Source organism: Homo sapiens, chromosome X (assembly GCF_000001405.40).
Source record: "Homo sapiens chromosome X, GRCh38.p14 Primary Assembly".
Taxonomy (NCBI): domain Eukaryota; kingdom Metazoa; phylum Chordata; class Mammalia; order Primates; family Hominidae; genus Homo; species Homo sapiens.
The window spans coordinates 34,305,918-34,378,006 of NC_000023.11; the positions used below are offsets into that span (position 1 = coordinate 34,305,918).

At 36.0% G+C, this 72,089-nt stretch overlaps 1 long non-coding RNA gene across 1 annotated transcript; it reads left to right on the forward strand.

Moving 5' to 3' along the window:
• Positions 1 to 31,775: 31,775 nt before the first annotated feature.
• LOC107985674 (uncharacterized) lies at positions 31,776 to 39,812 on the forward strand. The gene is made up of 3 exons (XR_001755823.2): positions 31,776 to 31,869; positions 33,025 to 33,116; positions 38,043 to 39,812. It is a non-coding gene; the product is annotated as an uncharacterized LOC107985674 (long non-coding RNA).
• The last annotated feature ends 32,277 nt before the right edge of the window (positions 39,813 to 72,089 follow it).

Here is a 72,089-nt window from a genome sequence, read left to right on the forward strand (position 1 = left end):
ATCATAGTTTTGTTTCGTTTTGTTTTCACTTTTTGTAGAGACAGGGTCTCACTATGTTGCCCAGGATGGTCTTGAATTCATGGCCTCAAGCGATCCTCCCACCTTGGCCTCTCAAAGTACTGGATTACAGGCATGAGCCACTACGCCCGGCTTGCCCTCCTTCCTTGAGGGGCATAGACATCTACATCTGAGGCTTTGTCTCCTTCATGGGTACAATTCCTGTTAGAGATTTTCTCCCTCTATATTACCAGAATCACCAGCACCCATTCCAATTTTGCTTAGGGAATTCCCTCTTGCCAAACTCTGAGTAGCCTCCTTATCCCCATTTTGACTCTTTCGCTTTGCCAATCTTTGAAAAGAAAAGGTTATTGTATTAAAATGTGCTTTCTAAACTTCCTGAAGCAGACCATCCGTCCTTCCTGAACTCTAATTGATTAGTCCCAGGAAACAAACCTTCAAAATAAGACTACAGAATTGTTGTTTATCTCTTTGAGCTTGAATGTAGTAATGACCTCAGTACCAATGTAAAGAAAACAAGCACTTCTTCCAACCAGTGGAAGCATGATTATTTAAGTTACCACCAGTGTTTGTTTTGGATAAATTGCCAGTCAAATAAAATCCTTTTGGAGGTCAAGTGTCTACTGTGTTCATTGTGGTAATAATATCTATAAGCACTGTGGGGTACATTAGCTGCTTCTGACAACACCAGAGAGCTTACAAGATGCAAATGATAAGTTGAGTGTTAAACCTCTCAGATCAACGCATGGGAAGAGACATAGACAGCCCCTATGAGGGACTTAAATGTTTCTCAGGTTTTGTAGCCATAGAGCAGACATGGCTGAGGATCAAGCTTCAAATCTAAATTTGTGGGTTGCAGAATTAAAATAAAAGCTCAATGCCCATCTTTGTATTGAGTCTCATAGATTAACATCAGGACATCGATCAAGAAAAAATTCAGTATTAAAGATTTAAGGTAAGGACAGGCAGGCAGACTAAGATTAATATGAAAACTTTTACCTTAAAACTTCCTGACGTTTCCTTGACAGTGAAAACAAACCTTCATCTCCCAACCCCAGTCTGAGGAAATTCAGCAATGTCTTTTGCTAAACATACTTCTAAAGACCTTTTCTGGAGTACTTAATTTTCAAAGAGTGTCTACTTTTCTCAAGACCCACTCACATTAGCACTTATTTTTTCCCAGCCTGTAACTATTCAGAGAGGAGAAAGAAAAAGAAATCTGTCAAGCAGACAGTTGGGATGGGTCCTTGGTAAAACTCCTTCAAACAGAAAAACACCCAGAAAAATCAAAGCTACAGGCACAGATAGAGCAGCCTGGGGAAAAATCAAGTTACAGTTGCACTAATAAGGGAGCAAGGCCCAACATAGAAACGTCTCTGTTCTTTGTGTAATCAGTGGGATCCCAGGAAAAAGTTTCCTCCCTTTTTCAGGCATGTACATGGTGGGCTCCATGGGAACTTGCACAGGGGGGTGGGGGCTTACCTAAAACACACAGTTGCATAAACAAGAGAAGCTGCATTTTGTACTTGCCTAAGAGATGCCCGCAGCTGCACAGATAAAGAGAGTTACAGACAGCTACACAGATAATGGAAGTTACACAAACAGCTACAAAGATGAGGGGAGTTTCTCATACAAGCTTTTGGATTCAACTGTAAAAACGACAACCCTCTTTCAGGCCCCCTCTCCGCTGTGGAGAGCTTTCTTCTTTCACTTATTAAACTTTCGCTCTGGCTGGGCGCGATGGCTCACACCTGTAATCCCAGCACTTTGGGAGGCCGAGGCGGGCAGATCATGAGGTCAGGAGTTCAAGACCAGCCTGGCCAAGATGGTGAAACCCCATCTCTACTAAAAATACAAAAATTAGCCGGGCATGGTGGTAGGCGCCTGTAATCTCAGCTACTCAGGAGGCTGAGGCAGGGAATTGCTTGAACTCGGGAGGCAGAGGTTGCAGTGAGCCGAGATTGTGCCACTGCAATCCAGCCTGGGTGACAGAGCGAGACTCTGTCTCAAAAGTAAAAATGAATAAAATAAAATAGAGCATATAATGTGAATTTTTCTCCAAGTCCTCCTCAAAGTGGTTTGTAACAATTTTCTAGGGGGATTGTTTAACAAGAAAAGGGGGAAACTCAGAATTTTTCAGAGATTATTAAGCTAATTTCACATATCTGAGGTTCAAAAACATCACTGTGATCTTCAGGTCATAGTGGGGTTTATGGAGGTCATATGATAATTGGAGACTTGATATAAATTCACCTCACTATAACGTCTGTGGATTCAGTAAGCTACACTATATTTCCCCATGCCTGAATGCATTGTTGGAGACATACTTAGAAAAAAGAAAACAAAATTCTCATCCATAGCAAGAGCTATTAAGATGGAAAGGGCCATCACTTCACATCAATTAGAATGTCGATGATTTAAAAAAGAAACAGAATACAATAATAAAAATAACAAGTAGTGATGAGCATGTGGAAACATTGTAACTCTTGTGCATTACTAGCAGGAATGTAAAATGGTACAACCTTTGTGTAAAACATTCGGAAACTTCCTCAAAAAAAATGAAAGACAGAATTACCATATGATCTAAAAATTCCTTTCCAGGGCATGTACCCAAAATAATTGAAAGGAAGGACTCTTGACAGGTATTTATAGACATCCATATTCACAGCTTCATTATTCACAATACCAAAAAGGTGAAAATGACACAAAAGTCCATCAACAGATTAATGCATCAACAAAATGTGGTATATGCATACAATGGAGTATGATTCAGCCTTAAAAAGGAAGAACATTCTGACACATGCTATGGCATGGATAAACCTTAAAGACATTATGTTAAATGAAATAAGCCAGAGACAATAGGACAGGTATTGTAGGATCCCACTTACAGGAAGTGTCTAGAGAAGTCAAATTCATAGAGACACGAAGTAGAATGGTGGCTGCCAGGATCTTGGGATGGGGAGAATACAGTGTATTGTTTAATGGGTATGGAATTTCAGTCGGAGAAGATAAAAAAAAGCCTGGGGATGGACTGCAGTGATGATTGCTCAACATCGTGAATGTACTTAGTGCCAGTAAACTGTATATCTAAAAGTAGTTAAATAGTAAATTTTATGTAATGTATATTTTACCACAATAAATAAAGATAGGGCCAAGTGGGAGCCGCTGTAACTGCCCATCCAATTCAAAATAATACATATTATTTTAAAATGTAACACCACCTCTCTGGGGAATTTGCAGAGACTAAAATAACCATGCAGATGGTAAGCTCTGTTGCCTGGCCCATTTAAGTAATCTGCTTGGCTTATAAAGAAAGTTAAATGGATTAAGGACAATGAAATGATGATCATAAAGTAATGAGGTGGCTTTTCTAAAAAAAAAAACTATTGGGTTTTATGTTTTTTGGAGGCATTTTTTATTTTGGGGGGCAACTTAAGACAGTGCTAGCTGCTGCTATACAGCTATTGACCTGGAAAATGCTCTTTGTCTCCATATCAATTAGTAATCATGATGAGAGGTAGTTTATGTTAACCTGACAAAGATAGAAGTACACTTAAACTTTGTTTGGCTTTCTCACGGGCTGTGCCAACTCTCCTCATCTCTATAGCACTATAGTCCCTGGGGAGATTAATCACCTGGATGTCACGAAAATATTATGGTAGTTCATTATATTGATAATATTATTATGACTGGATGTGATGAGAAGAGATAGAAACTGCCTGAGATATGTCAGTAAGACACATACATGTCAAAATGTTGTAAATAAACAACATGAAATTTCAGAGTGTCGAATATATCACAACCTCAGTATGATAATGCATGCAGAAACAAACTCCAGAAAGCACTGAAGATCAGTGCGGATTTTGTCTTTTGGGGGGAGGCATCACACAGCACACAGCTAGGCTTCCAAAATATTCTTTTTATATATCCCCAAAGTCCCATTCGTGCTAATTGCTGCTCTTTACTTTTAACTCCTCTTTAATGTACTCACTTGCCCTTTGTTGTTCCCCATTCTTCTTATTCATCTGCCCTCTTTCATCATTTCTCATTGAGAATAGCCTGGGCCATTCTTTATATCAGCCTCTCTCTCTCTTACCCATAGCCCGTCCCCCAAAAAGGCTCTGTGCTACTTAAGTAAGTGGATACCTCTTTTCCTCAGAAGATTGCAGAGGGAAAGGGTGCGGGTATATAAGAAAGCCTGATAATTTAAATCTCTATTGGTTCCCATAAATATATTACATCTTAAATAAATTCATACATGCAGTAACCACACAAATCAAAAATGTTCACAAGCTACCAGACTGTCAAATTATATATGATATGCAAAATCACATACACATACTATCTGATTTACAGGTTTTTTTTTTTTTTTGGAAGGACCCCGGGGGTTTTGGGCAGCAGCAGGAACCATGTAAATGAGAGCTCTATAATTCTATAATATCTAATTAGCACTGACAGTCTCCCCAGCATCAGCCATATCCTCACTCCACAGGCTCTGCCATGGTGAGAGGGCATCAGTCTAGTGAACTGCTGGTCGGCCTCAACCCAACCAAGCCCTTCACTCTGAGATGTCACTAGAGCTCCTGGTTACTTTTTTTCCCCCTAGATTATTGGGGAACAGGGGTTGTTTGGTTACATGAGAACTTACTCATGATTTACAGTTTCTTTCTTTCTTTCTTATTTTTTTATTTTTTATTTTGAAACGAAGTTTTGCTCCTGTTGCCCACGCTGGAGTGCAGTGGTGCGATCTCGGCTCAACACAACCTCCACCTCCCGGGTTCAAGCGATTCTCCTGCCTTAGCCTCCCTAATAGCTGAGATTACAAGCATACACCGCCATGCCTGGCTAATTTTGTATTTTTTTTTTTTTAGTAGAGACGGGGTTTCTCCATGTTGGTCAGGCTGGTCTCAAACTCCCAACCTCAGGTGATCCGCCTGCCTCTGCCTTCCAAAGTGCTGGGATTGTAGGCATGAGCCACCGTGCCTGGCCTATGATTTACAGTTTCTAATTAAAAAAAAATGTGTTATCACACCATTTAAAAATTTGATTTAAATAACCAAAAAACAATAATTGATAAACTATCAGAATTGTAAATGTCTACTTTTATAAAGGTACCATTAAAAATGTAAAGGCAAGCCACAAACTGGAGAAAATATTCATGAAACACGTATATTTGACAAAGGATTTGTATCCAGGATATTTTAAAAGCTCATAAAACTCAATAATACAACAGTATTTGGGAGAAAGTGTACTGATAATCCTCAATTCACTTTGAAATATATCTAAAACATAAGATGGATTGATAGAAGGGCAGAGAAATGGATAGATAGGTAAATATGTAATAAATTCAGAAAAAAATGTTAATATAAGCATGTAAGTGATAAGTATATGAGTGTTCACTATTAAATTATTTCAAACTTTGCTATATGTTTGAAATGTTCATAATAGCTTGTTGGAAAAAGTTTTCATCTGACTCACATAACTAATTTTTATGCTGTACCTCATAAAGCTAAATTTGAAGCAACAAGATGTTGCTATATCCTTTTTAAAAAATGGAGGAATAACGTCTAGATTTTCCAAAATATGTAATAATTCATCCAGCATCTGCAGTTAGAGTATATGCTCCTAAAACCTCTAGATGATAAATTCTGTTTGACAGTTTGCTCCTCTTTTCATCCTTGAAATATCTCTGGGGGAGAATTTTGCCAGTGGTGCATCTTTCATTCACATGTTAAAACAAGCAAACAAAAAAAAAATCATCTATCTGGCCACCTCCTTTGGAAGAGCTCCAAGGCAAGTTTCAGATAGCATGAAGCAAACATTCCTACAGAGTATATATCTTCTTTTTCGTAGGCCACAATAAGATGAAATTTTAAGAGATCAACATGTGAATGCACCCTTGCTTCCAAAAGTAACATTTACTCTTATATTTTGCAACCCAGATCAAAAAGAGTGGGGATTTTAAAGGGCAAATATTTTTCCTATCAAATTTTCCTTCTTCAGAAATGAAAAAAGCAAGATTTGAACTGTGAGTAATGTATTTTTATGTTTGTGTTGAAACTCCATATTTTCAAAGTCTATTGAATGTCTCAGTTCAACTAAATTCTTATAAAAGTAATAAGAAAAGATGAAGAAAGAAGTAAGCAGTGTAAAGTAGAACCAGGGGAAAATATAAATGCAAGAGATTGACTAAATGAACCAGAGGGAAAAAGGATGGAGTTCTAGAATGACACTGTATATATATGGCCAGAGTCAGATCAGTGGCCCCTATAAGAGAATAAAGGAGAGTTGTTTTAATCCTTCATCCATAGTTGAGGCTGTTTGACAGAAAAGTAATCTACTATGACCTTTAAAACCTTTCTATTATATGTTAGCAATGTAGGTGTTAACCCATTGCAAGAAGAGTGATATTTCCAACAGAGCTGCAAACCACTAGCTTAGAAAGCCACATGGAAAAAGAAATACATTTCCCGTTGTGAGAGCATTGTGGTTATGTACAGTGCAGTGCCCGGTGCTTATGCCTAGCTATTGGATGCTGAGGATGTTGACCACACTTGCTATCCCGTCCATATTCATAGGTGCGAAAGCTGGTTAAATTAAACCTCAGGGGTAGTCCTGCTGGGAAATAGCAATTCATAAAGGGCCAGTATGTGCTCTGAGACCTGTGAGTCCAACTGGAAAAAAAGAAACTCTGCCAGTTTTCTTTAACGATAGAGGTAGAGCTTATCTTACTAATAAAATTATGCAAATTATTATATTGCTTTAAAAAATTCCTGCCGTGTAACATCCTTGTGGAGACTATTTAAATTATGGAAAGGGGAAAAAGAAATAGCTGGCAGAAGCAGCTTCCCTTACCATGAATCTTCATAGTCTGCTCTAGTGCAGATCACTAGGTCAGACTTAAACTTGGTCTAAATCACTCTACTACAGACCCCCAGAATGAATTAAAACATTCAGAATTGCTTTTAACTAATTATTACATGTCGAGCACTGTTCTAAGCAGCACTCAAAAATAATTGAACATGCGTTCAAGTCATAGTCAAGGTTTATGTTCACTCTTGTGTCACCATCTATGTCAGTGGTGACCTTTAAATTGTGTTGTGCACAAATATACAGTCACGAATGGTGGTTTTTTGGGGGTATTAAGAATAGAACAATGAACAATATAGACGAGATCTCTGTTCTCATGGAATTTAATATGTACTGTCTAGTTTGGGAAAAAGGAGAATAAATGAGTAAAATAAACAAAAGTTTCAGGTAGTAATGAGTCACAAGCAATAATACAACACGTTATGCAGTACAGAGTGGCACGAGTCACAGTAAGGGAATAGTTACATTACAGATAATATGATTAAGAAAGACCTCTCCCAAGAGTATATCTTTTGGTTGAAGCTGAGTAAGTAAGAGCCAGCCATATGGAAATCTATATGAAGAACAATCCAGCCAGGAGAAATAGCAACCACAAAGGCCCTAACATGGGAATGAGGTTAGAGTATTCATGTTCCAGAAGTTGACAGAAAATAAATATGGCTAGAGTGGAATAAATAGGAGGAAAGTTGCACAAACTGTGAGTGGAGTATTTGGGAGATGCTATATCATGTAGGCCCTGTAATCCATTGAGTGTGATTTTCATTCAATAATAATAGGAAAACATTATGGAGTGTTGAAGTGCAAAACTTAAGCATGAGAGATATATGATTGAATTTATGTTTTTTGTAGATTACTTATGGGGAATTTCCTAGAAACCAACAAGAATTCAAGAACAGTTAGAAGTCCATTTTAATAGTTCATGTAAGGGATTCTAGCGGCTTAAAGTGATAGAAGTAGAGATGAACAAATCACCAACTAATAAATAAGTTTTCAAGAACTAACAAATTTTCAAGAACATTTAGATAATTCATCTGAAATACACTGTGTGTGTGTGTGTGTGTGTGTGTGTGTGTGTGTGTATGCACGTGCGCACATGCATAAAACTTAAGATGCGTCAGGTCCCTGAAGAAAACACCAAAATATCAATGGGTTAATAATTCAAGACACAAAATTGACTGAGTGGTGTGTGTGTGTGTGTGTGTGTGTGTGTGTGTGTGTGTGTAGTCTTCAACTATCTTAGATTCAAAGAAACAAAAAAATCTTTTGTTGGAATACTGTCCTACAGAGACTAGAAGTATCATGCTCTTTTCGATTATGTCTATTTAAAGGGAACAATATGGCCGGGCGCAGTGGCTCACGCCTGTAATTCCAGCACTTTGGGAGGCCGAGGTGGGCAGATCACGAGGTCAGGAGATTGAGACCACGGTGAAACCCCGTCTCTACTAAAAATACAAAAAATTAGACAAGCGTGGTGGCGGGCGCCTGTAGTCCCAGCTACTCGGGAGGCTGAGGCAGGAGAATGGCGTGAACCCGGGAGGCGGAGCTTGCAGTGAGCCCAGATCGTGCCACTGCACTCCAGCCTGGGTGACAGAGCTAGACTCCATCTCAAAAAAAAAAAAAAAAAAAAAAAAAAAAAGAAAATGAAAAAAGAAAAAAAAAGAGAACAATATATTGGGGATAATCAACTAGTCCTGCAACCAAGAGACCTGACTTTGGATCTCAGCTTAGAATACTAGAACATTAATGCTTAGGATACTAGAATATTTTTATTTTTGAGACAGAGTCTCGCTCTGTTGCCCAGGCTGGAGTGCAATGGTGCGATCTCAGCTCTAGAATATTAAATGTGGGCAAGTTGCCCACATTTGATGAATTTCGGGTTTCTTATTTACAAAATAGTAGACTGGATTCAGTGATTTATATGATCCCTTTCTGCATTAGATTTCAATTCTACAGAACCATGTTGGTACTCTCGGTAAACTTAGATAAATCTTAAATGTTTGGGTAAATGTGTTTGGCCCAAATGCATTTACCCAAACATTTAAAGTTCATCTTAGTTTACTGAGAGTACCAACATGGTAAACCCCCATCCCATCGTGCTAAGAATAAATTCTACATTTGTTTGTCATAATTTTGAAATCTATCTTTTTTCTCAAGTCGCGTGCACATTCTGGAGGCTTAAAGTAGCCCTAGAAAACATGGTAGAGGCTCTGTACCCAGTCCTTAAGCACAGATTTCATCTCTGTTGAACTTTCATGGTCAATTTAAATATGCTGACTCTACTGCTTCACTGATAAACTTGGACCACAGGAAAGTACGTGTCTGGGCCCATTTTACCTGCATGCCCTGCATAAGTATTCTTACTAAAATGCCGCTGTCTCTCTGGAGATATGCCGTATCTACCTATTGCCACAGTGAACTGCTAAGTTTTCTGCTATATAAAGATATTCCACCTCTTTACAGCCTCAAGGACAGTTGTCCTTCTTCCTTTGGATGATCTCAAAGGGTTACCTATTTTTCCCTTCTTCCCTTCTGTATCTAGGAAATCTTGTAGCTTTCAAAGCATTTCAAATACAGAGGAAAATCTTTTAATCCCAGAAAGTAGCAACTTTTTACGGTAACACAAATCTCCCCTGAAGTAAATAGGAACAAATGTTGACTATCATCTTGAAGTAGTGGTAGTAGAGTCACTGGAGAAAACAAACACAAATTAACGTTTCAATAAATTATACTGCCACAACTACAAATAGTTAGCTCTTCAAAAAAATTTATTCATATGTCAACAAAATCCTTGTGCTGGAGACTCCAGTCTCTAATAGCTTTAGTGTCTTTAAGGGAACAATCACCTGACATCTATCCCTCACCATGCAAACTCTGGAAAGTTTGCTATACTGTACAACCTATTAGATCTTACTTGCAATAAATCTTAATAAACTTAGAGATAAAAATGTTGATTTTAAATGGTAAATTCTAAATATATATATTTACTTGGAGGCTGACTGTATTTCCAAAGATGTTATTTCTGAATGTTACTTCAGATCATTCCCAATCACCAAAGAGACGACCACTATCCTGAAGTTGTGTGAATCATCTGTGTTCATGTTACCATACTTAACACAAATGTATTCTAAAATAAAACACACACACCTTCAGTGTATATACTTTTTAAACTTATATACTTTTTGAGACTGATTTTTTAAAAGACACATTATATTATAATCCACCCATGGTATCGCACACACAAATATTTAATTCAATTTAGCAACTGAATAATATCATTTTTGAGAATGTGCCATAATTTATTTCTCAAATTCCTTTAAGATGGCCATTTAAGTAATGTCTACTTTTTTATGATAAATAATGCTATATCAAAGTTATTGAAAGAGAAAAAATAAAATAGGAAAAACAATATAAACAATGCTACATTAAGATTCCAATGTGCATAGTTTCTAGTGTGCATGCGAAACAATTTCTTTGATGATAGAGAGGTTGAATTTTCTAAGGTTCTTGGCCCATTAAACTTTTTTTTTTATGGGGTTTGTTGCTCATTTGTCTACTCCATTGCGGAAGTTTTTTTTTTTCAAACACAATCTATTCATGTTTTTCTTTACTGTTTGTGGTTTTTAATGTTGTGTTTAAGAAAACCTTCTCTAACCTAATGTTGTAAAGCTATTTTCATATTTTCTTCTAAAATGTTAATATTTTACCCTTAATATTTACATTTTCTTTCAATCTGGAAAGATTTTGTGTGCTTTATAGTAGGTTCTGATTCGTCTTTGTTCATATGGCTTTCCTATGCTCTCAACATCATTTATTAAAGGGTTCATCCTTTCTCTACAAGTTTGTAATTTCACAACAATATTTTTCTTAAATCTATCCAATCTACATAATTTTCTGGGCTCCATGTTCAGTTCAGTTCTCTGTCTGCACCTTTTTTCTGCCAATACCACGTGGTTTTCATTACTATGACTATTTAAATATTTATATTAGGTTGAATAGTTTTTTTCCTTCATAATTATTCTTAAATTCTTCATATCTTCCTCAAAAGTTTTTTGCCAGTTTTGACTTCCTACTTGTAATTATCGACTTGGCTGGGCCACAGTACCCATATAGTTGGTCAAATATCATTCTAGGTGTTTCTGTGAAGTTAATTTTTAAGATGAGATTAACGTTTAAATCAGCAGACTCTGAGTAAAGCTGATTACCCTCCATAATGTGGGAGGGCCTCATCCAATCAGTTGAAGGTATTAATAGAAGAAAACTAATCTCCCCCTCAAAAAAAAAAAAAAAATTCTGCCCACAGACTGCCATTGGACTCTAATTGTAACATAAATTCTTCTCTGAGTTTCTAGCCTGTCTGTGGCTCTCTAGTTGTTCCAGAACCATTTGTTGTAAAAGCTATTCTTTCCACCACTGAATGGTTTTGACACCTTGTCAAAAATCAGTTTACCATAGACATATGGTTTTATTTCTGGACTTTTGATTCTGTTCTATAAATCTATATATCTATCCTTGTGTGAGCATACCACTGCCTTGATAATTGCCTTGTAGTACGTTTTGAAATTAAAAAGTGCGAGTCCTCCTACAAGCTAGAATCTGTTAGTATAATTTATTATTTATTTATTTCCTGTTTGTTCTATTTGTTTTACTAATTAGTTTATCTTCCCAGCCCAATTCATTTAATTCTTCTGTTGCAAATGTAGTTCATTAATTTTTAAAATGATTTCTTTCAAATATTCATACATAGGTATACAGAAAGCTAGATAGATACAGATTACAAGTATTGATTTAAAGGTTTCCTGGAAGGTTTTCTTTTTCTTTTCTAAATAATATACTTAATAAATTCTAATACTAATTCTTCATTAAATAATGAAAACAAAGTTCACAATATAAAATATCAATGCAGTAAAACTAAACCACTATAAATATCCAATAACTCCAAAAGAAGGAAAATAAAAATGAAAGAGTGTTGACAAGACAAATAAAAAGAAAAATAGTTTAAACAATAAAAAAAATCAGTAATTACACTTAATGGAAATGAATTAGTTGCTTCAAATAAAAAGAAAGTGGCAGGCTATATAAAATTACATGTAACTATATGTTACCTTCAAAAGCCATACCCAAAGAAAGTGGAAGAAATAAATAATTAATAAAAGAACAGAAAGTAATGACACAGAGAACAAAAAATAGAGATTAAAAAGCCAACACTTGCCTCCTATAAACGACTAATAAAATCAACAATGTACTTGAGAGACTATATATTAAACAAATAAAAAGCAATAAGGGGTAAAACAACCAATATCAGAAATATAATGATGTCATAAACATATATATTACCATGTTTACAAAAACAAAAATGGAGATACGTTTACGAATACACTTTAAAACTTTTAAATATCACAATTCACTAGAAACATACAACATCAAAATACATTTAAAAAGAAATAGAAAATTATATATACATTTATACATTATAGAAATTGAGTCAACACGCAATCCTCTTTCTACGACAAACGCTTAAATCCCAAAGAGTTTCACCAGTGTGCTCTAATAAACATTCAAAGATGAAATAATTCCAATCCTACACAGACTCTTCTGAGAATAGAAAAGGAACACTCTCCACTTTTTCACTTCGTATTTTCTTAATTTCAGGAAGAGGAAGAACAGTACAAGAAAAGACAATTACAAGCATTGCCATCCAAGGGAATAAATGGTAAACATAATATAAGCCAGTTGAATCCATCATTATATTAAAAGTTAAATTCACATCAGAAAGAAAAAGTTATTTTATACTACAAAATTAAGGGAAGTTACTATGTAATAAACAAATTACATAAAAAGTATCTTATTGCTTCAACAGCAGATACTTGCACACACGTTTAAAGCAGCACAATTCACGATTGCAAAAATATGGACCCAGCCCAAATGCCCATCAATCAATGAGTGGATAAAGAAAATTATGTGTATATATATATATATATATATATATATATATATATATTACACTGCTTGAGTTATGGGTGCATCAAAATCTCAGAAATCCCTGCTAAAGAACTTGTGCGTGTAACAAAACACCACCTGTTCCCCAAAAACCTATTGAAATAAAAATTAAAAATTGAAAAACATAAATACAATTTTCCAAATCAGTGGACAAAAGATAAAAAGGCACACAAACACAAAAACAAAACCCTTAGAAAATCTTACCAAAGTATAATAGAAATAGAAACCTTCTTAATGGAAAAAACACCATCAAACAATAACATCACAGTTAATGTTAAGATGATTTAAGATTCATTTTGAAATCAGAAACAAGACAAGAATGCCTTCTATCAGCATTTCTATTTAGTGTTGTACTGGATATCCTAGCCAGGGCAGAAAGTCAAGAAATAGAACCAAAATGCCCAAAGATTGGAAAGGAAAAAACACAACTGGTGCTATTCCTATACAACATTGGTAAGTACTGAGAAAATACAGAATAATCTACAAGAAATTGCTAGTATTTATAAGAGAATTTAATAAGATTTCTGGATAAAAATCAATAAAAATAAATTGTAGTTTTATATAACTGCAACTAACAGAAAGTAAAATTAAAAATAAATAAATCTTTTCTGATGGCACAAAAAGTTGAAGCGGTAATAAATCTAACAAGATGTGTAAAGTCTCTACAGACAATATTATAATACTTTTTCAATTTGTACTTGTCAATTAAGGAATGAATTTTTAAAAAGGACGGGTATAGAGACACAGCAAACAGACAAGAATATGTATAAGCACTTGTATGGTGGAGTCATCGCTGCAGCTTACTAAAGAAATCAACGATTTGATTAAGAAGTGGTGAGCGATAGGGTATCCATAAGGAAAACATTTATAATTAAAATTTGACACTTACTTCACACCATAAATAAAGTTATTTCCAGGTAACGACCTAAATCTGAAAGATTCACAAATATATTTTAAAAGACAATTTAGAAGGTTAGCTTCATGCCACACAGTAAAAAGTTATTTTCCTAAGATAGGAAAAGTACAATATTTTTTTTAAATAATATATTTAACTACATTAAATTAAGAAATATTTTCCACTAGAGAAAACCCCAGGTAGTTAAAAGGCAAGCTATGCAACAGAGCGTGAAAAAATCATTGTAACTGATAATACCAATAAAGACCAGCTATTCATAATATAAAAGTACTCTTATACAGCCTGAAGAAAAAGACAACCTAATTTAAAAATGGAAAAAATTTCAACAGATTTTTTTACAATGACAAATTTCAAAAGTCAATTGTTAATGAGATGGGCATTCATCCTTCCCATTGTCAATAGATAAGTATATTTAAATATCACAATCTCTTTAATAGACATGAAAACTAAAATTCAAACCATAATGAAGTGCCATTACATAACCATTAGATAGGAGGCATTAACCCATTTATGCCTGAGGTTGCAATGTTTTGAATTTTTCCAATCAGACCTTGGTGATGACTTGAGCAGTAGGATATAAATAGCTCCCACATGGTTAGCCTTCCAATAATGGAACACTAGGCATAAATGGGCTAATAAGTGAAAATAACTAATGTTGTCAAATAATTTAAATATGAGAAACTTCCACTGTTGTTCGAAGTGAAAATTGATTTGACCCCTTGTGAAATACCTTGACATTATCTTGAGGTTAAGGATATATTTTTTTCTGTGACTCATTCGATTCCCGAAACTTCCCTGTGATGCTGCGTTCCACTACCAAGGGAAATGTGTTCTCATAGGCACCACGACACATATACAAAAATGGGCCGGGCGCAGTGGCTCACGCCTGTAATCCCAGCATGTTGAGAGGCCGAGGCGGGTGGATCATCTGAGGCCAGGAGTTCGAGACAAGCCTGACCAATATGGTGAATCCCCGTCTCTACTAAAATTACAAAAATTAGCCGGGCGTGGTGGCGTGTGCCTGTTGTCCCAGCTACTTGGGAGCCTGAGGCAGGAGAATCACTTGAACCCGGGAGGTGAAGGTTGCAGTGAGCCGAGATCAGCCACTGCACTCCAGCCTGGGCGACAGAGCGAGATTCCATCTCAAAAAAAAAAAAAAAAAAAATGTGCATAGCAGCATTGTTCATGACAGCCACAAATTGGAAGCAATACACATACCCATCAATAGTATTATAGGAATGCATGTATAAGTGGTAAATTTACAAAGAAAAGCAGTGAATTGATTAACACACAAGTTAAGTGAGTGGCTATAGATTTTATTAAGGGAGGATTTTGAGATGATGCAAGGCAGAGGGAATTCCGAGGTGTTGGCAACTTCTTATTTCTTGACCTGTATAATGGTGATGTTTGTTTTTACTTCATAATTACTCATTAAATGTACATATATTTTATTTAGTTTCTATATACTATCACTAAACAAAACAAATATTGTACCTAGGGTTCTAAGTACATGGGAATGCTGCTACAGAAAAATACTTGTCTCCACAGTGATGCTGGCTGGGGCAACACCCAGGGCAACAGGATAATTGCCTTTCCTAACAATCTCATGTGAATGCATAGTTTGTTGAATCTTTTTCACATCAAGATCCCAAATCAAAAGAGAGCCTGGGAATTATTTTTAAGTTTACTAGAGCCGGCAATTTAGAAAGGCGCACTAGAAAGTAGACAAACTAGACCCTGAATGTCAATTATAATACCATCTGAACTCTTCAAATATCATTGGTTCTTTAAGTTGGCTTGTTAATGAGATGGGCATTCATCCTTCCCATTGTCAATAAACAATATAGTGCATATATTCACTGAACTGTGTCACAACTCACACCTGCTAAGTGACATTTTCAAACTGACTTCGTTAATTTGGTCTAGCATGTAGAGAAATAATTTCTCTTGCTTTACCAGAGCCCTTAAAACTCCCGAACCCAATTTCATTATTTACATACAACTACACTTCCAAATCCTCCTATAAATAGCCATTCTGTCCATTAAATACAGGAAGGAGTTTGGTTCAAAGGTTGCTCTGAAGCATTTTCTTAATGGAAAAAATATTTCATCAGAAAAATAAATTTTCATTCTCCTCAGGTTTAGTCTTTCAATGGGCATCAAGTAATATTCACTCTTGCCTCAAATCTAAAACACACACATAAACAACACACAAATCATCCCTGACTACACAGGCCATGCCACTCTCTGAATCTCGGTTTTGGCACATGGTGAATTAATGAATCATGGTTTGTTTCCTCAAACTGCTATAGTGCACACAACACACACACTCGCACAGACCGATTTTCTAAGTCTTTTAAAATATCATCACACACAAATAAATGGAAAAACTATTCCATGCTCATGGATTGGAAAAATCAATATAATAAAAATGGCCATACTGCCCAAAGCAATTTACAAATTTAGTGCTATTCCCTATCAAACTACTAATGTCACTTTTCACAGAATTAGAAGAAAGTTATTTTAAAATTCATATGGAACCAAAAAGGAGCTCAAGTAGCCAAAGCAATCCTAAGCAAAAAGAACCAAGCCAGAAGCATCACACTACCCAACTTCAAACTATACAATAAAGCCACGGTAAGCAAAACAGCTTGATACTGGTACAAAAACAGACACCTAGACTAAAATAACAGATTAGAAAACTCAGAAATAAAGTTGAACACCAACAACCATCTGATGGTCAACAAGGCTGACAAAAACAACCAATGGGAAAAGGACTCCCTATTCAATAAATGGTGCTGGGATAACTGCCTAGTCATATGCAGAAGATTGAAGCCTCCCTTTTACCATCTACAAAAATTAACTCAAAATGGATTAAAGATTTAAATATGATAACTCAAACTAAAAAATCCCAGAAGATAACCTTGGAAATACTCTTCTTGACATTGGCCTTGGCAAAGAATTTTTGGCTAAGTCCCCAAAAGCAATTGCAACAAAACAAAAATAGACAAGTGGGGCCTAATTAAAGAGCTTCTGCACAGCAAAAGAATCAACAGATCAAAGAGGCAACCTACAGAATTGGAGAAGTTATTCACAAACTATGCATCTGACAAAGAACTAACATCCAGAGTCTATAGGGAACTTAAATCAACAAGCAGAAAACAACCCCATTAAAAAATGGGCAAAGGACATTAACAGACACTTTTCAGAAGACATAAAAGTGGCCAAAAAACATAAAAAAAATTTTCAGCATCACTAATCATCAGAGAAGTGCAAATCAAAACCATAAGGAGATAGATATCATCTCACACCGGTCAGAATGGCTATTATTAAAAAGTCAAAAAATAACAGATGCTGGCAAGGCTGTGGAGAAAAGGGAACACTTATACACTGTTCATGGGAATGTAAATTAGTTCAGCCACTGTGGAAAGCATTCTGGGGATTTCTCAAAGAAATGAAAACAGTGCTACTATTAGATCAGCAATCCCATTACTGGGTTTATACCTAAAAGGAAATAAACCATTTAACCAAAAAGACACATGCACTCATATGTTCATCACTGTGCTATTCACAATAGCGAAGGCATGGAATCAACCCAGGTACCCATCAATGGTAGACTGGATGAAGAAAATGTGGTACATATACACCATGGAATACTTTGCATCCACAAAAACAATAAAATCATGTCCTTTGCAGCAACGTGGATGGAGCTGGAGGCCATAATCCCAAGCAAATTAATGCAGGAACAGAAAGTCAAATACCACATGTTCTCACTTAAAAGTGGGAGCTGTGCATTGAGCACACATAAACATAAATAGTGGAATAGACACTGTGGACTACTAGACTGTCTAGGACAGGGGATTGGGCTAAAAACTACCTATCAGGTACGATACTCACTACTAGGGTGATGGGATCTGTACTCCAAACCTCAGCGTCACACAATATTCCCATGTAACAAATCTGCGCAGGTACTGCCTGTATCTACAATAAAAGTTGATAGCACAACAGGAGGACTATAGTGAATAGTAATTTAATTGTACATTATGAAATAACTAAAAGAGTATAATTAGATTATTGTAACACAAAGAATAAATGCTTGAGGGGACGAATACCTCATTTTTCATGATGGTATTATTACACATTGTATGCCTGTATCAAAACACCTCATGTACCCCAAAATATATATACCTACTAAGTGCCAACAAATATTAAAAATAAAAAATAAATAAGTGATAAAAGTTGAAATTCAAATAAGTAAATAAATAAATTGTAATTACAATTAAAAGGGAACACTTTTACACTGCTGACTGAAATGTGAATTAGGACAACCATTAGGGAAAACAGTATGGAGATTCCTTAGAGAACTAAAGGCAGAACTACCATTCGCCAGCAATCCCACCACTGGGTATCTACCCAATGGTAAAAAAGCCATTACATAAAAAGACACATACACACACATGTTTATAGCAGCAAAATTCATAATTGCAAAGATATGGAACCAACCTAAATGCCCATCGAGGGATAATGAGAGGATCAATAAAATCCGCTGTATATACACCATAGAATACTACTCAGCCATAAAAAGGAACAAAATAGTGTCATTTGCAGCAACTTGGATGAAGCTGGAGGCCATTCTTCTAAGTGAAATAACTCAGGAATGAAAACCAAATATTGTATGTTTTTACTTATAAGTGAGAGCTGAGCTATGAGGAGGCAAAGGCATAAAACCGATAAAATGCGCTTTGGGGCCTCAGGAGGGAAGGTTGGAAGGAGGGTGAGGGATAAAAGACTACACATTGAATACCGTGTACACTGCTCAGGTGACAGGTGCACTAAAATCTCAGAAATTGCCACTAACAAAATTAATCCATGTAACTGAAAACCACCTGTACTCCAAAAGCTAATTTAAAAAAAACCTCTAAATACAAAAAAAATCAAAAAATGAAATGAAATGAAATATCATCGTAATTGAATAAGCTTACAATCTTGTTATAACTAAGATGTCATGACAAGATTTCCTAGTATGGTACCATAAACCATCAATCTCAGATGACTCAATCATTCTGAAAATCTCTACAAAATATAGCATTCTACAGTCGTAGTTCCCCTTTTGCACAGCTCCTACCCGGCTCATAGAGAAGAGAATTTTTTGTGAATAAGTTATAACTTCTCTTTAAACATCCTTTCCATTTTTAGGCTACTTGAGATTTCATAAATTTAAAGCTGTTAATACAATGAAGTCAAATCTTACCTTGATATCTGATTATGTGCTAGCAAAGATTATTGATTATTTTTAATATGGGATAAATTCATAATTACCCTTGAAAACCTCTTAAATCAATCATAATATACAATGTCAACTAAATCATTTTTATCAGTTTCTCTAAAGCTTCTTTAGTCAATTTCCTTTACCCATGGCTCCCAATTAGCTCTTTAATTAATTATTTGAAGCTGGCAGGGAATCACAAACCCCTAAACAATGTATTTTTCTTCTTCTCATTGGTACCTAATAGGTTTTCTTTTCACTAGTTTCAAGCCAGGTTTCAAATGAAGCTGGAATTAAATACTGTATCAAATACAGTGGCCCCTCCAATTTTGCCATATCATTCAGGGATCTTTCCTCCCTTTTCATAGACAATCTAATTTTCCTTTTAGAATCCACCTTGAATGATGCAGACACAAAAACCACCTTCTTTAAATTTCTTTCCACTATTCATACTTTGCCCAATAACACCTAGTGAAAAATTCCTATAGAAATGAATAACCTCATGAAAATTATTAACTTGTGCATTCAGGTTAAGCCATGCATTCTCAAACTCGACAGTCAGTGCTTCCATGTCAAGATTACTGCTTTTCTCATGTTACCCTCCTGCTGAAAGAGTGTTCATTACATCAATCTGCAGAAACTGTGTGCACTCCCCTTCCTCAGTAACAATCTGGTAAGTAGTTTAGATGAATGATGGAGTGTTTCTTGGCTGATTTCTATGCTATTCTTTGATGGAGGCACGGCCATATGTTATGTCACAGTAGAATAATCTCAGACAAGCCCACAAATACATAAATCCTTAGTTACATAGATTTTAATGTCTGGAAGAGCATGAAATTGTTTCTGTTACTAGAAGAAAACACTACTTTACAAATACAAGACACATAGAGATTAGCAGTTGACACAGACAATTCTTTCTTTTTTATCCGTTTAAAATCCATACAGTTTATCTTTAATGGCATCTCTGAAGGTTTATGCTAATTTTCCACTTCTTCCACAGTGACCTTATTTTCTTTGTCACTCTTCTCTCTCTTCAAGGTCATTGTTATCAGAAAATAGGCTCCATTCTTCTTTATTTTCAGCCGTCTAGGTATGTGGGTAAGCATATTGTGGGAGACCCTACAAACTGCTTCCCCTGAAGACCCTATGAAATAATCTTTAGATCTTTCAGCTAAACATCTATAATCAAAATTTCTCTTGGAAACATCAAAAGCCATTAGTTGATGTTATGATAATAGACATTTTTCTCTCTTTTCTTATGTTAGCTGAAGCTCTCTTCTAGGAAGGGGAATGAGGAAAGAGTAGTTAAAGTAGGGAGCAATCTTACCTTACTGCATAAAATTGGGGAGATAGACGAGCACTATGTGGCACTTTTCTATTTTTTTATTTTTATTTATTTTATTATTTTTTTTTTTTTTTTGAGACGGGGTCTTGCTCTGTCACCAGGTTGGAGTGCAGTGGCATGATCTCGGCTCACTGCAGACTCCGCCTCCTGGGTTCAAGCTATTTTCCTGCCTCAGCCTCCTGAATAGCTGGGACTACAGACACGTGCCACCACGCCCAGCAAATTTTTGTATTTTTAGTAGAGACAGGGTTTTATCATGTTGGCCAGGATAGTCTCGATCTCCTGACTTCGTGATCCACCCTCCTCGGCCTCCCAAAGTTCTGGGATTAAAGGCGTGAGCCACCATGCTCGGCCCGGCACTTTTTCTGTAGGAGGTGATGGCACAACAATTTAGTATTCTTATAAGAGAAGTGGAATTTTTAAAATATTATTACTTTTTTAAGGTAGAGAGAATGTACCTCCATAATAATGCTTTCTGACTTTTTACTTTATTTCTTAACTTCTGAACCCTAAAGCTATTCAGGCACTGTTTTTATGGTAGTTCTGGAACTATCAGATAGTAGGAGAAATTATAGATCTTTCTCCAAAGTCAAAAGTCAGTTTACTAACCAGAGGCACAATTTAAAGACTTTTTCCTTCAAATAAATCAAATCCCTGTAGTCTTTAACTCAAAAAATCCCTTACCTCCATTGTTAATTTGCGAAGATAAAATTTTAAAGTTCACTGAGCTATATTTTCCACCTAAATTATGTACAGGTTGAGCATCCTTAATCTGAATGAAAATCTAAAATTCAAAATGCTCCAAAATTTAAAGCTTTTTGAGCATCAACATGACACCTCAAGTAAAAAGTTCCACACCTGACCTCATACGATGGGTCACAGTTAATACACAGGTACACAACACACGGTTTATTCAGCTTCCCCAAGGGAAAAATGATTCTGCCAGCCATTTAAAAAAGACATTCAATAGAATGCCTCTTCCTGCCTAGATGCTTCTGGGGCCCCACTACTGCTTCTGAGGTTTCTTCTCACCTAGAAAAATAAGATAGAGTGTACAGTAACTTTTTAGTAAAAACACAGCATTGTATGTGGAGACTGAAAACTTGCCATTGTTTGTTGTTGCTGTTGTTGAACAGTTGATACAGGTATTCTGGTAATGCTACTGTGCTGCTTAGTTATCCCCAAAACATTATGTTTTTACCGTATTAATAGTATATCATTTTGTATTGTCAAGTATTTATATGTGAATAATTGTAAAGAAATGAATGCTTATGAGTAGCATATAAATTCAGAGTCAGGAATGATGGTAATGCCAAAAAAACAGATTTTCCACATGGGTGACTGCAATAATGACACCTTTGCTTCCAGATGCTTCAACATATACAAACTTTGTTTCATGCACAAAATTATTAAAAGTATAAAACTATCATCAGGATATGTTTATGTCTACATGGAACATAAGTAAATTTAATCTTTAGACTTGAGTCTCATCCCAAGATATCTCATTATGTATATGCAAATGTTTCCCAATCTGGAAAAATCCAAAACCTGAAACACTTCTGGTCTCAAGCATTTTGGAAATTGGATACTCAATCTGTATTCCATTAAAATAAAAGGATAAGGGATACTAAATAGGCCAAGATCCTCTCATGTCATGTAATGTCTTCCAACAAAAGTAATTGTGATAACTACAATGCCATATTTGTTATCAACTATGTGTCTGTTACAAAATATACTATTGGAAGACCAGGTTAATGATACATACTTTGAGAAATTCCAAGCTAAAGAATTTATTTAAGTAAACATGCAAACACTTCATTTATTTTTATTATGTTATTATAGTTTTTAGACAGCTTTTCAAGCCAACATCTCCAAGAAGCTACAAAGTTTCGCACATGTTCTCCTCTAAGTACCTGTTCTGATTGATTATAAACCTCAGTGCTGATGAATAAAAGGAAAGACTGTATTCCTATGACTTCAGTCTGCCCATTGGTGATTGAGACAGGACCCTTGTCCTGTCACTCCAGTGTCAGTGGTCTCTGCTAATGTGGGATGAGTTCCCTGTGTGACCTCAGCATGGGAAGGGGCCATGGTTAATTCATATCTTTGCCTCTTTTACCATGGAAAACCTTCAAAATAGAAGCCACATCTTCAACCACTGCCAGCAGTAACCCCATTCAACTCATTTTCTGGGTTATGATCACAGTAACTCAGAGAAAGAGTCGGACTCAGATAATGAGTCAGAGAGGGTTACTGCTAGCAGTGGCTGAGGATGCGACTTCAGTCCTCTTTTAAGCTGAGTTTGAAAGTGACCTGAAGGTTTGGTACTACTATTATCTCTTACCCAGAAAAATCATTTCTTCTACCATGTCTTATCTGCTATTAAGCACATTCAGTGATTTTTTTAAAATCTCAGACACTTAAAATTTGGCTAATAGCAACTCTATTGGGTCTTTTTTCTGTATTTTCCAGATTTCTGCTTAAATTTTTTAACATATGGAGTACAATTATGATAGCTATTTTAATTTCCTTATCTTCTACTTCTAACATCTGTGTCAGATATGGGTTTCTTTTGAGTGATTGATTGTTCTCCTCATTATAGCTCATATTTTCTGGTCTTTTTATACCTGGTATTCTTTGGTTTGACACCATAAATTATGAATTTCACCTTGTGGTGGTGCTGAATGTTTTTTATTCCAATAAATATTATTGAGTTTTGTTTCAGGACATATTTAAGTCATTTGGAAAAGTTTTAATCTTTTGGAATCTTGCCTTTAAGATTTGTTTTGCTCTCAAAAACTCTGTCAGCTAAGTGTTTTAATATTTACTTTATAGATTATAAAAATTAAATGTATAGAGATTATGTAAAAGTCATATACTTGTATGTGATAGGTTCTCAAAAATTGTCATTAAAGAAATAGAATTCAAATCCCTATGATTCTAAAGACACCATGCTGTCACTCTTACTATTTTCCATCTGTTTTTAATGAATTCACTTATTAATCAGATGAAAAGTCCCTTAAAGATATCTTAAATACAAAATGTGAATACCACGCTAAACAATAACATATAACAGTTTTCTTACCACTGACTCTGTAACAATTCAGTATTCTAATCTGGTCTTTCTATTTAACACTAACTATATATTGTTATAATATGTAAAAAATATACAGCTAAAATTTATATTGAAAATAATCTTTGTTTTTATATTTTGATATTATAAAAATGTTTCACTATGTTGCAAATAGCCAGACTATTCTAAAATACTTATTTTCAGTGATGTCTTAAATCCTTATTTTCCATTAATAATAAATAAGGCAAACAGCTGACTACACCACTGATCCAAAAGGATGATTTGGCAGTTCCTGCCTCAGAGATTATGTTCATTTTCATGTTTATATTTTATTTAATTTACTTTGGAAGAAATGCTTTCATTTTCCTCTTTGTAACTAGAATAATCCCCATTATGAATTCAAAACAGTAGCAGTAAAAAACAAAGGCTTATTTTATTTAAAGCCAGAAATAATCAAGTTATAACAATGCACTCATTCACTCACCCCTGCACACACACATGCATGCGTATCTACATACATAGACACACACACACACGTGTGTATGTGTGTGCACGTATGCATATATGCATGTGTGTGGTGCATATATATGTGTGTAGTGTGTGGGTGTATGGGTGTATGTGTGTAAAAATGTAAAATTCTGACTTATGTGGTATATATTCATTAATAAACTCTAATGGATAGTCCTTACTCTTTGTTTTGGTCACCCAATCTATGAACCAATACAACACTTATGGAAAACCTCACTTTATGAGACAGAACCTGTCTGTCCTTATAGAGGCTGAAAATGCCAGCTACTTGATTTCTGAGCATCCCTGAAAGCTATGGTCTAGCATGTGACTGTGGCTCTGTCAATCAATTTTTTTTTCCCCTCTGGAGAGTGGACTAGAAGCTATTAATAAGAATAAAAAACTGCTCAGAATCTATTCTAGCGATAGAAAGCAGAAGCTACTTTCAGTATGCAGAAGAAGCCTATCAGTGATTCAAATGATGGTATTTAGTGACCCATTTAATTATTATTTGTAGTTCCAGCTATAGTGTGTCTGCCCAGGGATTCTAGCAGTAAGTTGTTTCCTGGAACAATTCCACAGTGTGATTACTGGGCATAATTTTAAGCTGTTCAACTCCAGTCCTGATTCTTGAACCTTTCAGATATTTTAGATATTCTAGAAACTGCCCAATATCGTTTTAGTAAGTTTAATTTCTGTGTGACTAAGCCACAGTAAGTCATGATTATTCTGACTGACATAAAACTTGATACTAGAAGAGATCAAAGACAATAGATCCTTAAGGAAAGGGGGGAAATCACCTCTTTCCCTAAAAAAGAAAATTGTTATATAGCCAGGTTGGCACTGAAGGAAGTAAATCTCCACTTAATAATAAAGAATGAGACTCTAGCATTCTGTACCACAGAATGAGAAACAAATTCATGAAATTATCCTTGGTGTCTCTTGGAATTGAGTGTTTGTTAATGATTTGACTAAAGAAATCCAAGTAGTGGCTGTCCTATAAAAGTATAAAGGTCACGAGTATTCCAAATCTGTAGGATAGCATAGTTGCTTGAAAAGGCATTGAGATTTGTAAATACAATGAGAATGTCATGCTCACGTCATAATTTCCTTTCAAGGCAGTATTGAAATATAATTGACTTTCTTTTAAAATTTTTTAATTTTTTATTTCTGTGGGTACATAATAGGTGTATATATTTGTGCGGTACATGAGATATTTTGATATAGGCATGTTATGTGAAATAATCACATCATGGAGAATGGAGTATCCTTCCCTTCAAGCATTTATCCTTTGAGTTAAAAACAATCCAATTACACTCTTTAAGTTATTTTTAAATGTACAATTAAGAACATGTGAAGTTTGTATTTCTCTTCCAGGCTTATTTCACTTAACATAATGATCTCCAGCTCCATCCATGTTGTTGTAAATTGCTAGATCTCATTGTTTTTATGGCTGAATAGTACTCCATTGTGTATATTCACCATACTTTCTTTATCCATTCATCTGTTGATGGAAACTTAGGTTTCTTCCAAATCTCAAACGTCTCCCTGGTTAACACTCTCAGAAGAAGGCCTCCTGGTTTCTAACACCCAGATTTCATGGAGAGCACAATCTCTCACAAAAATTTTATTCAATATTTATGAAGAAAAAATATATTTATACTCTCAAAATGCAATATATTATTAACAAACAAGATGCCATTTTACAATATTTATAGAAATGCCTTAAGCATTTAATGGTTAACATAATATTTGTTACTTACATGTAGTTTTTTATGGCACTTTGGTAATAAATTATTTAGGAATTTGAGTTGACATGAAACACAAAACACTTTTTATTTAAAAAAAATAAAATAGGCCCCTCATTATTTTCAGGCAAAATATCTGATTTTAAGGAACAGATTACTAATGCTAAATGAGAGATGACTTAAGTGGCTTTTCCTCTTTTCTTCCTTTATACTTTCTCTCTATTTTTATGGAGATACTTAATGATAGTTAAAATTTAAATTTTGTACATAGGTTATAGAATATCAAAAATATATATCTGGGTCAGGTGCAGTGGCTCATGCCTGTAATCCCAGCACTTTGAGAGGCTGAGGCAGGTGGATCACCTGAGGTCAGGAGTTTGAGACCAGCCTGGCCAACATGGTGAAACCCCATCTCCACTAAACACACACAGACACACACACACACAGACACACACACACACACACACACACACACACACACACTCACACACACACACACACACAAAATAGCCAGGAGTGGTGGCAGGTGCCTGTAATCCCAGCCACTCGGGAGGCTGAGGCTAGAGAGTTGCTTGAACCCAGGAAGCGAAGGTTGCAGTGAGCTGAGATCGGACAACTGCCCTCCAGCTTGGGCAACGAGCGAAACTCCATCTCAAAAAAAAAAAAAAAAAAGATATATGACAGAAATACAGTAGAGTAGATGTACTTTTCATCTAAAGAACCTGGGCGTGAAGCTGGATACAGTAAATAATGAGCATTTTGCGTACAGTCCAGTTGTTCTCAAGCAGAGACAGTTTTAACCCCCAGAGATATCTGGCAATGTTTGGAGATATTTTTGATTGTAACAACTGGGGAAGAGGTGCTACTGACATCTAGTGGGTAGATGAGAGGGATACTGCTAAACATCCTACACTGCAGGACAGCCCCTCACAGCAAAGAATTATCTGGACCAAATGTCAATAGTGCTGTGGTGAGAAACCCTGATCTGATCTTGTATGAAGATAGACCATTTACATTTCAGAAGGATACCTACAAATAATATTATTTCTCTTTAATAGAGGTGAAGAAATAGAAAACAAAAGCTGCGTGTTTATGTGCTAGTGCAAGAGGTAAACTCTAAAGAATGTTTGCTACTATTTTGGCCACTCAGCATAACCATTCTCTATGTTTTAGGAATCTCCCAATTTATTAGGCAAATTGTCCTTCCACTATAGAAGCTAAAGATCCCAAATACTTGTTTTCTCCGCCTCTTTTGAACCTAGGGCCAAAGCACCAGAATTGGGTTCTATCAATTTCATGCACGTTCTTCAGATTTGGAATTAGAAGCTGCCAGTGATGTGGAAAAGTACAATTGTAAAATCTGTTCTGGTCACACAAAAAAGGAATAGTGGAAACAATATCCACTTTCCAAAAGCAGCAGCATCTAATGCCCAGTGTTTGCAAGTTCAGCATTACACTCTGCAGAGTAATCAAGTACAGTCATGCCCTGCGTAACAACTTTTCAGTCAGCGATGGAACACAGATACGACTTTGCTCCCATAAGGTTTCCATCACCTAGTAACGTGTTGATGCTGACACTGTGCATGCCTGGGCTAATGTGTTTGTTTGTATCTTAGTTTTTTAACAAAAGTTTAAAAAGTTAAATAAAAAAAAAAAACTTAACTAGAAAAGAGGAGACAGCAGGGAGGTGTGCCCATAATCCCAGCTACTTGGGAGGCTGAGGCAAAAGGATTGCTTGAGCCCAGGAGATAGAGACAAATCTGGCAACATAGCAAGACTCCCATCTCTAAAAAATATGTATAATAAAGAAGAAAGTTTTAAAGGAAAAAAATAAAATAGAAAAGAGCATATGGAATAATAATATAAAAATATTTTTGTGCAACTGTACAATAGTTGGATTTTAAGCTAAGTATTACTACGTAAGAACCACAAAGTTAAAATATTTAAAAGTTTATAAAGTAAAAATGTTACAGTAAGCTAAGGTTAATTTATGATGAGAAAATAAACCTTTCTATAAGTCATGAGTAGCCTAAGTGTACAGTGTTTACAAAGTCTACAGTAGTATACAATAATGTCCTAGGCCTTTTCATTCACTCACCACTCAATGTCTCACTCAGTGCAACTTCCAGTCCTGCAAGCTCTATTCATGGTAAGTGCATATAGGTGTAGCATTTTTAATCATTTATACTGCATTTTTACTGTACATTTTCTATATTTACATATGCAAATATTTAGCATTGTTTTCTAATTGCCTGAAGTATTCTGTACAGTAACATGTGTATAGAGTTATAGCCTGGGAGCAATAGGCTAGACCATATAGCTTAGGTGTGCAGTAGGCTATGCTGTCTAGGTGTGTATAAGTACACTATGTTGTTCGTAAAATGATGATATTCTCTAACGATGCATTTCTCAGAACGTATCCTCATCATTAAGCAATGCACGACTGTATTTATTTCCTTCTTAATGCTGTCAAAGTCAAATCACGTTGCTTAAAACTAAGAGTTCTTTCTGTTAAAATCAATTATCACTTAGTGAGCTCCATCCATTGGCGTTGTCAAAATGTAGAGGAGGCTATATAAATAAGACACAGGCTCTGTTAGTGACCTTGCTTGTAGGGGAAATGTACTGGGTGTTATAGTACATACATGTTCAAGGAGCTATTGGGATACAGCTGGAATTTTTTCTTGTGCTCATTTTGATTTCTTCTTTAATTTGTGGATTATTTAAGTAAATTGCCTAATTCTTAAACATTTGGAGATGTTTTAGTTATTCTTGTTACTAATTTCTAATTCAATATCTCAACAGTCAAAATATGTTTAATGCTAATCTTTAAAACATGTTGAGGCATGCTTAAATTACAGTCATATAATGAATTTTGGGCCATGGTCTATATGTACTTGAAAAGTGATTTCTATCTTTGTTGAGCAGAGTGTTTTGTATATTTCCATTTGATCAAACTTGATATTTGTGTTAAAAATCTTCTATGGGCTTTTGACTAATTTTTCTTCCTATTACTGAGAAAATTGCGTTAAAATTTTTCACTATGACTGTGGATTTATCTATTTGTTTCTTATTTTCTGTCAGTTTTTGCTGTATGAGCTTTTGAAGAACATTACTATTTGTATGAAAATTTAGAATTATTACATTGTTTTAGAAGACTGATCCTTTAATCATTATGATATGTGAAATATATTCTGCTGGTACGCCATTAGAATTAATAACATAATTTAACAAGGTTGCTAAATACCAAGTCAATAAGAAAAAAAATCACTTTTACTTGTATACATCAATAGCAAACAGGAAATTACATTTTTTTAAATGATGCTCTTGGCAGTAACATCTAAAAAAATGAAATGGATCAGAAAATATCTAATGAGACCCCCTACATTAAAAACCATAAAACATTACTGAGAAAAATTAAAGAATACTGTATTAGTCTGTTTTCAGTCAGCTGATAAAGACTTATCCAAGACTGGGAAATTTACAAAAGAAAGAGGTGTGCTGACAGTTCCACGTGGCTGGAGAAACCTCACAATCATGGTGGAAGGTGAAAGGCATGTCTCACATGGCAGCAGACAAGAGAAGAGATCTTGTGCAGAGAATCTCCCATTTTTAAAACCATCAGATCTTGTGAGACTTATTCACTATCACGAGAACAGCATAGGAAAGACCAGCTCCCATGATTCAATTACCTCCAACCAGATTCCTTCCACGACACATGGGAATTGTGCAAGTTACAATTCAAGATGAGATTTGGGTGGGAACACAGCCAAACCATATCATTCTGCCCCTGGCCCCTCCCAAATATCTTGTCCTCACATTTCAAAATCAATCATGCCTTCCCAACAAACCCCCAAAGTCTCAACTCATTTCAGCATTTCAAAAGTCCACATTTCAAAAGTCCACAGTCCAAAGGCTCATCTGAGACAAGCCAAGTCCCTTCTACCTATGAGCCAGTAAAATAAAAAACAAGTTAGTTACTTCCTAGATACAACGGAGTACAGGCATTGGGTAAATACAGCCATTCCAAATGGGAGAAATTCGCCAAAACAAAGGGGCTACAGGCCCCATGCAAGTCCAAAATCCAGTGAGGCAGTCAAATCTTAAAGCTCTAAAGTGATCTCTTTGACTTAATGTCTCACATCCAGGTCATGCTGATGCAAGAGGTAGGCTCCCACAGCCTTGGGAAGCTCCCCTGTGGTTTTGCAGGGTATAGCCCCCCTCCTGGCTGCTTTTATGGGCTGGCATTGACTGTCTGTGGCTTTTCCAGGCACATGGTGCAATCTACCATTCTGGGGTCTGGAGGATAGTAGCTCTCTTCTCATAGCTCCACTAAGCAGTGCCCCTGTGGGGACTCTGCGTAGGGGATCCCACCCCTGCGTTTCCCTTCTGCACTGCCCTAGCAAAGGTCCTCCATGAGCACCTCGCCCCTGCAGCAAACTTCTGCCTGGACATTCAGGTGTTTCCATACATCCTCTGAAATCTAGGCAGAGGTTCCCAAACCCCAATTCTTGACTCCATGCACTTGCAAGCTCAACACCATATGGAAGCCACCAAGGCTTGGGACTTGCATCCTCTGAAGCCACAGCCCAAGCTCTATGTTGGCCCCTTTCAGGCACAGCTGGAGTGGCTGGGTCCCAGGGCACCAAGTCCCTTGGCTGCACACAGCATGGGAACCCTAGGTCCAGCCCGCAAAACCACTTTTTCTTCCTAGGCCTAGGGGCCTGTGATGGGAGGGGCTGTCGTGAAGACCTCTGACATGCCCTGGAGACATTTTCCCCATTACTTTGGGGATTAACATTAGGCTTCTCTTTACTTATGCAAATTTCTGCAACTGGCTTGAATTTCTCTTCACAAAATGGATTTTTCTTTTCTATTGCATTGTCAGGCTGCAAATTTTCTGATCTTTTATGCTCTACTTCCCTTTTAAAACTGAATGCTTTTACAGCACCCAAGACACCTCTTGAATGCTTTGCTTCTTAGAAATTTTTTCCACCAGATATTCTAAATCAACTCCCACAAATTCAAAGTTCCACAAATCTCCAGGCCAGGGGCAAAATGCCACAAGTCTCTTTGCTAAAAGTAAGAAGAGTCACCTTATCTCTAGTTTCCAACAAATTCCTCATCTCTATCTGAGACCACCTCAGCCTAAATTCATTGTCTATATCATTATCAGTATTTTGGTCAAAGCCATTCAACAACTCTGGGAGTTCTAAACTTTCCCACGTTTTCCTGTTTTCTTCTGAGCCCTCCAAACTGTTCCAACCTCTGCCTGTTACCCAGTCCCAATTCGCTTCCACATATTCGGTTATCTTTTCAGCAGTGCCACACTCTACTGGTACAAATTTACTGTATTAGTCCATTTTCATGCTGCTGATAAAGACTTACTTGAGACTGGGCAATTTACAAGAGAAAGAGGTTTATTGAACTTACAGTTCCACGTGGCTGGGGAGACTGCACAATCATGGCGGAAGGTAAAAGGCATGTCTCACATGGTAGGAGACAAGAGAAGAGAGCTCGTGCAGGGAAATTCTCAGTTATAAAACCATCAGATCTCCTGAGACTTATTCACTATCATAAGAACAGCACAGGAAAGAGCCCCCCGCCCGTGATTCAATTACCTCCCACCAGGTTCCCTCCACAACACATGGGAATTGTGGGAGTTACAATTCAAGATGAGATTTGGGTGGGGACACAGCCAAACCATATCAAATACCTTAGTAAATTAAGGAATATACAATGTTCATGAAATGAGGAACTCAGTTTATTAAAGAGATCAATATCCCACAGATTAGCCTAAGTTACAATGTAATCAACCAAATTTCATTTTTTTCTTTTAAGTTTTGTGTTTTGCTGTTGTATTTTTTGTCTTTTTGCTTATTTATTTTTTGTTTCTTTGTGGACATTTACAATGGTTTTAGAAGCACGGGAAAGTCTGCCCTCCTACAATAGAAAATTGCCACTTTCTCTCTCATTGATGTTGAAATCCCACATTTAAATATTCACTGTACAATTTTACTTTCCTTTGCTCCTCTTTTAGTGGCACTCCTCCATCTCTCTGGGAGATCCAACACTTGAGGGCTTATGAGCCGTTTCAGTATGAATGAAAGGGAGAAGAACAGAACAGAGGTAAGAGGCATCGAGAAGGGTAAAGAAAAATGAGATCAATAAAGACAACCACAGGCTATACAGAGACAGGCCTTTTTCTATTTCTCAGTCCTACTTGGAGAAGCTCTGTTTAACAAAATTTAGAAAAGCCAATGGGCAAAGTATTTCTGCTTACTGCTTTATTGTCTATCCCAGTGTAAGCCAGAAAATGAATTAGTCACCACCTGTTTAATTAAAAAAATTAATTTAACACTTTAAATTTTTAAATAAAAGTTGAAAAATAAAAATCATATCTTTCTTTTTTAGTTGATATATCATCTGGATTCCAAAACATGATATTCTGTTTTCTTTGGGACATAAGAATAAATGTTTTGATGTTTGTGACTATGTGATTAATTTGCCACATGGACTGGGAACAAAAAGATTTCAATACTTCTTAATATTTAAAGTTCAACCATTTGTCTTTGATAAAATGCTGAGCTCAGCAGTTCATATTTTTCTCATTTGTAAGATAGAGGGACTGAAATAGCTCATGAATGGGTTCTCTTTTACTCCTTTAAGAGTACATGACTCTAAGTCAGATGTTCATTTGATTATTCAGGAAATACTTTATGAATAATGCAAGATAATTATATATGACTCTTCTCTTTTATACATAGCAATTTTTTTTCTAAATTTTTTCAGTGAAGGAGTAGATGTAAGTATCTATTTTGCTAGAAATGAGGATTACAGCAAAGTCTAAGGTTTCACTTAGTTTAAAAAGTTGAAGATAAAAGAGTGAATATTGTTAATATCAACATTATTTAGAAAATAGGTTTTACATCTCACAGATTCCATTCAGAAACTCATAATGTTTTAAATCATCCAGAAATGCTCGAAGGGCAGACAACTTATTCTGTGTGTGACACTTATAATAACACAAAACTTTGATTTCTTAAATATGATTTCTAACTCAAACTCCTTTATTTACTCTGGCAAAACATATAAAAATAAAACAAAGTTAAATTAAGTGACCAAAAAAGATGTAAATTGCCTGTGTTAGATAATATTTAAAATATAACTTCCTGATGTTAGAATGCCCTAACTTGAGAAAGGTGTCTGAATCTGCTATAAAGAAATACCTGAGGCTTGGTAATTTATAAAGAAAAGGGATTTATTTTGCTCACTGTTCTTCAGGCTATAAAGCATGGCTTCAGCATCTGCTTCTGCTGAGAGCCTCAGAAAGCTTCCGGCTATGGCAGAAAGTGAAGGTCAGCAAGCATCACATGGTAAGGGGGAAGGAAAAAGAGAGGGGCGGGAGGTGCCAGACTTTTCTAAGCAACCAGATCTCACATGAACTAATAGAGCAACAAGCAATAACTCACTAATTACCAAGGAAAGGGCACCAAGCCATTCATGAGGGATCCTCCCCCATTACCAAACATCTCCCTTTAGGCCCCACCTCCAAAATTAGGGATCAAATTTCATCACGAGATTTGGACGGGACAAAAATCCAAACTATATCAACAGGCAAATTAGTAGATGAATTATTTAAAAGCTTGCTATCTCTACAGTTTGATGCTTTTAGATAGGATTTAATCAATCAACAAATAGTTATATCCAAAGTTACTTAGACTAGTGGTCTTTAAATTGTGGTTCTTGGAATTTTGAGATTTTTCACAAGGAGATTTAGAAATTTACCAAAGAGGTAGGGATACAAATAACCAAAGCAGCATTTATTTAAAAGTTTGCAAATTCATTGGATTACATATAAAATTTCGATTTAAAGGTGGAATATGTTGCTGTAAACATTTGGATACCACTGATTTATGCGTAAACAATATTTTCAATTATATAGATTAATAAGGTAATTGATTAAAAATAATATCTATTGTATATTGGGCATTTATTAAATCCCAGGCACTGTTTGAGTGCTTAAGGTGCACTAACTTACTTCATCCTAACACCAATCCAGTGGTCATTATCTATATTTTACAGATGTAGAAATGAAGACACTGGACAATTAAATAACTGTTCCAATTAGTAAATAAAGAAACCATGACCAAACTCAGACTATTTAGCTCCAGAGTGTTCACTTTTACCTATGACAGTAATTTACTTTCTTAGGACCTCCTTAGGATAATGGACATTTTTGAAAGCTAGACAAAAGTGAGAAAGTAGAATAAATTGGGTTTCTGTTCAGAAAAACAGCACTACAAAAGTGGCATTAAAATATTCATCTAGTAATGAATGTAGGATAAATATATGATAGCAGAGCCTAGGTTTGGGTATTTGGGCTTATTCATTCATTCACTCATTGGACAAATACTCAATGAGCCAGTCACTCTCATTTGCACTTAGGTTACGTTGATGAACAAAGCATACAGAAAATTCTGTCCTCTTGGACCTTGCCTTCTAATGGAAACAGAGACTAGAGTAGTTTCCTGGGCTTAAGGGCCTGGCCTAGGAAGTTAGCAATAAGCCTGTGAAGTAAAGAATAGGTTAAAACTATTTAAACAATTTTTTTGTACCTAAAAGTTATGACAATGGTAGAAGGATGGGAAAATCAGAAAGGAGGACTAGTTTTGGAAAAATGAATTGTTTTGAATAGCTGATTTTGAAGAAATAGCAAGACATCCATTTGTAAATATTTAGAAGGCAGTTAGCAATAGAAAGCTGAGCTTTAGTGAGATTAAACTACATAGATACCAGAGTCATTAACATTATTATTAGGTAATATTCATCCCAATGGCAAGTTTTAGTTGGAATCACAAAATCGAATAATATTCTTATGGAGAAGGAAAGTCAGCAAGCCAAACACTGAAGATTTGTGAATTCTCAAAATAATAGGAAAGGAGAAGTAAAAAAGATGCATTCAAAGTAACAAACTGATTTGCTGAATATGTAAGAGGAGTAACAAGGTAGAATATAGTCACAATTCAATGTAAATGTAACAGTCAACTACAGTCAATAAAATATCAAAAGCAATGGGGATTTTAAAATAAATGAGTCAGAAGGAAAACCTTTTATTTGGGAATCCTAAAGACATTATTGATGTTCAAAATAAAATCTTGCTAGAATGTTGAATGAAATCAGGGTAAAATGAGAAAAAAAAATGCATAAATGCCACTTGTTTTACACATATCCTAGTACAAGCTAGGGGAGAAGTAGATTATTAGGAAGAAAGATCTCTTTTATTTTGGTAGTAAGGGCATCAAGAACAGAAAAGTATTTGGAAACCACAAATAAGCTGATGATTACAGAAAACATTACTTAGCTTTTAAAAAGCTGTGAAACAAATAGCTTACTAAGATGCAGACTAATTCCTTAGTCTTTCCACTACTATATGCTACTACCAAGAGAGTAACAGAAATCTGTCACATATTTATAACAATGCTTGCTCATTTTCCCAGCAATTTTTTCTTAATCTACTGCCTTTTGCTTCCTTGACTTGGCAATACAATAGGATTTTAGTGCAGGGACAATAGAGCAATAATGCTAGACTCATTTATAATCCAAACTTTTCAAACATTTTCCCACATGAAAAGCAGTTAGGATTAATTAAAAAGAAAGCAAAGTGATAAATAAGAAATCTTCCTCTTATAAAGACTTTTAAAAACCTTTGTTCTGAAAAGCAGATATGAATCACTGACAGCATACATTCAGATATTAGCTAGGTGCACTCAAGCTTTCTTCCAGGGTAATTCTGCCCCCTACAGTCTTATCAAATGAATGAAGGTGACTTTAGCTTGAAAGAAATCTGCTAAGTCTCTGATTTAGGCAGGAAGACAATATTTGGTTCATAAAATATCCCTGACCTATTAAATTTGAGGACCCTCTAACATAAAAGGTAACTTCACAGAATTTAACAAGTGGGCATATGAGTGGCTGTGTGATAACCACTGGAAAACAAAATTAAGTTTTATGAAAATCTAATTTTGTTCTCTAGTACTGAAAACATTATTGGTGACAATGTTGAATTTTACCAAAGCCCAATAATTCTGGAAACTAGCAAAGATTAGGAAATTCTCCTGCCTTTTGTTACCCCAAAATAGCTTATTGCAAAGATCTATCCTTCCCAGTAGATAAGATTCAGGGATGCCTCCCCTTGTTTTACTATGACATGGTCAAACAAAGATCCTCCAAATTCGCATATTTTGCCTCATAAATTATTAACTGAATTGCTTGGCCCTACTGATCAATCAGAAAAAAAAACTGCTTGCCAAGTTTCTCTTTCCTTCATGCCCCTGAACTCTGACCCACCATTAACCTGAGCCAAACCATAAACCTTCCGGAGAACAGGCTGGCCTCAGAGTAAAACATTTGATCTAGGATCTGATCGAGTGACCCTTTAATCTTACTTCCTCTGTTGTTTCTAGCTTTGTCTACTCCTTCCTATTGAAGAACAGCCCTTTTTGCCTAAACTTTGAGATGCTTGCAGGTATTACGATCAGAGCTTTATCCCTATTGTGATAGTTCTCCTCCCCCTATTGCAACAGACGTTCACCCCTACTTTGCAATAATCTTTTCAAATAAAGTCTCTCCTTACTAAGTTGAGATTTCTTTTCACTTGACATTTGACAACTAGTAGAAGGAAGTAAATATTGCTGCATTTAGATATATGTGATTGTTGAGAATTGAAGACTCTAAGTACTAATTTGATGTATTTAGTGAATTATAAGTGTTAAATAATATAACAGAGTGCACGAAGATATATATATTTAAGCATCTGCTATGTGCAAAGGTATCTTCTACCAGGACACAATTAAACAAATCCATTTGTTCAGAAAGCACATACGTTAGTGCAGAAGACTACAATAAAATCATCATGAGATGAGTTGACGGAAATATACACAAAATGTTATGCAAACATTTGATAAAGTCATTTATTTTGAATGCCTAGCGTGGGTAGCAGGAAAATAATGTGACAGGAAAAGTTTTACAATGGAGGTGATATCTGAGAAGAGCATTAAATGTTGAGACATAGGGTTTTGTTAGATGAGCAAACTGTGAATAAGCTGCATTTGGCATTGGGAACAAAGTGATCACAGAAAAAACAAGATATAACATGGCTTGTCTGGATAGTAAAAGTAATTGGAATTGATGCAATTGTAGAGCATGAATGCAAAACAATTGAAGGGGAGCTGGAAAGATGAGCAAACACAAAGCAGCCTTTTACAAAACTATGCAGAATGGGCACTGCACAACTCCAAGGAGTGTCATTCATATTGATGTCAATTTGAATGGCTCTTCCTGGAGTTGTGTATAGCCATATGCAATAATTAATAGAGTATTTTTATGCTAAGTGTATATGGTAAGATGAGTCTGGTAGCAAATAACAGAAACCAAATCTGTCTGCCTTCAGATTCAAGGGGATTAATGGGAAGGACATCAGAGGTTCATGACAATGATATGGGGCTGGAGGAGAGCCAGGGCATTTTGGCAGGTTACAGAACAGGAAGTTAGAGAGCCAACTTTTAGCAGGAGCAATTTGGCCAGAGTGCTACTGACTGAGGTACAGGGTACTACCAACATCATTGCTGTGAAATAATTGTAGCCATCTCTCATTGTTGCAGTATTTTGTTCTATATTCAATCTTCTAGGTGAGAAGCCTCTCACCAAGCCTGAGCTGGGCTCTTCTCAATGGAAAGTCTACAGAGTAGAGATTATCCTCAAAATTGTAAGGAGGTACTGGACATGAACAACCAAACATGAGAAATATTTTTGAACATGACCTAAAGCTTAGACTTTATTTTCTAAGGAAGGAATTGGCAAACATTCTCTTAAAGGATCAGATAGTAAATAGTTTAGGCTTGCCAGCCATATGGTCTCTGTGGCATCTAATCAATTCTTGAAAGCAGCTATGCACAATACCAAATCAATGGGCATGATTATGTTCTAATAACACTTTGTTTACCAAATAGGTGGTCTGACTACTGGTATTAGCTTGCTAAAGACCCCTGTTCTCAGAGATGTGAAGGCTTTACAGAGTTGCAAGTCTTTGTCATATGTAATCAGTTGGCCCTTTCCTCTATGACTAGATGAGGTGGCAGCTATGAAAGGAACAAAAAGTCATAGTCTGTGTTCTTAATAAAGTTATACAGTAATAGATGAGGCCAAAATAAAATATACAATAATTGTAATACTTTATTGCACATAATAACAAAATTAATTTGGAAGTATTCACATTTTCTCATCTTGCCCCCAAATTGTAGAATTACAAATCTAGTTTAGCCCAGGACCAGATGGATTCACAGCCGAATTCTACCACAAATTCAAAGAAGAGCTGGTACCATTCCTTCTGAAAATATTCCAAACAATTGAAAAGGGGGGACTCCTCCCTAACTCATTTTATGAAGCCAGCATCATCCTGATACCAAAACCGGGAAGAGACACAACAAATAAGAAAACTTCAGGCCAATATCCTTGATGAACATTGATGAGAAAATCCTCAATAAAAAACTGGCAAACCGAATCCAGCAGCCCATCAAAAAACTTATCCACCACAATCAAGTTGGCTTCATCCCTGGGATGCAAGGCTGGTTAAACATATGCAAATCAATAAACATAATTCATCATATAAACAGAACCAAAGACAAAAACCACAGGATTATCTTAATAGATGCAGAAAAGGCCTTTGATACAATTCGACATTCCTTCATGTTAAAAACTCTCAATAAACTAGGCATTGATGGAACACATTTCAAAATAATAAGAGCTGCTTATGACAAACCCAGAACCAATATCATATTGAATAGGCAAAAGCTGAAATCATTCCCTTTGAAAACCAGCACAAGACAAGGATGCCCTCTCTCACCGCTCCTATTCAACATATTATTGGAAGTTCTGGGCAAGAGAAAGAAATAGAGTATTCAAATAGGAAGAGAGGAAGTCATGTTGCATCTGTTTGCAGGTGACATGATATTATATTTAGAAAACCCCATCATCTCAGCCAGAAAACTTCTTGAAATGATAAGCAACTTCAGCAAAGTCTCAGGATGCAAAATCAACGTGCAAAAATCACAAGCATTCTCTTACACCAACAATAGGCAAGCAGAAAGCCAAATCACGAATGAACTCCCATTCACAATCCCTACAAAGAGAATAAAATACCTAGGAATAGAGCTAACAAGGAATGTGAAGGACCTCTTCAAGAAGAACTACAAACCACTGCTCAAGGAAATAAGAGAAGGCACAAACAAATGGAAAAACATTCCACCCTCATGGACAGGAAGAATCAATATCATGAAAATGGTTATACTGGCCAAAGTAATTTATAGATTCAATGCAATTCTCATCAAACTACCACTGACATTCTTCACAGAATTAGACAAAAACTATTTTAACTTTCATGTGGAATCAAAGAAGACCCGTATAGCCAAGGCGATCCTAAACAAAAAGAACAAAGCAGGAGGCATCACACTACCTGACTTCAAACTATACTACAATGCTACAGTAGCCAAAACAGCATGGTACTGGTACCAAAACAGACATATGGACCAATGGAGCAGAACAGAGACCTCAGAAAGAACACCACACATCTACAACCATCTGATCTTTGATAAACCTGACAAAAACAAGCAATGGGGAAAGGATCTCCTATTCAGAAAATGGTGCTGGGAAAACTGGCTAGTCATATGCAGAAAACTGAAACTGGACCCGTTCCTTACACCTTGTACAAAAATTAACTCAAGATAGATTAAAGACTTAAATGTAAAACCCAAAACCATAAAAACCCTACAAGAAAACCTAGGCAATACCATTCAGGATGTAGGCATGGGCAAAGACTTCATGACACAAACACCAAAAACAATTGCAACAAAAGCCAAAATTGACAAATGGAATCTAATTAAACTAAAGAGCTTCTGCACAGCAAAAGGAACTAGCATCAGAGAGAACAGGCAACATACAGAATGGGAGAAATTTTTTGCAATCTACCCACCTGATGAAGGTCTAATATCCAGAATTTACAAGGAACTTAAACACATTTACAGGAAAAAAAAACAACCCCATCAAAAAGTGGACAAAGGATATGAGCAGACACTTCTCAAAAGAAGACATTTACACAGACAACAAACATATAAAAAATGCTCAACAGCACTGATCATCAGAGAAATGCAAATCAAAACCACAAAGAGACACCATCTTACGCCAATCAGAATAGCGATTATTGAAAACTCAAGAAACAACAGATGCTGGCGAGGCTGTGGAGAAATAGGAACTCTTTTACACGGTTGGTGGGAATGTAAAGTATTTCAACCATTGTGGAAGACAGTATGGCGATTCCTCAAGGATCTAGAACCAGAAATACCATTTGACCCAGCAATCCCATTACTGAGTATATACCCAAAGGAATATAAATCATGCTACTATAAAGATAAATGCACATGTATGTTTATTACAGCACTGTTTACAATAGCAAAGACATGGAAGCAACCTAAATGCCCATCAATAATGAGACCGGATAAAGAAAATGTGGTACATATACATCATGGAATACTATGCAGCCATAAAAAGGAATGAGATCATGTCCTTTTCAGGGGCATGGATGAAGCTGGAAGCCATCATCCTCAGCAAACTAACACAGGAACAGAAAACCAAACACCGCACGTTCTCACTCATAAGTGGGAGTTGAACATTGAGAACATGAACACAGAGAGGGGAACAACACACACCAGGGCCTAGTAGGGGGTAAAGGGTGAGGGGAGGGAATTTATAGGATGGGTCAATAGGTGCAGCAAGCCACCATGGCACACATATACCTATGTAACAAACCTGCACGTTTCCCCACTTTTTTTTTAGAAGAAATAAAGAAAATAAATAAACTGTGGCTTGGAGATATGTTTGCCACAATGGAGTTTTCATTTAAGGAAGTCTGCCTGTATCCTACACCAAGCATGTAATACAACTCATATTCATAGAAATTGTCATTAAAGCATAATCACAGTGGAAAATCAACAACTCATCACCCACTCTCTAAAACCTTCTCTCCAGTATCCTCTCCTTGTGTTCCTTTCACTTACCCAAGTACTTCACTATGTAAAGTTCCTCTAAGAACAGAGTTTAAGGCATGGCCATCACAAAGTTGAGTGTGAACAATAGGTGAGATCCCTAATGAATAGTTATACTCCCTTTAAGAAGTCTAAACAATTCCTAGAATCAAGTGGAAGAAAAAAGGTTTGGCTTATCTTCTCTTAAAAATGTCTTAAAGATCCAGTCCATACAGTTTCCATATGGTTGAAAGCAGGTTGATTTGAAGAGGGAACTATGGGTTTTTATGGGGTTTTTGTTTGTTGTTTGGTGTGTGTGCCTGCATGTGCAATGATGTTCTCATTTGTGTGTGTGTTTCAATTTAACCAATGTTGAGGAAAAACATAGGAAGATTGAAACTGCAGTGGTCCCAGAAGCATGCCTTTAAAGTCGTATTTTTGTCAATCTCTAGACTTGAGACTTTTTTTTTTTTGACAGAGTTTCGCTCTTGTCGCCCAGGCTGGAGTGCAATGGCGCGATCTTGGCTCACTGCAACCTCCGCCTCCCAGATTCAAGTGATTCTCCTGCCTCAGCCTCCCAAAGTAGCTGAGATTACAGGCACCTGCCACCACGCCCAGCTAATTTTTTTTTGTATTTTGAGTTGAGAAGGAGTTTTGCCATGTTGGCAGGCTGGTCTTGAACTCCTGACCTCAGGTGATCCAACCCCCCTTGGCCTCCCAAAGTGCTGGGATTACAGCAGTGAGCCACCGCACCTGGCCGACTTGAGACTTTTAAAAGCTCACCAAGCTACTCAATTACTGTTTTTCACATTTGAAAAATAAATGAAGCTTTTTCTAACTTTAAAGTTATATGATAATATGGTCATTTTCAGTTTTAACTCTTTAATAAAGATTCCCCATCTAAACTCTTATTTATTTCTAAATTCCTATGAGTAAGTAGATAGTTGATTATTTGAAACTTTCACTGATTGGGTCCTTTCCACTCAAATAAAGCCAACTGATCCACAGAAATATACTTAAACCGTCCAGAAGGCAGATCTAAATGTCTCCCTACAATCATTGTATAATAATATATCTTTAATAAAATTCTCTGTAAAATTGATTACTAGGAGGTCTTAAGTGTTTCACAAGCCTAAATATGTTAATTAAAGAAGTAAAATGTGTGTTTCATTGTTTGGTTTTTATATGTTTTATTTTTATTAAGCTATTTGCTAGAAAAAATATGTTTCTACAAATAGTGTGCACACCATACCGTGCATCAAAAGTGGAAGTTATTTTGGCAAGAACAGAATCCTCATTAGCAGTTAGCACTTCCCAGTAAATTTTCAATAATATTAAAATTAGCTATGGATGCATTTATGATACTGTCTTTGTTCACCTTTTATAACTTAAAGCCACTAGAAATTGTTTTCAAAATATATATATAAATATTCATGAATTACTTTATTAGTATTTTTCATAACTGAAAGATCTGTCTCAAGTCCCACTTGTCTTACCTCTTCAATAATAGGCGATAAGTGATGTATTGTCATTTTTGCAAGCCCAAATGTTTCACATTTGTGAAAGGAAAATTGTGACCAGGAGAATTTGTGATGTGACTTTATATAAAAATATATGTGTGTAAATAACTATGTGTGTGTATATACACACATATATATTCATATATGTACACACATACACATATATGTGCATAAATTCTGTATGTGTGCAAACATATATGTGTGTGTGTTCATACATATATATATCCACCCATCTTTCCACTCACCCATCCATATATCTATTAATTTAGCTTGCTATCTTCCTGTATACAGTATTACTACAATGATAAAATGGGATCAGAGTTTCAAAAAATTTAGAATTCAAAAGATCCTAGCAGGTAACTTGGAGACAAAGAATTTTATTCCCAGAGCTCTAACACTCCAAGAGAGAATCGGTACTAAGAACCCAGTGGGAAAATAATCCACATGTACTGATTCCCAGTTCAATTTCATTCCCCAGCACTACACTGTCTTTGCACAGATATTTGATATAAAGATAGATATATACTGAACCTTAGAAAATAGTGTCAGTAGTAAAACTACTTTATGTGCTGAATACCCTGCTGTCAACAAGATTTTCATTTGAGTTTTGAAATTTACTGATGATTACTGTCAGTCCCACCTCCACCTCCTGTCTCTCCTCCTAGGCATTTTTCAATATGAGGAGGACTTCCTGTCAGATATCAATCAGTTCTTCCAACCAGAATTATCTATTAAAGTATTGTCTTTAAATCAGAGAAAATTGATGTTTATGTCAAAGACAGCTTTGCTGACTCACATACAAAAATTACAAATAGCATTTGACTGCTCTATCCTCAGCTATATGATAACTAGATAAGTGGAATATTCTTTCTACCATAATTTTGTTTTATAGCAAGACACAGGTACTAATTCCATGCAGTACATGCCTAATGTAATGATAAACAGATGATCCCTAGCATAGCTAAACACTTTAAAGAAATTTCTTTCTCAAGTAAGACATTTACCTTTTTTTTTTTTTTTTTTACAATAGAAGAGTTTTGATCTGCCCCTGTCATCCCCAACTGAATTAGTTACATGATTTCCTTTTTTTTTCTTTTTTTTTTTTTTTGAGATGGAGTCTCGCACTGTTGCCCAAGCTGGAGTGCAATGGCGCAATCTTGGCTCACTGCAACCTCCGCCTCCCGGGTTCAGGCGATTCTCCTGCCTCAGCCTCCCAAGTAGCTGGGATTACAGGCGCACAGCACCACACCCAGCTAATTTTTTCTACTTTTAGTAGAGACGGGGTTTCATTCACTATGTTGGCCAGACTGCTCTTGAACTCCTGATCTTGTGATCTGCCTGTCTCGGCCTCCCAAAGGGCTGGGATTACAGCTGTGAGCCACCAAGCCCTGTCGATTTCCATTCTTTATGTTTCCAGCTTATCTATTTCCCAAAGACCAGGTCATATCTGATTACCTTACAGTCTATGAATATATTTTTGTGTGTGTGAAGAGTGGGTCTACAGTAGGAATAAAGTTTGCCTATAGTCATTTTCTATGTTGCTCTAAAATTATTCTAAACTCCTCTAATAAAAACTTACAAAGAAACCAGACAAATGTGCATATGGATATGACTATGAACTAGGAAACATCCAGATGCCTTGGAAAACCCTAAGAGAAGAAGGAATAACTCACGATATGTGGAAATGCAAGTGAGATAGGTGAGCTGGAAAATATATCATCAGTATAAGCCTTAGATTTATTTTGCATAATTGAATAAAATTCTTTAAAAATAAAAAGGTGAGTGTTTTAATTAAACTTGACAAGTGACAATTAAGTTAAACATAATCTTTTGTTTACAATCACTTTGATTGGAGACAGAAGGAAATTAGAAATTAAAGTTTGTTGGCTGGGCACGGTGGCTCACGTCTGTAATCCCAGCACTTTGGGAGGCCAAGGTGGGCGGATCATGAGGTCAAGAGATCGAGACCATCCTGGCCAATGTGGTGAAACCCCGTCTCTACTAAGAATACAAAAAATTAGCCGGGTGCAGTGGCATGCACCTGTAATCCCAGTTACTCAGGAGGCTGAGGCAGGAGAATCATTTGAACCTGGGAGGCAGAGGTTGCAGTGAGCTGAGATCGTGCCACTGCACTCCAGCCTGGTGACAGAGTGAGACTCTGTCTCAAAAAAAGTAAAAAATAAAAATAAATAAAAAATAAAAATAAAAAAAGTTTGTTAGAAGCCATACTGTGATTAGCAACATCTATATGAAGATACACCCTCCAAAAATGTCTCCTGTTTATTGTTTCTTTGTTAGAAGAGCTCTTGATTTTAAAAACGACGCTACAGAGAATATAATTATTTTTCAATCATATGTTCCCCAGTCAACAATTTTGCAGAAATAAAACATACTTGTATCTCTAAACTCAAGATAATTTTCATAACACAATGGTTGGGGAAAATCTTGATTACATTCCAACAACATTTGGTAAGACTTCCGAATCTTGTGTAAATATTTTGAAAAGCCTGCAATGTGTCTTAGAAAGGAATGTGAAACTCTGATATTACTGGGGTTGAGAGAAGTCATGTTACTGCAAACAAAGGATTTTTGTTAACATTAAATTTGTTAATAGATTGTTAGGTGATTGGGAAATGTTGTTTTAAAATATATACACAGAAACATAATAGGTTTTTAAAACATTTGTTTTATTCCATTTCAGGATATTTGTTGGGGTTGTTGGCAAAACATTAACTAACATTTTACAAGATAAAATAGTAAGAAATAGCTTCTTGGTTAATATGTTAAATATACTTTATATTTCAGAACTATTTTAGGTTCACAGCAAAATTGATAGACAGTATAGAGTTTTCCCATATGTCCCCTGCTCCCACACATGCATAGCCTCCCCTATTTGGTACATTTGATACAATTGATGAACTCACATTGACACATTAGTATAAACAATATGACTCCATAGTCCAGATGCCATAGTTTACATTATGGTTTACTTTTGGTGTTGTCAACAATATGGGTTTGGACAAATGTATAATAACATGAAGCCACTGTGAAAGAAAAATTTGAGACAAATTTAGCTGCATTTAACTGAGCAAAGAATAATTCCAGAATTGGACAGCCCTCAGAACCAGTAAAGATTCAGAAAGCTCCACTGAGCAATGTGGGCAGGCAGTATGAAAGAGAAGGGGAGAGAAGGGGAGGGAAGGGAAGGGGAGGGGAGGGGAGGGAAGGGAAGGGGAGGGAAGGGGAGGAGAGGAGAGGGTGAAAGAGATGTACAGAGAATTTGATTGATTTTAGCTGGGTATTTGCCTTACATGTACACAGCCTGATCAATTGACCACCTGTGATTGGCTGAAGCTCAGCTGCTGTCATTGGCTGAGACTCAGCTATTTGTTACAAGAATATATTCTTAAGATAGGTTGAAGTATGTTTACATACTAAGTTAGGGTGTAGTTTGCTATGTAGGGATTCAAAGTATGAAGTCAGCTTTAGGCCAAACTTAGTTTAACGGCATCATTATAGTATCATACACAGTAGTTTCACCGCCCTAAGCACATCTGTGTTCCTCAATTTCCTGGTTAATATTTTGATACAAATTGTCTTATGATCATGAATGGATTCCTAATGTTAAACAGGAGATACTTTTACAAATAATATTTTGTTTACTTTGTTTTACAAAAATATCATCTTATCTTTACCACAACACATTAATTTAGTTATTATTACCATTTGCAAATAAGGGAACTGAGGCTAAGAGAGGTTAAATAACTTGCGCATGGTCACATAGCTCATGAGTGGAGGAGATCAGAATCCAATTCAATAGCTCCGAAAGTTTTAAATATGTAGGAGTACTAAGTTCAACCAATCAAATATTTATTAAGTTTCTACTGTATGTAACATTTGCTATTAGGCATTATGGAGGGCAAAGAAAAATACCTGGGGTCAGGTGCAGTGGCTCACATCTGTAATCCCAGTGCTTTGGGAGGTTAACGGCGGAGGATCTCTTGAGGCCAGGAGTTTGAGACCAGCCTAGGCTACATATGGAGAGTCTAAATCTACAAAAATAATTAAAAAATTAGCCAACCTTGGTGGCACATGCCTGTAGTCCTTGCTACTCAGGAGGCTGAGGTGGAAGCATCATTTGAGACCAGGAGTTTGAGGCTGCAGTGAGCTATGTTCATGTTAATGCACTCCAGCCTGGGTAATGGAGTGTTTTTGCATTACTGGAGTTTCCCATCAAGTAGAAGGAAAGTGCATACATTTCTTTATTATAAAGATCTAAAAGGAGATTTAAAAGTTAGGAAGATGAAAAATGGCAAGTACTTATGCAAACAGGAGTTTTATAGGCCATCTTGATGAAAACTATATTTAATATAGGACTTGAAGAATATAGATCTTGCATAGGAATTTGATATGAGCTAGGGCATAAAGGGTAGGACATTGCAACCACAGCCTACAATGGGAACAAAGGCCTGGAAGCAATGGTGTCATATCAGGGAGATGTAGGCATGCATATCCTCAGAAGCACCTTCCTTTTTTCTTTCCTTCTTTTCTTCCTCTCTTCCCCCATTTATTTATCTACCCAGAACGTGTTTATTTAATATCCACTATGTTTCAGGAACTGAATAGTAAAACACAGATTGATCCATTCTTAGTATACACACATTTTTTTTTTATTGGAGGAAGGGGTAGAGATCTGTGATAGAGCATAGCAAGCAAAATTTTATTTTAGATGAGCTGGTCAGGAAGGTCTCTCCATGGAAATGACGTTTAAGCTGAGACGTGAACGATGAAAATGCAGTAATATTGGGAGAATCAGAATGACATTAGGAAGGACTTGCACATTTTCTTTTATTCTATATACAATAAGCTTTCAAAGATGTTTGAAGAGTCTGATGGTTAATATTGAGTGTCAACTTGATTGGATTGAAGGATGCAAAGTATTGTTCCTGAGTGTGTTTGTGAGAGTGTTGCCAACAGAGATTCACATTTGGGTCAGTGGATTGGAAGAGGCACACCCACCGTCAGCCTGGGTGGGCACCATCTAATCAGCTACAAGTGTGGCTAGGATAAAATCAGGCAGAAGAATGTGGAAGGACTAGATTGGCTGTCTCCCAACCTTCTTCTTTCTCCCGTGCTGAATGCTTCCTGCCGTCGAACATCGGACTACAAGTTCTTCAGCTTTTGGACTCTTAGACTTACATAAGTGACTTCCCAAGGGGCTCTCGGGCTTTTGGCCACAGACTGAAGGCTGCTCTGTCAGCTTCCCTACTTTTGAGGTTTTAGGACTTCTTGCTTCTCAGCTTGCAGACAGCATATTGTGGGACTTCACCTTATGATCGTGTGACTCAATACTCCTTAATAAACTCCCTTTCATATATATATATATCCCATTAGTCCTGTCCTTCTAGAGAACTCTGACTAATACAAAGACAGAGATTATAGTCTAATGGAGGAAGTAGGAATTTGTGTTTCCCCTGAAAAATAAAAAGTCTCCAGGAAATGACACCATAATGGAGCCCAACTTTTCCACCCATTGCAAATGCCACTTTTTAAAAAAATGACTATCTCCCTTTGGTCAATCTGTAGTGCACTAAATTTGTTGAAGGCTGTGGGCACTAAGAACTAAGCAGAAGAAGCAACTTGATTATAGTAGAGTAGTTTGAATTTAAGCAAAATTCTGTCCTTGAAATATACAGATGTTTTTGTAATAGAATTTGAAAATTTTGTGGGTTTCTTTGAATAATGAACCCAGACCCTGCACCCAGTTACTCTCCTTAAGAGCTATTATGACACCTAATTAGTACCATAAAATGGAGAGTACACTTAAGATAGATGTGAAGTAAACAATTGCCCACACCAGACCCTGTTATATCTGCTGGTGGAAATGCAGCTCTTCCCCCTGGGTGAAAGAGGCAACCGTGCTCTTTGTGACTGGAGGTTGTTGAACAAAATCAGCAACCTCACTACAACATGATCATGTAAAGTGCTGGGCCTGAAGAATAACTAATAATAATGGTTAACCATTTATTCTCCCTTGAGCTCAGTATCCCATCCTCTCCTCCTCTTTCTACTAGGCTTAGGAAAAGCAGAAGATAGGTTTAAAACTTGTTTTCAGGGCCAAAATGTTCAAATGTACAGGTTGTGTGCTGAGTATATCTAAGGTGTGTCATTCACTTTATTGTTTATATGAATAGTGCCTCCTGAGGTTCTATAATGCACAATCCATGAATCTGTATATGACTTCCTGCTTGACTTGATTTTATTCATATATTATGGGCCTTTATGTTGATCATTCATTTTTACATTCTATGCATTTTGAGTAATACAAACCTAGTATTGGTTTCATCACTGAAGCCACAAAACTGGGTTTTAGCTATCTCAATATATCTATATTTACATATAGGCAACAAGCAAAATTATATACATATGGCATATAATTTTATTTATTTCTCATAACAATACTAAGAAGAGGGTTTTTTATTATAAACAATGAGACATTTGCAGAGATGTGAAGTAACTTCCTAGTGAACAACAGAGCTGAACCATGGCTCAGAGAACCATATAAGATAGCTGAAAAGTGAAGAAAGGCTAGAAGCAACACATTCACAGAGTCAGCAGTAATAGAAAACTCATCAAGAAAATAAATCTGGATAGAGCCAGGAAAAAAAAAGAAATCAGAAGTGGGATGAAATTTTGCAATATAATCACATTTTTATTTCTATAATTAGATGTAAGCATAAGGAAGAGATAAAGATAATTCCCGTGTCAAGCCTATGTAAGTGGAAGGCTTAAGATATGTTAACCTGAGTCTCATGTTTTGATTGAAAACAACCACCTGTATCTATTCCATAGGCCTTGTTTAAATCTAAACATATTCTTTATCACTGTAACTCTAGGAAAATGACTTTATTTTCCTTGGCCTCAATGCCTTCATCTGCAACATGAGAGTAGTAATATCTACCTCGCATGGGACTTGAAATCAAATAAGTAAGACACAAGCAGAGTCTCCAGCATTTATAGTCACTCAATGAATAACTATTAATGTTATCATTAATCTCTGGTATGGGAAAACTATTATATAATAAAATGATCTGTAATTCATTATTTTGAAAATCAAATAGAATGCAAATAATTTCAAATACTACACCCTTCCTTTTTTAATTCTCACCCCGCAAGAGTTGTGCTTCAGACAACAAAAAGAGAGTAATTTCTACTTCAACTGAAAAGTAATCTTAATAAGTTTTTTCATCATGTGCCACCATATGCTAAATATGACCATAAATCTTCACTACCCCTCCAATTGAAAGATAGAGTATTATCTTTTACTTTTGAGTTTGGGCTAACCTAGTGACTTGCTTGCTCAAACGAATGCAACAGAAAAGGTGTTCTTGAAATTCTAAGGCCAGGCCATAGGAAATATGACAGTTACCACCCAAGCCTCTTGTAATGCTCACTCTGGGGGAAGCCAGTCACTAACAATTCCAACTGCTTTGAAATTTCCAAATTATGAGGAATCCCAACCTGCATGGAAAATTTTCATAAAGAACGGAAGAAAGTGTAAGGAGAGACAGAGAACAGCAGTCCACAGTTTTTTCAACTATACCAACTCAGAGAGAAGATACGTGAGTGAAGAGGTCACCTTAAATATTCCGGCCCCAATAGATGTGATGTAAAGAGAATCTTAGACAGAACCAAGGATCCCAGACTTATAACCCAAGTTAAGTCATCTATTTTTACCTCTAGCCATTGAAGCCAGCACAGCTGAAGCCCCAGTCATTGTGGCACAGTGATATGCCTTTCCCAGGATGCTTGCCTTAATTTTTGACCCAAAAGTCCTGATTATAACAATTTTTTTTTCTGTCTACCATGGAATTTTGGAGTGGTTTGTCACACTGCAACAGATATCTGGGGCATATGCCTTGGGAGTTCTAATAGTTCTAAAGCCACAGAATAACTTCTACCCATAGGCAGGGAAAATGAAATATCTTGCTTATTTTCAGTCTTCTTTTGAGTCATAGAATCTTTTCAGGAGCTTCTTCAGACTGAGTAAATAGAAGAGAATTCTTGATTCCAAAACTCCATCATTACAAGCTACAATGGAAAAGCCAAATTCTGCTTGCACATACCCCATTGTTGTGCAAGTCATAAACAATTGATTGTTTCCTGAAGTCATAAACAATATCTGGGCCAAATTTGTAAGTACTTGAAACTGATTAAAAGTAGGCAATATTCCATCTTCAACCTTCTTCCCTCCAACTCAACTTTTGATGATGCTCTAGTTAAACTCCAGGCTTCCTGATGCACCTCCAATCTCTAAAATAAGTAAAGAAGGGGGATCTTCAGAAGACTTCAGATATCCAGCATACAAGAGATCAAAGAAAGACCAGAGCAGCAATTGTACTGTCCAGAGGAAAAACTGCTGAATGTACACTGCCATATCCAGAAGGAAAGCCACTAGATGAGAGAACTGAGCATACAGCACAGCTATATTGTTGACTAGTATTGGAAAAATTAAGGTCAATAAATAGGTTTCTGGAATGATGAGCCCGACGCCATATTACTTGCACCAGAGTTGGGACTTAACCAGCGTCAAAACAGTCCAAGACCCAGAATCATTACACTTTTAGCCCATGTCAGGGAGCACCAAACTTTTGGGGCTATTAATTGATGTGTTATGTTTCTGTGCATAAATTTTACTGTCTAGTAAGACTAACTCCTGGTCTTCGGGTATCTTGCCTGCAATTTTTATTGTAAGCTCTCTGCTCCCTCTTAGGCCAAAATGTATGGCCTCAGCATCAGATGTTATTTATTGTTGGTGCTTCTGTCCACCAAGGAAAGATAGAAATATAAAAGCAATCCTGGCTCTCTGACTTTCCCTCATAACCCCCTCCTTTCTCCTTTTCCCTCTCTCCAATAAATTAGCCAATTTTTTTCTCTGTCCAATATATCATCATGGTTAATCAATTGTGCTTCTTGGTATCTCTTAATTTTTTTCATTTTAATATAATTCCATTGTCCTGACTCAGATCCTTGTCTTGCTAGGCTTCCTGCAGCTGCCCTCCATATATTTCTGCTTCCCCATGACAACAATTTCTTCTCATATTCATTCTGAACACAGCTACCAATATTATTATTCCTAATTTGCAAATTTGATCATCAATTATCTGCCTAAAATCTTTATTATTTTTCCACTGACCTGAGAGAAAGTCCAACTTCTGAATATGTCATAAAGGTCCTCATTTTCCTGTCTTGGTCTGACAATTTAGCTAATCTCTTCACACTTTATACACCAGTAATTAAAACGTGCTATCCTTATTGTTTTACAACTGTTAGCAGTTGCTGTTCTCGCTGTCAAGAATGTTTATTTCCTTTCACTCACTTAGAAAAGCTCCTATTCATTCTTTAAAACCCAAACATACACATGACCTCATCAATGAAACCTATTTTCACTTCCTCCACCAAATTAAATCACTCTCCCTTCAAAATTCTAAAACTACACACATATGGTACTTCTGTGTAGCTCAACTGTTTGTTACACATTAATGACAAATCAGTTCTTTAAAAGGCATCCATACTTGTATCCCCAACATCAAATAACATGTCTGACATTTAATAAGCACTGAATACTTGAATTAACTATTGAATTGAATTGACTACTCTCGAGAACACTAATGATTGTTAGGGTTTCCTGAATCAGGAGTACAAATTCATCTTGGATTTTTTTAATACTGCTAGTCTTGATTGAGGGAAGATGATCATTAAGTTTAAAACAGACTTCCCTCTGTGAAGAAAATATCTGCAGTCAGAAATAATAAATAAACTCACAAGTCTATAGAGGAAACTGGGTGGTCTGGTGCTTTTGTTCTCACCCAAAGACCTGCTGAGATTTGATTCGGAGGGGGAAGATTGGTTTTCTTGCTTAAGTTAAACGAGGCATCAAATAAATGTCAAAACCTTGATATAGTCTTAGATTCTTCACGTCACACCAATAAAGTTACTATCCTTCCATCTCCCTTAGAACAAATGCAAGAAAGCCTGCTGTGGGCCCCCAACAAAACAGTGACTGTAAATTTACTCGGTTCCTTAAACTTCCAAACTGTGTATTGAAAGTGAATAAATGCCCTGTAATTACACACATGTAAGCAGATTATTTTCATCAATAATGGTTTTATATTTTAAGAGAAGTATTTTTCCATCCAGAATTTAGTCACAATGTCTTATATCTGAAATGTTTAAATATAAACATTTAATAATTAAGACTACGATTAGAAGGCCTTATAGTATTAGCAAACACTTATTATAAAGAGATACATTTATATCAACCCAAACTAAACTTCCAGTTAAAGAGATACATTAATATCAACCCACACTAAACTTCTAGGACTTCAGAGGGAAAAAAAATAAAACATGACAAAATGCAAAAGATACACAAAGTACTTACTTTAGCTTTGTACCAGTGAAGGTAACAGTCTATTGTACAGATTGAAATAAGGAAAGCAATGAAAGAATAAAACTTTTCAACTGATACAACAAGCTGTCTGTTAATGCTGGTTGAACTCATGGGCAAATACTACTACTGCGCATTTCCACTTAATGAGACAGGTTTATTTTAACACTGTCACCACTGGTTTTGTTCACTAAGACCATGAAAATTTTAGCATGCATATGTACACTTGAGTTGAGAGTCAGGAGACTTCTTAAAGTGTGCACTCCTGGCCCCTGTTTCAAAAGATTATTAAGTAGTTGGAATAGGTTGGAACCAGGAATCTCTATTTTATGAACTGAGTTGAAGATTCTGATGTGGAAATTCTTCATACAAAACTTTCAGAAACTCTAGTTTAAGTAGGCAGAGTTTCAGGGCTTATTTTGTGCAGAATAAACCTGGTATATTCTTATTGTCCTATACCCTTTTCTTTTCTCTCTCAAAACTTTCTGGCTTAGTGATAACTTGTATGACGTATTTGTCCCATTAGTCTTAGGACACAAAGGCATCTTTCCATAAGTTTAAAGATTCTATAGACTTTAAACCTGCTCAGAAACCAGAGAAACAGTTGACCCTTTAAAGGGTACAGGGGCAAAACAACTTGGCCCAATTAGAGAGGTATGCAATCTTCCAGAAGCACCTGAAGAATTGCCACTTTCTCCTTGGAATCAATTGTGCCAAACAGACTTCATTAAACCAGTTAAAATCACTTACATTGGTTTCATTAGGATTTACCCACACTCCTGGAATTTGACTTGAGCTGAGCTAGCTTTTCCTATGTGAAAATTTGATGAGCCATTTGAATCGCAGTATTCAATTTCTGTTTTCTCACCTCTTTGAACACATCTTTAGCCTTTTCTCCCTTATGAGAAGATTATTATGCACAAGAACCAGGGCATAATTTATATGATTTCACTGTAACAGCAAATCTCTATTGTGATTCCAAGAAATTCACGAGTGCTTTGGAATTAGTGCAATGAGTATGTGATCTCATATTTATTTACTCCTAGTGCTGTCATCATACTGATAAATTCTGTCTACACAAGAAAACATTTATATTGTTCAAATGTCTGCAGATAATTTTTTTTCCTTACAACTTTAATATTGGATTGAAGGGGTACATGTGTCATTTGTTACATGGGTAAATTGCTTGACATGGGGGTTTGGTGTACAGATAATTTTGTCACCCAGGTAATACCCAATAGTTAGTTTTTCAATCCTCACCTTCCTCCCACTTTGCAATCTCAAGTAGACCCCAGTGTCTATTGTTCCCTTCTTTGTGTCAATGTGTACTCAATGTTTAACTCCCACTTACAAGTGAGAACATGCAATATTTGGATTTCTGTTCCTATGTTAGTTTGCTTAGGATGGAGCTCCAGCTCCATCCATGTTTCTGCAAAGGACATGATTTCATTCTTCTTTATTGTTGTGTAGTATTCCATCATATATATGTACCATGTCTTTATGCAGTCCACTGTTGATGCGCATCTTGGTTGATTCCATGTCTTTGCTATTGTGAATAGCACTGTGATGAACATACGCATGCATGTGTCTTCGTGGTAGCATGATTTATTTTCTTTTGGGTATATACCCAGTAATGAGGTTGCTGGTTCAAGTAGTAATTCTATTTTAAGTTCTTTCAGAAATCTCCAAACTACTTTCCACAGTGGCTGAATTAATTTACATTCCCACCAGCAGTGTACAAGCAATCCTTTTTCTTCATAACCTTGCTAGCATCTGTTATTTTTTTACTTTTTAATAGCCATTCTGACTGGTGTGAGTTGATATCTCATTGTGGTTTTGATTTGCATTTCCCTAATGATTAGAGCTATTGAGCATTTTTTCATATACTTGGTGGCTGCATGTACATCTTCTTTTGAGATGTGTCCGTTCATGTACTTTGCCCATTTCTAATGGGGTTGTTTGTTTTGCTTCATTTGTTTAAGTTCTCTTGTTATACCTTTGTCACGTTCATAGTTTCCAAATATTTTCTCCCATATATCAAATGAACAAACATTCTGCCATAGAAGGTTTGGCTCTGTTTCAGAATGGTTGGCTGATATCAGCATCCATACTTATTTTTCATTACCCTTTACTCTCTAAAGAAGACTTAATTTCATATGATTACTTAGCATTCCTGATTTGATCTACTTCAGTCTACACCTACCTCACTTAGTTAACATATTTGTATAGTATTTCTTGCCAGTTAAGTTAAAATATCTGCCAAATCTTTTCCAAACTACTATTTTCTGCATTCAACACATATATCCTAACCGAGAACTTGCCTGACCTGGTGCTAGGTGCTAGGGTCACAGTTAAGAAGTGCAGTGCTGATCAAGAAATGGGTTGAATTTTAAAGAAGGCAAAAGAATAAATACATAATGACCCTCTGTGTGGCGGATGCTCTGAGAGAGATTCAGACACATGGTGTAATGGAATGATGTAGGAAGAGCAATAGGGATTGCTAATAAAAGGTCAAATCTCCTTAAATTTACATGATATCTGAATTATATCTTATAGGACTAGTAGCAACTCACCAATGGAATGAGGGCATGAATTTTATTCTAGGCCAAGTAAAGAATGCGTGCCACAATAGAGATGCATAAAAGAGCTTCTAAAAATCAGGGATCAGTAAGCAAAACATTTTGGCTCAGTCATCACGATCTGGGGTAGAAGACGTAGAGGTCTGAGTACTTTAGCAAAAGATGAAGAGATGGGGCCACAGAGGTAATAAGTGGCCTTGTCTATCATGCCTAAGAGCTGAACTAGATCTTCTACACAATGCACACTCCATGTGATTTTAGTAAAAAGAACAAAATGATTTGATTTTTAGAATTATCATACTAGCAGAGGTGTGAATAATAGATTGTAGTGAAGTTAATTGTCCCACTTATGGAGTGGTGGCATTAATTAGGTGAAACATGTATAAACTCCTGAAATACAGCCGTGGTAGTTGCATGTATATTGTATGGATACAGATTCAAGAAATAATAAAGAAGCAGGGTCGAGCAAATTTGGTGACTGCTTGGAAAATTTAAAGACAGCCCCAAATATATAATTTAGGTGAGTGTATGGATCGTGGGAGGCTCCACTGTCATAAGGAATGCAGTATAACTAGTTTGTCACAGTAAAGGGAGAGATGATAATTCAGATGGGATGCCTGAGAGCTGAGATTCCACAGTCAATTTTTAGTGGCAATGTCAATCTACCTATAATAAAATATCAAGTATGCTTCTAAAATTAGAATTAAGATGCTACCTGAAGTCAAAGAAGTACAAAGTATTTCCTGTAAAAGTATGTTCCATGGTAATAGATGAGGAAGATGGATAGAATCCCTTGGCACAGGAGTAATTACAAAGGAGAAAGAGGGAAAGAAGAGAGCAAAGATAACCAAGACACGAAAAAAAAGGGGTAGAAAGACAATAAACATTTTTTAATAGCCCTATTTTTTCTCCCCTACTCACCCAAGAGAGCCTCTGGGGAAGAGCTAAGCAGCCATTTGCCTCAGCTGAGTACAGTTTGATGTTATATCAATAATAGTAGCTAATGCAGCAATTACCAGGTACTAGGCACTACTCCAAGAACCAAACATATCTTAACATAGTCAGTCTTTTCAATAAATGTATAAAGAAAGTATATTACATTCATATACGAGAATATCACACAACTAGCAAATGTCAGGCATGAGATTCAAATTTTGGCCCTCTGTCTCCAGGGTCTGTGTGTTTGATAATTAAAGGATACTACTTCTTCAGTTTGAACATCACTTATCTAATGTAAACACATTGTGCCTAAGGGGGAAACAAGGCCATGAGACGTTTAATGACTTTTCCAGTGTCACAGTGCATTGTAGTAGCAGAGTTAGATTTAAAACCCATTTCAAGAAGTCCTACTAGAGTATTGTGGCCTATGAGCTACCATGCAATTGAAATGTGAAGACTAGCAGTCTTTACTTTTTTTAATCCTTGTTATTTATTATTTTATTAAATAAAAGTCATTAGTTTTCACATTTTCAACTTCTTCCTGAGATTTGTTTTTTCTTTTAAGTCCTTTGAGTGTCTCTCCCATTCTACCCAGTTACCCTTCCAAAGCAATGTTGTTTTCCAAATTATCCAGCAAAAATATATGTTTCAATTTATTTAACAGTGGACATTAATGACAGATGCTTTACTGAAGGATGAAATGCAGAAATAAATGAAAGAGTAGTGTTGAAATTGAACAATGCATATGTAATGAATGAAGGAACAAAGTAACAGTTCAACATAATGCCGTTAGTAAGTGCCAGAAGATGATTCTCCATCTAATGGAACAAAAACTATTCTTCCACTTAGGGAAAATGAAGTATATTTTGTTCCCTAGAGTATTCTCATAAATATTAGCTATTGGACACTTTAAAGATAATATAATGATAGAGTGATGCTTCACATGTACACATATAGTCATTTATAACTCTTGCTGGCCTTATAATATGTGTGTGCATATGCGTATGTATATTTTCCCACAATAGTTATGATGATGCAAAGATACACACACGAACACAACTTTGCATAGTATTCAATTTGTAGCTAATAGGAGTAAAAGAAATACAAAGATTTCTAATATATATATATAATCAATATCTGATTGTATATTTAAAAAGAACAAACACTGTTTTGAAATAATGATTATTAAAAATGGGAAACGGCACATATGCTCATATATTATTTCATAGCTGTACAGAAACTCTGGAATCCTAGAACTTGAAATTTTGAAATGTACAGTTTTCCCACAGTACTCATGGGGAATTTGTTCAACGAACCCCCACAGATACCAAAACTCATGGATACTCAAGTCCCTTACATGAAATGGCATTGTATTTGCATATAACTTACACACGTCCTCCTATATGCTTTAAACAATCTCTAGATTACTTATAATACCTAATACAAGTGCTGCATAAGTAGTTCTTATGCTGTATAATTTTAAAATTTGTGTTATTTTTATTGTTGTAGTTATTTTTATTGTGTTTCTGGAATATTTTTCATCTGTGATTGGTTGGATTCATGGATACTGAGCCTGAGGATATGAATGGTCAACTGTGTTTTTCTTCTCCTATGCAATTGTTTTGTGGTATGCAATGCTTTTCATGAGATTTAATGTAGTAGAGCAGAGAATGAGTGGCAATCCTAAAGGGAAGTCTTGCAGAGCGCTTTAAATCCTACATATATGGAAAACAAACAGCTGAAGACTAGGAGATGAATCAACTTCTTTAAAAGACAAAAAAAAAAAAAAAAAAGTACAGATGTGTGTTAGACAAACAGCTTGACCAAATTTGGTTCTTAAGAAACACACACATGGTTGATATTAAATCGGCCGCCAGTGCACTGACACTCTGAAAGTAGGCCATGATTTCTAAATAATCTCACTCTATTTTTATATCAATTAATAAATCCTTCCAAGACTAAATGAATTGGATACAAAATAGCTGTGTATAGAGAACGGTTGAAGAAGCTTTTTTTCACCTTACATTTTGACAGAAAAGGGCAATGGTACTTCTGATAGATAAGCTGCCTGAGGGAATGCAAAGGGCTTAGATACTTGAACAAGCCCAAACTGCTGTCAAAGTGCCAGCCATGGGTATATTCCATGTTACTGGACAGAAAACAGTCCTAAAAGAAACATAGATGGTGTCTTCTGTTTCTTGTAATGATAAAGATACAGTTCACTTTACCAAATATAAAAATAGTATTGAAGGAGTGGCCTCCATATACGAGAAAAGGAGAGAGAATCGCCAACCACATTAATTCCTGTTAATTCTTCTCAAAAGCATGCATATTTCAAAGCATCGTGTTGTACACCATAAACGCATACAATTTTACCTGTCAATTTAAAAATAAAGTTAAATAGAAAAAATAGAAATGCATTTTGGTGCAAAGAGAACTATGAAAAGATTACAAACTTTCTGACATGAATGATCTGCAAGAGAATCTCTTTCGTAAAGTTATTCAATTAGTTGCACTGGAAATTTTAAATTAAAAGATCTAATGTTAATGAAATTGTTAAAAGTTTTTAGGAACCTGCTGAATTATACATCTAGCAAGAGGTGGACAAGGAAGTCAAGTATTTAAGAAGAGTCATCCTCAAACTTTAGTATACATGAGAATCACCCAGCGAGAAGTAAAAATCCAGTTTATCAGTACATAGCCCCCAGACCAACTAAATCAAAACCTCTTTCAGTGAGACCCAGGCGTTACTATTTTTAAAACTTCCCTGGTAATTCCAGTGTGCAGTTGAGTTTAAGAACTGCTGTTTTACTACAGTTGAAAGGTTTCTTTTAGTGATATTCTGGTACAGGTTAAAGAAAGAGATTAAATGTTACAATCAGGTCAAAGCGAGTTAGGTGTCTTAAAGCATTTCCCTAAGGCTTATGTGTTCCCTTTTTTTTTGTCTTTTAAGTAGGATGATGATACATACCCCATTAGGTAACTGTGAAACTTAAATTAAGGTTAATGTACACAGTAATTGAAACCTGACAGTTATTAAGAAGTGTAATTATTTTTCTCCTCTTCATACATTTATACTGTCACTCATGAAAGTGCTTTCATTACATTTGTCCTTAATTTATTTCATTTCCTCTTCTTTTCTTCTTGTTCCTCCTTCACCTCACTTAAGCCCTCCTCCACATGCATTTTACCTTTTCTCCCCTTTCTTTCTGATTCTATCTTCTGTATTTGCCCTTCTTTCTTTGCTTAAGTTCAGTGTCACTGATGGGACTTTGAAATGAAGACTTTGAGAACTTGTTTTCAGGTATTCTGTGATTGTTTCAGGTATTTTAATCCCAAATTAAGATTGGTTTTACTTCAGCAGATAGCATTTTTCTTCCTCCAGCTTTCGTAACAGCCAATCCCCAAATAACATACACAAATTATTTCCCGTATATGCTTTGGCCACTGGATGGTGCTCAGAGTACACATTCGGTGTTCCATGATTAAGTTACTTCATCCTACTGAGTTAAAATGTATCCAGAAACCATACAACATTTAACAACTTTTGAGAAGGCACTGGTAAGATGGGGAGACTTAATTTGAGGAAAGTATACCTGAGTATAATATTAGCTACTCGAAGGTCAGTACCACCCAGAAGGTTAAAGATGTACGAGTCCTATATCCCACATATACAAATGGAAATGACTTGGGCTGGGCATAGTGGGTCACGCCTGTATTACCAGGACTTTGGGAGGTTGAGACAGGAGTATTTCTTGAGGCCAGGAGTTTGAGACCAGCTTGGGCAACATGGCGAAACCCCATCTCTACAAAAAATACAAAAATTAGCCAGGTTTGGTAGCTCATGCCTGTAGTCCCACCTACTTGGGAGGCTGAGGTGGGAGGATCACTTGAGTCCAGGTAGTGGAGGCTGCAGTGAGCCATGATCACACCACTGCACTCCAGCCTGAATGATGGCCTGATACCTTATCTCAAAAAAAAAAAAAAAAAAAGAAGAAAATAATTGGCTTGGTGGTAATAGGAACATAGCTAAGAATTGTGTCTTTGCAGTGTTATTTCTGTGATAACACATGTGAATTTTGGAATAAAATGGCTACATTCAAAACCCTTCACCTAAATTTACTACTGCTATCAGTTAGGATATTTAATAGGGCTACATAGCAACCATACTGCTGCTCAAAAAAGAGTGGCATACATTTTCAGTTCAGATTTAAATATATAATTTTTGTTTTCTATAAATAGTTTTACAAGACCTTATGCATGGGTTCAGAAAAGAAAAACTGATGATTAACAAAGGAACTGAACAGAACACTATCAATCAGAGCAAGCCTGGATTGCTGAAGTGAACTGATGAAGTCACTGGAGAAATACAGCCTAGGAAGTATTTCTAGGTTTTATGTCTGAATTGTAAGCAATTAAAAAAAATAATGGGGGCCGGGCGTGGTGGCTCACACCTGTAATCCCAGCACTTTGGGAGGCCGAGGCAGGCAGATCACGAGGTCAGGAGTTTGAGACCAGCCTGGCCAACATAGTGAAACCCCGTGTCTACTAAAAAATACAGAAAATTAGCCGCGCATGGTGGCAGGCACCTGTAATCCCAGCTACTCGGGAGGCTGAGGCAGGAGATTGCTTGAACTGGGAGGCAGAGGATGCAGTAAGCCGAGATTGTGCCATTGCACTCCAGCCAGGGTGACGGTGAAAGACTCGGTCTCAAAAAAATAAAATAAATAAAAATAAAAATAAAAAATAATGAAAAAGACTAAATATTTTCTTTTATTAACTTCCTTAAAAAAAAGTTGCCATCCCATCATAGACAATGCTGATGTAAGATCACTGCATAATACCTGGAAGCAAATCAGAAGCAACAGGACATGTGTTGGATTACAAAAGAAATAACAACTATGTCTAACTAAAACTTGCCTAAGGCATCTTTTTAACTTCTAATGTGAGAACATAGATTTTAATATCTGATGCCACCGTATAAAGTCCCTCACTTCTTTAATTCACATATATAATAAATAATAATGTTTTCTCAAAAAATACAAAAGATAAATGAAACAAAGAGCTGATAATTTGAAAAGATAAAATTGATAGACTGTTAGATTAACAAAGTAATGAAGACAGAAGATCCAAATAAGCTCAATTAGAAACAAAACTGGACATATTACAACTGATACCACAGAAATAGAAAAGATGATTCAAGTCTACTCTAAACACCTTCATGAGCACAAAATAGAAAATCTAGAGATGCATACATTCCTCAAAACATACAACCCTCCTAGATTAAATGAGGAAGAAATAGAAACACTGAACAGACCAATAACAAGCAGCAAGATTGAATCAGTAATTTTAAAAATGCCAACAACAGCAACAAAAAGGCCAGGACCAGATGGATTCACAGGTGAGTTCTATCAGACATTCAAAGAACAGTTGGTACCGATCCTACTGAAACTATTCGAAAAGATAGAGAAAGAGAGAATCTTCCCCAAATCATTCTATGAGGCTAATATTACCCTAATAGCAAAACCAGGAAAGGACATAACAACAACAACAAAAACTACAGGCCAATATTACTGATAAATATAGATGCAAAAACCCTAAAAAAATACTAGCTAACTGAATCCAACAGCATATAAAAAAGATAATACATCATGATCAAGTGGGTTTCATACCAGAGATGCATGGATGGTCTAACCACGTACAAGTCAGTAAATGTGATCTATCACATAAACAGAATTTTTAAAAAATCATATGATCATTTCAATAGATGCAGAAAAAGCATTTGATAAAATCCAGGATCCCCTTATGATAAGAACCCTCAACAAAATTGGCATAGAAGGGGCACACCTCAAAGTAATAAAATCCACCTATGACAAGCCCATATCCAACATTATACTGAATGGGGAAAACTTGAAAGTATTTACCCTGAGAAGTGGAACAAGACAAGGATGCCCAATTTTACCACTACAATTCAACATAGTACTGGAAGTCCTAGCCAGTGTGACCAGACAAGAGAAAGAAATAAAATGCATCTAAATTTAAAAAGAGGAAGTCAAACTGTCCCTGTTCACTGATGATATGATCATATAGCTGGACAACCCTAAAGAATCATCCAAAAAGCTCCTAGACATGATAAATTAATTCAGTAAAGTTTCAGGATACAAAATGAATGTACACACATCAGTAGCACTGCTATACGCCACCAACTAAGCTGAGAATCAAATCAAGAACTCAATCCCTTTTACAACAGCTGTAAAAAATAAAATAAAATACTTAGTAAGAAACTTAACCAAGGAGGTGAAAGATCTCTACAAGGAAAACTACAAAACACTACTGAAAGAAATCATAGATGACACAAGCAAATGAAAACACATCCCATGCTTACAGATGGGTAGAATCAATATTGTTAAACTGACCATACTGCCCAAAGCAATCTATACATTCAATGCAATTCCTATCAAAATGCCATCATCATTCTTCACGTAACTAGAAAAAAACCTTAACATTCATATAGAACCAAAAAGACCTTTCATAGCCAAAGCAATATTAAGCAAAAAGAAAAATGAGGAAGCATCACATTATCCAACTTCAAATTATACTACAAAGCTCTAGTTACCAAAACAGCATAGTACTGATATAAAAATAGGCACATAGACCAATGGAACATAGTAGAGAACTCAGAAATAAAGCCAAATATTTATATCCAACTTATCTTTGACAAAGCATGCAAAAACATAAGGTGAGTAAAGGACACCCTATCCAATAAATGGTGGTGGGAAAACTGGCAAGCCAAATATAGAAGAATGAAACTACATCCTTATCTCTAACCTTATACAAAAATCAACTCAAGATGGATCAAAGACTCAAATCCAAGTCCTGAAACGATAAAAATTATAGAAGATAACATTGGAAAAACTCTTCTAGACATTGGCTTAGGCAAGGAATTCATGGCTAAGAACCTGAAAGCAAATGTAACAAAAACAAAAATGAATAAATGGGATCTAATTAAACTAAAAAGCTTCTGCAGAGCAAAAGAAATCATCAGCAGAGTAAACAGACAACCTATAGAGTGGGAGAAAATATTCACAAACTATGCATCCTAAAAAGGACTAATAGCCAGTATCTACAAGGAACTCAAATAAATCAGCAAGAAAAAAACAAATAATCCCATCAAAAATTGGGCAAAGTACATGAATAGACAATTCTCAAAAGAAGATATAAACAGCCAACAAACATATGAAAAAATGCTCAACATGACTATCAGGTAAATGCAAATTAAAACCACAAAGAGATACCACCTTACTCTTGCAAGAATGGCCATAATTAAATCGTCAAAAAATAATATATTTTGGACTGGATGTGGGGAGAAGGGAACACTTTTACACTGCTGGTGGGACTGTAAACTAGTAAAACCACTATGAAAAACAGTATGGAGATTCCTTAATGAACTAAAAGCAGAACTACTATTTGATTCAGCAGTCCCGCTACTGGGTATCTACCCAAAGGAAAATAAGTCATTATATGAAAAAATACACTAATATACACATGTTTATAGCAACACAATTTGCAGTTGCAAAATTACCAAACCAGTCTACATGCTCATCAACCAACAAGTGGATAAAGAAAATGTAGTATATATGCATTATTATGGAATACTTCTTAGCCATAAAAAGGCACAAAATAATGGCTTTTGCAGCAACTTGGATGGAGCTGGAGGCCATTATTCTAAGTGAAGTAGGAATCGACAACTGAATATTGTATGTTCTCACTTATAAGTGAGAGCTAAGCTATGAGCATGCAAAGGCAGAAGAATGATACAATGGACTTTGGGGACTCAGGGGGAAGTGTGGAAGGGAGGTGAGGAATGAAAGACTACACATTGGGTAGTAGTAAAATGCTCAGGTGACAGGTGCACCAAAATCTCAGAAATCACCACTAAAGAACTTATCCATGAAACCAAAAAACTACCTGTACCCCCAAAACTATTGAAATAAAAATAAATTTTAAAAAAAGATAAAAAATAAGGAAATTTCCATAGTGAGACAAGGAATTCCTGAAAAAGCCCTCCTTGCACTTGTCCAGGGGAAGGAACAGGAGAGGTCAGAATGTTCGTGATTTGGCTGCAGTTTCTAAGGCCTTTTCATTTTAGTTCAAAGAGTTAACATGCCAAAGTACCAACATTGTGAGGCATGAATTTCAGGGTCCTAATAATAGTCAGAAAAATGCAATTCTCACCTTCAACACATTTACTAATATATTACCTATAGGCACAGAGGGTCCCAATACAAAAGGGGACCCCTTTATATTATTTTTTGACGATTTAATTATGGCCATTCTTGCAAGAGTAAGGTGGTATCTCTTTGTGGTTTTAACTTGCATTTACCTGATAATTAGTCATGTCGAGCATTTTTTCATATGTTTGTTGGCTGTTCATATCTTCTTTTGAGAATTGTCTATTCATGTACTTTGCCCAATTTTTGATGGGATTATTTGTTTTTTCTTGCTGATTTATTTGAGTCCCTTGTTTTGTACAATTTTTTGTACAAAAATTGTACAAAAGGGGTTCCTAAAAGTGTTATTTGCAAATATACTGAGTTCTTACTCTGTGTCACTTGGAATTTTCAAATGTCTAGTAGTAAAAACTTATGTTCTACTAATATTAAATTAGTATTAGAACTCTAGATAGTTCCTTATTGCAATTTTAATTTTCAAATGTAGGTTCAGTAATTTTTGAGTAAACAATACTTCTAGGCATTGTTACAATTCATTGATTTTCAAATTTCTCTCTATGTTGTCCTTAAGTTTTATAGTGGTACTTCAGAAACAATGATGAGAAGTCAGGACAAGGCCCATCATTTAGGGTTTCCAGGACTAATATCAACTTTATATTTGCAAATTTTACACCTTAGAATTCTTTGAAAGTTATTATCAAGAAAAAAAGTTTTGAAAACAACAGATATAGACAGATACTGTAGTGGGCTGAAGAGTGTCGCCCCAAAATCCACGTCAACACAGAACTTTGGAATGTGATCTCATTTGGAAATAGGGTCTTTGCAGACGTAATTAGTTAAAGTCTTGAGGTTAAAATCATCCAGGATTTAGGATGAGCACTAAATCTGATAACTGGTGCCTTATAAGAGAGAGAGTAAAAAAGGAGATTTGGGCATAGAAAGGCATGCAAACACAGAGGAGACAGAGACACAGGAACAAGGTCTTGTGAAAATGGAGACTGGGATTCAAGTTATACTATCACTAGCTAAGGGATGCCAAGAATTTCCAGCACCTACTAGAAGCTAGGATAGGTGCATGGGACAGTTTCTCTGAGCTTCTAGACAAAACCAAACTTGCCAACACCTTGATTTTAGGCATCTGGTCTTCTAAATTGTAAGTGAATATATTGTTGTTCAAAGCCACAAAGTTTCTAGTAATTTCTTATGGTAGCACTGGGAAATTAATACAGATACCAAGATTAATTTTACTTCAAAATTACCTTATCAACTCAGTAGCAAAATTAGTGAGTGGTTCCCACATATTTTACAAAATCCTGAAACCTGCAATAGGCAGAATAAGTAAATATCACCCTTAACGAAGAGTATTCTAGAATGATGATTATACTATAAATTCATTTGGCCTTCTTCCCAGTATTTCCTTTTCTGTCACTACTGATTCTTTGGGATAGCCAAGTTCAAGGTGACTCATGACTGGTATTACTTAATGACAGTCCATAAATGGTCCTATTCATACCTTCCAGAGACCTTTCAGGACTGATATGAGAGCCAAAAGTCATGGGAAGGTCTGGCAGTGATTGTGGTCTGCACATCAAAGCACTTCCTGAAAAATGTAATAGGCCAAGATATTTGGGGAAAAGCAGACAAATGAGGAAGAATTCCTAGTCAGAGCTAATTTGAGAGTGGGGATAAAAACTACCTGTTAAATGATTTACTGCTCTTAAGCCATAGATACTGTTGACTTTATTCTGCTGCAGTTTCTAAGGCTGTTTTCTGCTAGTTCAAAGAGTCAGGAAAGAAGACAAAAAAGATATGTCTTGAGATTATGTGCCAGTTTTTGCCAGTATACATGCTAATGACCTATTTCATACCTTAATCATCAAAAATATTATTAGTGGTATCCCTGTTCTATCTTTATTTTTTCTACTACCAATAAGTTCCTCATCTAATATAAAGATTTCTCTTAAATATTTGTACTCAAAACCTTTTATTGGATTGCATTTGTATACACATGAAGTCCTTACATCTTAGCCACAATTCAAGCTTCCTCTTGGTGTAAATTAATCTATCTTTTCATCTTTACCTTGCACTATTCCATTAAATAATCCATGCACACTTAAGAAACAAAGTGTGTATTGCCAAACTTACTTTGCATTTACTTTTATTATTCTTTATCTTACTCATTCCGTACCTTCACTTGCTATAATCTCTTCATTTTCTATGTATCAACATCATATCTCTTTTAAAGTTTACACACTTCCCTCATCATCTAAGATAAATTAATCTCTTCTTTAATAAACCCCAATAATTTTAGCATATTATTGATATAATACTAGACATCTCATTGAATTTTAGGTATTTTTGAAATCATAAAATCACAGAACATTCTTTATAGAACAAACTTAGTAGTATGTCTCCAAGTATCCCTAACTTGCTTGATGAAAATAATCATCTGGGAGGGTGCTTAATGGGAGAAAATGTCCCATGAACCTATCTTAGCTCCTAGTAGTTGCAGGAAATCCTTGGCATCCATTCGCTTGTGATAGCATAACTCGAATCCCAGCCTCCATCTACACAAGACCTGAATATAGATTCCTGGATGCTGCCTCAATTCTACTTCATCAGAGGAAGAGTCTGGACATACGTACATTTAGCAATGTCCCAGATAAGTTTATAACCACTCGAATTTGAGAAACACTAGTCCCGTCAATTCCCCTTATTACATAAGTGAGGTAACTGTAATCCCTGCCTGAAGATAACCACCATGTCCAGAGACCATATGAGTAATTAGTGACAGAATGAAAATCGAGGCTAAGGTAATGTGCTCTTTCCATAGCATAACTCTCTCACATATGATTGTAAGTCTTAGAGAATGAAACTGGGTCTTTATTGTTTTTTTCTTGTGGTGTTTTGCATAATAAATTACACATGCCATTGGAGAAGTGGATAGTGAAATAATTTTAGGGAAGTAGACTGTGAACTCTATGTCAATAGCTTCCAAATAGGTTAATAAAAACAGGCAAATGGGAAGAGGCACAGCAAGGTGGCAGAATAGAAAGCTTCACTGATTGACCACCCAGCAAAGACATGAAGTTAGCAGCTGTCTACACAGAAACAACACCTTCATTAGAACCAAAAATCAGGACAGCCCTCATAGTACCTGATTCTAACTTCATATACTAAAAGAGGCACTGAAGAGATAGAAAAACAGCCATGAATCATGGATGCCTCTCCTCCCCAACCCCTGAGAGCAGCTGTGCGGTACTAAGAGCGTCTCTGGGCGCTGTGGGAGGCAGAGCACAACACTTGTGAGGCATTGAACCCAATGCTGTCCTTTTAGAGCAGAAAGGAAACCCGGACAAAACTCAGCTGATGCTCACTCATGAAGGGAGCATTTAAACTCATCCTAGCCAAAGAGGAATTGTCCATCCGAGCAATCTGAACTTGAGTGCCTGCAAACCTTACCACCAAGGGCTACAACAGTCTGTGTCTCCAAGTAAACTTGAAAGGCAGTCTAGGCCATAAGGACTGCAAATCTTAGGCAAGTCCTAGGGCTGAATTAGGCCCAGAAAGAGTGGCCTGGGGGAACACACAACATACTGAGACACCAACTGGGGCAGCCAAGGGAGTGCTGACATCATCGCCTCTCACCTAAACCCAGGCTACACAGCTCATGGCTCCAAAAGAAACCCCATCCTTCCACTTGGTCAGTAAAGTTGCAGCATACAAAATCAACATACAAAAATCAATAGCATTTCTATATGACAACAGTGAACAATGTGAAAAAGAAATTTAAAAAGTAATTTTATTTACAATAGCCACATGTAAAATTAAATACCTAGAAATTAACCAAAGAAGTGAAATATCTTAATAATGAAAACTGTAAAACGCTGATGAAACAAATTGAAGGGGACATCAAAATATGGAGAAATATTCCATGTTCGTGGGTTGGAAGAATCAGTATTGTTAAAATGTCCATACTGCCCAAAGCAATCTACAGATTCAATGCAATCTCTATCAGAATACCAATGATATGTTTTACAGAAACACTAAAAACAATCTTAAAATTTATCTGGAACCCCCAAGGATCCAGAATAGCCAAAGATACCCTGAGCACAAAGTACAAAACTGGAGGCATTACATTACCTGACTTCAAATTATACTAAGGAACTACAGTAAACAAAACAGCATGGTACTGGCATAAAAACAGAAACATAGACCAATGGAACAGAATAGAGAACCCAGAAACAAATCCACACACCTAAAATCAACTTATTTTTGACAAAGGTGCCAGGAACATACACTAGGAAAAAGTCTTTTCAATAAATGGTGTGTTGATAAAACTAGATATCCATATGCAGAAGAATGAAACTAGACCCATATTTCTCACCATAGACAAAAATCAAATCAAAATGGACGAAATATTTAAACATAAGATTTCAAACTATGAGACTACTATAATAAAATCTTGGGGAAAATCTCCAGGGCATTGGTCTGGGCAAAGATTTTTTGAGCAATACCCCAGGAGCACAGGCAAAAAAAGCAAAAATGAACAAATGGGATCACATTAAGTTAAAAGGCCTTTGCACAGCAAAGGAAACAATCAACTAAGTGAAGAGACAACCCACAGAGTGGACGAAAATATTTGCAAACTACCCATCTGACAAGGGATCAATAACCAGAATATATAAGGAGTTCAAACAACTCTATGAGAAAATAATTAATAATCCAATTAAAAACAGGCAAAAGTTTTTAAAATGTGTTTCTCCAAAGAAGACGTACAGATGGCAAACAAGCATATGAAAAGGTGCTCAACATCACTGATTATCATACAAATCAAAACTACAATTAGATATCATCACACCCTAATTAAAAAGACATATTCAAAAGACAGGCAATAACAAATGCTGGAGAGAATATGGAGAAAAGGAAGCCCTCATACACTGTTGATAGGAATGTAAATTAGTACAACCACTATAGAAAATATTTTGGAGGTTTCTTGAAAAACTAAAATTTAAGCTATGATATGACCCAGCAATCTCACTGCTGAGTATATTCCCAAAAGAAAGGAAATCAGTATATTGAAGAGAGCTGCACTCCTACATTTGTTGTAGCACTGTTCACAATGGCTAAGATTTGGAAGCAACCTAAGTGTCCATCAACAGATGAATGGAAAAAGAAAATGTGGTACATATATGCAGTGGATTACTATTCAGCCATAAAAAGAATGAGATCCAGTCATTTGCACCAACGTGGATGGAACTGGAGATCATTACGTTAAGTGAAATAATACATGCACAGAAAGACAAACTTTGCATGTTCTCACTTATTTACAGGATCTAAAAATCAAATCAATTAAATTCATGGGCATAGAGAGTAGGAGGATGGTAACCAGAGGCTGGGAAGGGTAGTGGGGGGATAGGAGGGTTGCGAATGGTTAATGAATTCAAAAATATAGTTAGGTAGAATGAATAAGAGCTGGTATTTGATAGCAAAAAAGGGTGAGTACAGTCAACAATTATTTATTGTATATTTTTAATTAACTTGAAGAGTATAATTGGATACTTTGTAACTCAAAGGATAAACGGTTGAAGGGATGGATACCCCATTCTCCATGATGTGCTTATTTCATATTGCATGATATATGAAAACAAATCATGTACCCCATAAATATATACATCTACTATGTACCCACAACAATTAAAAATTTAAAACTTAAAAAATAAATAAAATTACTTGACATAGTAGTTTGTATAACTGAAAACATCATATTTAAAAAGAGCCAGAGAGAAATCATAAATACCTACTCTATTTTGAATAAATATTGGCACTGTACTTGAGAAAATTATTTCCCAGTGCTCTCCTGAGACTTGCAAGGAACTATAAAATATTTTCATTTGAACTTGACAACTTAAAAATGTGTACAGTGGAATTCTCTCATGTGCAGAGTATATGGATCTTATAGGGAAATACAGCACAGGCAGATGGGAAAATTCCAGTCTCATTTAAATACAGGAGGAGCTATGAGGTTTGAAAAGACAAATAGAAATAAAAGCAGTATGGATATCTGGGCATATTGTTTTAGAAAATAATGAACACTCTCTAGATTCTCCATTCTGAATATAAGATTATTTCACTCATGATGAAACCTCTAGGTTTTTGTAGCATTGTTCTTATTTTTAAAAAGCCCACTTATACCTTCTTGGTGTCACAATTTGTTTCTGTCTTTGTAATGTCAATGCACTTGGTTTGATCTGACAAGTTTAATGTCATTTGATAGGATGAAAGCCAACCATTTTCTGAGAGCTGAGTGCTTGAAGGGCACTCATCCATTTTGTAAGAAAATTCTATTCCTTTCTAGTACTTCTATAGTCCTTTCTTTTTTTATTATTATTATACTTTAAGTTTTAGGGTACATGTGCACAATGTGCAGGTTAGTTACATATGTATACATGTGCCGTGCTGGTGCGCTGCACCCACTAACTCATCATCTAGCATTAGGTATATCTCCCAATGCTATCCCTCCCCGCTCCCCCCTCCCACAACAGGCCCCAGAGTGTGATGTTCCCCTTCCTGTGTCCTATAGTCCTTTCTTTAGATAACAGAATGAAAATCAATACATTATGAAGTCTGAAATCCTGTCAGAAGAAAAAAAATTAACTCTCCAGATTTTCTAGCATCCTAAGATGTAAACAGAAAGCTATGATAAATATGTTATTTTACCTACAAATAAAAGCAACTGCCTTTAAAAAAGAACTTACCACGCAGTAGTCACTATAATTACGTAAATACATGTTTTCAGTATTTCATTTAGTACAGTATTTAATAGTGTTTTATTTAATGGCCACAAAAATGCCATCAGAGAGGTATTTTTATTTTAGTTTTACAGATTAAGAAACTGACTCATAGAAACTTGAATTCATCAAAGTAAAATGACAATAGATGAAAAGACTTGATTCAAATTCTGATCTGCCTGACTCCAAATTCTAGGTAATAACCTTTTGCTACACAAAGCATGTTTCTAAGTGCGTCTTATTAACCTCACATGGAAGCATGTTAGAAATACAGAATAAAGGGCCTACTAAAACCTACTGAATCAGAATCTTCATTTTAACAAGTTCCCTGGTTGATTTTAAAGCACCTTAAAGTTTGAGAAACCTGTTACTAGGGTTGAGAGTGCCTGTCCTCTTGTAGAACCCAGTGATATATATGTTATTAAATTTAGTAATTGGCACAGACTATCCTTTGAACAAAAGTCAGGCTCCTCTGAGTCCTCTTTCTGACTAATCCCTGCCCTTGGGTTCTGTGCTTGGCCCATTTCCTCCAACAGCAAGAATCCTGCTGGGTCAGATTAGCAAAACTCTCTTGCCCTTGACATCTGATCCCTGACCCCTGGTATCTGACCACCTTTGATAGCTTATCAAATCTCTTATCTCATGCCCTCTATATCTTCTCACTCTTGCCGGCCTTCAATAATACTCCTGTAGGGTGCAGTGGTTCATGCCTGTAATCCCAGCACTTTGAAAGCCTGAGGTGGGAGGATCTCATGAGGCCAAGAG